The sequence below is a fragment of the Haliotis rubra genome, unplaced genomic scaffold (assembly GCF_003918875.1).
Source record: "Haliotis rubra isolate DU_JTF1 unplaced genomic scaffold, ASM391887v1 Scf1480, whole genome shotgun sequence".
In the NCBI taxonomy this organism is placed as follows: Eukaryota; Metazoa; Mollusca; class Gastropoda; order Lepetellida; family Haliotidae; genus Haliotis; species Haliotis rubra.
In genome coordinates this window covers 1,302-73,390 of record NW_025765426.1, presented here as the reverse complement: position 1 = coordinate 73,390, position 72,089 = coordinate 1,302, and the positions used below count along the sequence as shown (strand labels likewise).

The window sequence follows — 72,089 nt, the reverse complement described above, 5'->3', positions numbered from 1 at the left end:
CAAACCAAAATCATGTAAATCCTTCAAAATGCCATGCTTCCAGGTTGTATCATAAGCATTCTCAAGATCAAAGAAAATTGATACAGCATGTTGTATATTTACTATAGCATTTTTAACAAAGGATTCTAAGTGTCCTGAAACCACATTGGATATTTGTTATAAGATTATTGGTTTCAAGATACCAATTTAGTCTATTATTCACCATACGTTCCATGGTTTTACAGACACAGCTAGTTAGAGAGATCGGTCTGTAATTCGACGGATCTGTATGATCCTTGTCAGGTTTTGGTATTGGAACTACAGTGGCCTTACGCCATGAAGGAGGAAATTCTCCAGACGTCCATATTTGGTCAAATATATCTAAAAGTGTCATCAGACATGGTTCCGGTAAGTGTTTCAGTAGCTGGTAACACCACACAAAATGACTGTGTTTCCCAAATTTACTAACGTCATGAAAATACTCGTTTCATCCGGCGGCCATATGAACAACGTTTGAAATCTGCGTATCATCTGGCCGTCAGATTTACACACGTTTAAAGGGGTGTTAACATATACGAACATTCAATCTGTATTTACATGTATTTCACAGGTGTGTAAATCTGGCCATTGTTTCCATGTGTTTCCTAACATGTGTAACATATGTAAATGCTGTGATTGTAGGACATGCATTTCAATATCCTTGAAATCTCGTATGACCAGGGTTAGGTTGGTCATTTATTTAGTACATGTGTTAATGGTTGGTAATGGGTAAATAGAGTGTTACAAGACTGACACTACTTTAAAGGTCACATGCAACGTAAAACACAACTTTGCAGATTCTGATACCTTTCGGTATGGACTTACCGAAACAAAGAGTCAAAAATGCAAATTCAACTTATAAAGATGAAAAATAACGCGATGAAAAAAACCGCGCGAAATCGGAGTTCAAACGTTTCACTAATTTTCCCCCGACTTTTCTGGGGAAAACGGGTTTCAACAGCTGGGCTGCGCTCATAGCACGTGGGCAGTGAAATAGGTTCGCGCAGCTTGGAAGCGGGTTGTCCAGTGAATACTCGGTGAAGGCTTTGGTGTGAGCTATTTTTCTAATGTTTTGTTGATATCTCACAGGCGCTAGCTTTTTATATGTTATGACAGTAAATTAACTGTTTCAATAATTTCACCACACGTTCTTTTCACCGAGTCACTTTTTTAGTTCGATACTTAAAAGCAATGTCATTATTTAGCGTTGACAGAATTTCTAACTGTGATATAGATATGTCGTTGTCACAGACAAAACTCAATGTCTTGTTTTATTGACACCTGTCTGCCTGCCTGTCTGCTAATGACAATATTTAGTACACAGCTGCTATCACTGACCACATGCAATTTGAACTTAACACCAATCAGGCTATACACCATAAACAAAATGCATTGATTTATGGCCCGAGTTCGGTCTCTGTCACATTATGTAATTACACAGACAGGCAGGTGTGATAGTTGAACACTTGACATGTTATGATGTCTGTTGATTGCAAAATGTTATACACAAAAAATTAGCATGTATTTACAAAACCCAACATCTCTACATATACACACACAATAAGCCGTGAGGGCATACGCAAATGAACCAGCCGTTACACTTGAGTGCACACCCATCCGCTCTGACTGGGTTCGGTATCCTGGCTGCTTCGTTTCTTGGGAAGTAAACCGAAGTATACAATATTGCACTTTTGATTTGCGATTGTACGCTTATAATTTTGTTTATATGTTTTTTCATAACCAGCAATGTATATTATATGTCACGAATAAGTGATAATTGTGTTTTAATTATGTTTGATTTTTTGGTTGCATGTGACCCTTAACATGTATTTCAATGGTTCTGTAATATAACTGTCACATAGGGTTCGTTAGCGCGTCCGACCACGCCATAATGTACTGAGATAATTAGAAACACATGGTGAAGTGATACCTATGACTGAACACCACTAATAACGTGCGTGTCTTTCTTGACATACACATGATGTCTGTTTGAAAGGTTCAAATATCGGGTCTATGGGCCAGAGCGACATGTATGTTAGGGAGTGTGTGTGTGTGTGTGTGCGAGGGAGAGGGTGTGGCATGGGGTAGGCCTAGGGTGGGGTGGTGGCGGTGGGTCGGTGTTGGGGTACTGATAAGTCTTTCAGACCAGCAGGTAATATTGTTTATACTTTTTGTAATGGAACTTACATAACAGTTTAAATAACTGACCTTAGGTACACTTCTTATATATGCTATACAAGGAGACACTGCTAATTACAATAAAACACAGACAGATGTGTTCACACAGACATGAACCGGTCGGTCCCTAATTTTAGTGCTCACTTGTACGAATTATCCGGCTGATCATATCTGAACAAATTTCATTATCTATACTTTCAAAAAAGATGATTACAATGTATTAATGATTCCCGGTGTAAATTACTGTTGTAAATGTGTGAACATGCACATACTTGATATAACCTCTTTTAGATTCGGAATACAGGTATTATCCCATACGGACGCTTTCTCAAATTTCAGTTACCCGATGGAATATACTGTAGACCTATTTTGTTTCCATCTCTTGGGTAGACTATAGACAATTGTAGTGATTGCAATTAGTTCATAACTAAGCAGTTTCGATAATTATTGAGAGCTTACTACCTGACAGCATTTATGTTGCTCGTGCGTTTTTTTTGCTTTTGCTTTTTGCTGTCTAATTTGTTATACATTATATAATTATGTTAATAATTTTGGTATTTCAATATCATGGAATATAATGTGTACTTATTAATCTATCAAAGTACCAAAACGTATCATATGTATGTTTTACTGTTATTGGGTGAAACTGTTAAAAGTACCTTCGTACAGAATTTCCAGGAAATAGAAACTGAAAATTACTAGATAAATGGAAAACTAAATTGGATAAAGATTGCAAGCAATCATTATGTATATTCCTCTTTTAAATTATCAGTGTGCAGATCATGTCACTAACATAAAAACTGAAGGATATATGGTGACAAAAATGGGTTAAATCTTGAATGGATAATAAATGTACCAATGTATATTCTTTAACAGTATCAAGGAATGATGGGGTACGCTCGTGGTTAAAGCGTTCGCCTGTCAGGTCAAAAACCGGTGTTTGATTCCCGACATAGGCACATTAAGACTGAAAATATATTATTTTGATCAAAGGCAAAGATCTTAATTTCAGTTGAAACAAAGAGACGAATTAATTTGGAAGATTCACAGACTAAAAACATCTATATTGGGGCTACAGGTGCAGGAAGCATCATACATTCAATTATAAAATCACGTTTTACAAACATCAGATAAAGGTTTAAGTGACAAGCATATTTATAGGTATCTTGCCAAGCTCTATCCTCTCTCAATGCAGTATAACCAGAGTGCTGTGGTCACTACCTCAGGTGGCCAAATTCAGCCATCCTATTACTTTACAGTATTTTCTTACAGACATATATATGGAAAATTAACTTTTACGGGTATGGAAAGCGTGGGGGGAATCACGTGTAAAGTATTAGTCAGCTGAGATTATCCTTCAAAAACATCATATGTACAACAATCACTTATCATTATGTGCAACCAAAGCATTGCAAAAAGGCCATATTTCCAGACAGCATAACATCTCCTTTGGCCTGAGTTCTAAATAATTTGACACCGAAAGCCTGTCAGTTAACGCAAAGGAAATAACCCTTGTGTTTTAAAATGACGCCTTAATCATAGTCACAATGAAGTGTAGGTTGCCATGCATTTTCTAGTCTGTCTCACAGTCCCTGAACCACATTAACTTCCTTACTGCTTAGTCTGTCTCACAGTCCCTGAACCAATTATTTTCCCCTCTGCCAAGCCCTCTCTGCAATGCTAAAGCCTTAAATGAAGCAAGTCTAGATCTTCTCAGGTCCAGGATCTGCAAGATACCTAACTCACTTTAGGGGTCGGGTTACAAAGTAAACATACCTAACTGCCATGGCTGGCCGGACTGAATCTCTGGTCTCCCTGGGGCTCCTTTTCATTTTAAATGGGTTTGCTTGTTACTATCAAAGTTATATATATTCAGAGACTAAGCGTTAGTCTATGTTTTTTCCAATATGATGGGAACAGGAACTGTACAGGAAGAATACTGCACAGGAACCTTAGCCTCATTAGCTTATTGCCTCACCACTTGCGAATTAAGCGTTGGCAGATGTAAATGTTACTGGAGATGTTGGTCCCGCCAGCTGTGGGTGTTTGGTATGGCACTCTATAACCCGAACCCTGCAGTGAGTTTTCCTGGAGACGGAAGGGGCACAAATATCGTTCTGTGACTGTGATACAGACTGGGACAAGATATGGAAAACCAAAAATTTGGACAACAAACCATTGTTTGGGTCTTTTAATTGTAAATATGATTCAAATAGCTTAACCTATATTTCGAGGTAAGACTTCCGTCCGTATCCCCCCTAAATTTTAACGATGAGGAAAATTTTCTTTGAGTGGCATTTTAGAAGTAGAATATGTCTTTCAGTATGTTCAGATACAATTAACAAAACACGTTTAAACTCATCCTTATCAGATGAGGAATATATATATTCAGGTGATATGATTTGACTAGAATGAAATTTAAGGGGAGATACAGGTGGAAGTCTTTCCCACTGATGATTCACATATAATCATGACTGTTAGAAAACATCCACATACATGTCGATGGAAAAACAATCATCACTGAAAGTTATGATATGAAGAATAACCTGTTTACTGTACATGGTAATGCTTTAATCAAATGTACTGTAGTCCATATGATTCATAGAGGGATTTCCACTTTATAAATGGAACGTGTTATTTAAGTATATTTGGCAAGAATTAGAAGAAAAATTATTTTTGAGCAAAGATCATTTGTAAGCTCGAGCTGTTATTTATAATGGTAGCTACGCCCCTGTTTGCATGTGTTGTTGACGCGGCATGGACGCCTTGTACCATCACTATTTGATTATGATTCACAAACACATGCCCATGATATGGTCGGAATCGTGCCAAGGATTAGCAGATATTTATCATGAAAACAGGTTTGTATGTAGGTGGCTTGAAACTCGCTTTTACAAAGGCCTATAGGTTCGATCACAATACATTTAGTTTTACAGCTTCTATTTTCTGAACATGCTCACGTCCAAACTGATTTAAATTCTAATCGCCGATTAAAGAATAACACAATAAATAGTATGCCAAATTATCGTTACCATGACAACCCTGTGATATTTCACCTTATGTAAAAGAGTAATGCAGATGATACTGTCGGCCGTAAATTCATATAAGCTGCTTCATCGCTATCAATAATCACTGGGTATCTATACAATTATATGTGTGATCAAAGGCCATATGATAGATTATATGGTCTCTGGTGTGATGGAGGAGAACTTGAGTCGCTAGTTTACTCGATAATCTGAACACATGTATGTAGCGTGAAACCGTCAGATACCTTTAGAACAAAGTGTTTGTCCCACCTGTAACAACGATGTCCCGTGTCTATAAAAGGGATATAATGTGGGGATGAATGACATGTACTTTTATCTTGGCCCGTTTATGATGATACATACTGCGATCTTTCACAATAACCCCGTTGGCTATCAGATTGAGGGTACGTTTTAAACATAACCAGTATTTCTATTATTGTATTTATAAAGTTCTTCGAACGTTCTCCATATACGTCCGTCAGATACATCGCGCACTACCCTTTTCTCTTTTGATCTTCTCAAACGACTGTTACAAGTTCAAAGAATCCTGGTCAAAGTAGAAAGTCTTAAGAGTATTCCCTACAATTCTGTAACTTACACATTGTACTCTAAATGGGTAGAACTTCCGTTCGAGGGAATATCAGAAGGACAACGATACAGTTATCTCAAATGTTGTAGAGAGCACTCCACTTACTTAGGAAAACAATAACCCACTGAGATATAATCATGTCGGAACGATATTGTCAGCCCCTGTCAGATCTGAACTTGAACATGCGAGGTCTGCGTCTGTGTCAGACTAAAGGCTTACAAGATGTTTAACAACACTTGGGCGTAATAGCCATAGACCGTTTCCAAAGAAGGGAATATATATCTTGTGAGAAAGACTTCTCCGTCAGGGAAATTTACAGCAATGCGACATCACAATTACTTACGTGATATTTACTCGCAATCTGAGTTTATGGATCGTCAATTTAAACAGGACAATCAAGACGAATTTCTCAATAGGCACGGCGACCCAACATGCCTATGATATACTCAGAGAACGCACCCGCCTGTGCTATCCTGTCATAATCGCTACACGATAAAAACAATTTTCCATTTCATGTCTCACAGAATATATAATTTGATATGGCATTGTTTGTTATCATATATTTTTTCGTTAGTGAAACAAATGTGGACAACTCTAAAGTTTATGTATGGCGTTATTACAGCAAAGGCTGAGCGAATGAGAAATAACATTGTTCAGGCACTGTGAGACTATTAAGGAAGGTCACATGCAGTGCAATAATATTCCAATTATGTACTGTCAAAAGAACGTTACAGTAGTGATGCGCGAGCTCAACAGACTTAAGAAATTACGAGTTGGTACGTGTGGTGTATTTGGCTGTGATCCAAGAGAGATAAAGTGCTATTTTATTGGGACAGCTTGGGACACTTGCGAGGACAAGGGGGCAACGCATCGCCCTTTGTTCACCACTGAACCTTTTAATCCCTCGAAACATGTACCTCACAAGATTTGCCAACACCACAGACAAGGCGTTACTGATACTGGTAGTAAGAGCGAGTGCAGCCTTATAAGGCGTGTTAGCTTGCGTAATACTGCTTTCTTTGTCAGGCTCTTTTGGTGATAAGAATATTGAGGTAATGTGAACGTTGATTTCAAACGTACTAAAATGTGTGAAAATGAAATAACATGAACCAATTAATTCACATGATGGAAACATATGAACATCTTGCTTGAGGACGGGTAACATGAAGTTGTATGAACCGTTCATATACATACCCCTTGAATCTGGTATGATACATAAATATCTAAGGTGTGGAAATATTTGCAAATTTGAAAATTTACATGTGTTTCCCCACCTAAGTAAATTCACATGTTTCCAACCCGAGCAAACTTAGAACGAAATCGGAAATTTCAGCACCCATTGAAATTCAAAGGAATGCATTGAAAATACTGTATGGTCATGTATTTACCGGGGTATCTGTTTTGCAGTTCATGTTTGGAACTTATTGACAATCCGGTCAGGGCATACATGAACGAGGTGCTTGTGCCTACGAAAATGTACGATGAGCATATGTTTCAAAGGTATAGATTCATATGAAATATATGCCCGAAGAAATATCTGAAAACATACGTAAATCCGGTCAAGGCATGTATTTCCTACTGTATTTACGTGTATTTCAATGGTTTACTATCCGGGTTTTGGTCCTGTGTAATGTATATTGTCATCACCCGCTGCAGTGTCATGAGCTTGCTTAAGAGCAGTATGTAGCTCATGTAATGAAAACACTTCATTATAATCTTCACCGTTATGTGATTCGAAATTAAGTTTTGTCTTTTCCTGTTGTTTCTGATATCTCTGAAACTCAGGGAAATAATTTGCCGATGAAGAATTTTTGGCAAGAGTTTCGCCAATTATATTTGCAATTTTAGACTTGTCAGTAATTAAATTATCACCATCTTTAAGATGGTGAACAGCAGATTTTGAACCTTTGCCTTTGATTCTCTGAATCATGTTCCACACCTTAGACATGGGTGTGCGTGAATTAATTTTGGAGACATATTTCCTCCAAGATTGCCGTTTGTTTTGTTTGAAGGTACGACGGGCCTTCGCATTGAGTATTTTAAATTTATTTTCATTATCGACAGTTGGATGATGGCGGAAATAATGTTCTGCCTTTTTCCTCGCTTTTCTGGCTTGTCTACAATCTGTATTAAACCATGGTTTCCGTACGTGTGGAGTTGTAGAGGATTTCGGTATACACTCATCAGCTATTTCCCATAAAACGTAAGCAAAAATCTGAATGGGATCAGGTACGTCACTGAAGCATTCAGGTCGTAATTTCGATTTACATATAGTTTGAAATAAGGGCCATCTTGTATATGATGGAGAATCAGATGTAGGTATTTCTGTAAGAACAGTTGGTAAGTGGTCACTTCCACAGAGGTCACTATGGACAGACCAATCAAATTCATTTAGGAGGTTAGAGTCTGCAAGAGACAAATCTAGGTCACCATTTAGGTCACCCGTAATAACACAGGGCTTCGGGAGTTGATCATAGAGTGACTGTAGGTCAGTCTGCTGAAGTGCCCATGAAGGCGGAATATATACAGAGCATAATGTAAATGCTACACCCAGAGTAAGTCGCACTGCAACAGCTTGGAGATTAGTTTAAGTGTAACAGGGCTGTGAATAACATCCTGCCGTATAAAGATAGAAGATCCTCAAGTGGCTCTATCACCCAGAGGAGAATAATGATGATAGGCTGGCGTAAAGTAAAATTATCCGTCTGTTTCAGATGCGTTTCTTGTAGACAGAATGCTGATGGCGTAAATCCTGGACTAATAGCTGTAGTTCATTTAAATTAGTCCTCAGACCTCTACAATTCCACTGCACGATATTAGTAAAATGACCTATCTTTTAGGTGGATTGATAGGAGACCTACCCCTCACTTTCTTCGAGGGCGACGAGCTATGTGCCCTGGGATGGATGCTTTCTGACACATCCATTTCCTCGAGTGAACCATATTTATTAGATAATTTTATACGGTTTTCAGAACCCTTGGAGGGTTTTTTCACACTTTCCGTCCTAGATTTGTCTGTAGTTTTGACCACTGTCTTTGAAATTATTTCAGATCGAGTGTTCTGACTGGGCTGAGACATTAATTGTGCTTCATCCTGAACTTTAGTTTGTGTCGACTCGGAAGTCTGACTAGACTGTTCAAGCGTCAGACGTTGAGGGCTGTCGTTGGTAACCCAAGTTAAGTCTGTTTGACACTCTATGGAAATACTGGATACTGGCGAATTTACTTTTGACAAGCTTTCGGAGGGTGTCCTGACAACTGATGCATATGAATCATTTGGTACTGTTGATTCAACAAGCTTTTTAGCATCAGCGAAGCTAATGTTTTGAGTAAATTTAACCTTGTTTATTTCCTTTTGTTTTTTTCCAGATTGTGCAGTCTTTAGAAAAGGATGAATGATTACCTGAACAATTTGTGCATTTTTTAAAGGTACTATCACAATCTTCAGTTACATGTGAAGTTTCGCTACAGTGAGCACATGTTATAGGCTTTGTGCAAGTATTGACACCTTGGCCATATATTTGGCATCTGAAACATCGCAAGGGATTTGGGATGTAAACATCAACTGAGATATTACAGTAACCAACCTTGACAGACTTTGGAGGATTTGGTGAAGAGAACGAAAAGAGGTACGTGTTAGTCGGAATTACGACATTGTTCTTGCGGGTGGTGAATCGCTTGACAAAAGTCACTCCCTGATCTTTCATTTCGGATACGATGTCCAGTTCTGACATTTCGGCCAACAAACGATCTCTATCTCTTATAATTCCTTTGCTGGTGTTCAGTGTTCTGTGCGGAGTAACAGAAACATGGATTCCAGCAAATGTATCTGTAGTCATCAGGTTGGTGGCTTGTTGCTTCGTAATGCATTCGATCAATAAAGATCCCGAACGCAAGCGTTTTATGTTCTTCACTTCCCCTGCGATGCAATATATGCCCTTAGAAATCACAAAAGGATTCAGCTTTAGTGGTGTCTCGTCTACAGTGTCGGGAACCAGGAAACGTGGCCAATTTTCTGCAGGTTTGGATGGTCTCTGCTCATCATCATTTTCGAGTGGACGTTTTTTTTTTTGTTTTTTTTGTAATCCATGGTAAGTTTATTTTGATTCACCATCCGGGCTCCCCACCCAGCACGGAGTATCACAAGGACAATGCTAATCACAAGCGAGCCTCCGACTTGCAGCACCAAGGATACCCGGATGATATACTCAAGCAGGATAATCAACAAGCAATTATTCCAGCGGATTGGCCCATGAGCCACTGCCTTCTGCACATAGGACTCAAAAATTTGGAAAAATGTCTAAAATGTTGCAGCAAAAGGTACATGTACAGGGCTTAGCATGACCAGCCGATTGGTTGAACCGGGCCTATTCAACCACCCGTCTGGGTGAAGTCAGGGACGAAGTGTTGTGTTGGGCAAAGGAACATTGTTCCTGGAACCAGTGCCCTCAACCACCAGAATCCCGTCCTCCACCGACACAGGGGCGCAACCCACGGCAAACAGGGTCCACAACGGGGGGTCGAAGAGCTCTTAGCGTTACCCAGCACCCACCACGAGGAGGTGGCTCTTCACGGGCGCCCCCCAGATTTTGAGCGACGATTGGACACATTGAAGTTCAAGCTTGCAAGAAACGACCTGATATTGATACAGTAATTTAGACAATGCGTCCTATTCTGTGAAGTTCTTAAGCTTGTGATTCTTGGTTCGGTTATGGTCTAGTGCTATGAACTATGTATGTAAAACATGTAAAATTATATTATATTATGTATTGTATGTTATTTTATTTAAATACAGCTATGAACTTTATTTATATGTATTGTTTATCATGTAGATGATAAACTACTGCCCCAATGAATGCACAAATAAAAATGACATTTTACAGCAAGTTCTTTGTTCAGTTATTTTCCGGTGACCATTTTAGCATTAACTGTACCGTTAATCCCAGTGTGTAGCGGCTGCAGGTGACTTGTTGTAGGTGGCAGGAAGTGTATTGTCACATTGGGTTAACCCATCTGGATTACACGACTAGGGACATTGTCCAGCAATAACGAGACATGCCGATTAGCTCTTCTCATCATTCTGTTGAATCTGTTCAACCATCCAGTACAGATGACTCCTGTCATCCAGGCTTTCCTGTTGGCATCAGACTTTAGTACATTATTTTACATCAGTTTGAAATGTCTATACAACAGAGTGGATAATTTAGATAAACCATTCACAAGTTTCTTTCAACCTTCAAAGAAGTTTCAATACCTGTTGTGCCCACCAAATGCACGAATAAAAGATCTCACACGCCTTGTCATAGACTCGATCAGACGCTGTACAACTGCCTGCAGTTAGCTGACGGAAATGACGATCAAGTTCATCCCAAAGGCGCTCTATTGGACTAAGATCCGGGGAACGACTGACTGAGTTTGCTTTTACGCCGCTTTTAGCAATATTCCAGCAACATCACGTGTGGAACACCAGAAATGGGCTTCACACAATGGCATTGTACCCATGTGGGGAATCCAGAGAACGAAACGACCAGGGGAGCACGTTAACAATGTTAGCGGCGAGAATGTCCATTGTGACACGTGCAGTGTGCAGCCTGGCGTTGTCAAGTGGAACAACTCACGCCGGACGCCAATTGCTGGCAGGAGGTGTGGCTGCAGGATAGTGCCTTTGTAACACACAGCCTCCAGGTTCCCCCCGACGTGGATCAGATTGGTACGAGTGGTGTAGGACATTTCCACCTACACGCTAACGCTTTTACCACAAAATCTGTCCACTTCAGCTGGAGCATAACGTTCATGGACCCGTCTGTAGACCATGCTTCGTCCGTCACGTCTCTGCAGTGGGAACCTGGATTCATCAGTTTCGTAGGTTCCAGGCAGTCACGTTGTTACGCCAATGAAGACGTTGAGCGTGATGGTGACGATCACGTACAATCACGCAAATGTAGTACCCGGATGTACCGATCTTAGGTTTCAGTGGTGATTCGAGGTCTTCCTGTACGGGGACGGTCATTTGCTAGGCCTGTAATGAGCTGCAACCCGTGATGTCGAGCTCTGTCTAACATTCAGATGCCTGGCAACAGATATTGGGACACTCTAGCATGCATTCGTCCAATTGCGATGTTCCGTGTCGCAGTGTCAAGACGTGGCATAATGATTTGGCCTTTAAACTCCTTCAAAACGAATGCCAATTTCCGAAAGTGATTTGGCTTTTTGTAGCCAAACACTGCATGCTCTTACCTGCACAATTTGTACGCTCAAGATGATTTCTTTTGAGTTGTGGCGATGAGTCATTAATCCTTGTAAGAAATCTCATCAAACTCTACATTTTCAGGTAAAATCCATTTTTCACAGGTGGAAACTTGTGTAAAATCTTGTTATCAACCCTTTTGATACATATTATGACGATTGTTCGAACACAATAGGTACTTAATAGACTTTTAAAACTACAAAACAAAGTTTTTGGGAGAGATAGTGTATGTTCCTTTAGGGTAAGGTCCGAAATGAACAACTTTGACTGTGACAACACCCAACTGCCCAAAATTAAAGCGTGGTCTACTCTCTCTGTGGTAGAATAATTCCTACAACAGATGTTTAAATGAAATATATTCTGAAACATATTGATTCCGAGTGAGACCTGCCTGTACCTATACAAGAACACTTATGCCCATTTGTGCTCCTCGTGGTTCTCAGGAGACATTTAGTGCGTGATGTTAGATGACAAAATTGATGACTGTGTGTAGACGATTTACTTAGGGAGTTAGTCGTCACGATATGGCTGAAATATTGCCGATGTGACGTTAAATATTAACTCACTCACTCACTCACTCACTTTGGGAGTTAGTGCGAAATATGAAATGGTATACTCAGTGAGAGTTAGCAGTCATGATAAATTTGGTGGGTGAACTAAGAAGATAGGCTTCGTGAGATGTGATCATGTACTTGCCGAGTAAGTGAGATGTGATGTTTACTTCGTGAGCTGTAATGATCTATTTGAGTGATCTGTGATGAGACACATTACAGCTGTGACTTAATGACTCAGTCACTTAGCTGTGACTTAGTAAGCTAATTCGGACGAAACAGTCATTGAGTAAGTATGTCCTTACGCTCCTTTTAGCAATATTCCAGCAATAACACGGCGGTGAACACCAGGAATGTACCCATAAGGGGACTCGAACCGGGGCTTCAGTGAGTTGAACGGACGCTTAAACCACTAGTCTACCCTATCGCCCCGATACAGTTAGTGAGTTGTAATGATATACTTGGCGAGTGTAATAATTTACTCATTGAGTTTTAATATAACTGTTAAACTCACTAAGCTGTGATGGTATCCTTAGATACTTCGTGAACTGTGCCGCCTCCGTGGTGTTGTGGATAGAGCGTCCGCCCGGAGAGCGGAAGGTTGCGGGTTCGATCCCCGGCTGCGGCATACAAAAAGACCTTAAAATATGGTACTTGTTGCTCCCTGCCTGGCACTTGGCAATAATGGGTACAACAAAAAGTGGTCGGCTCGGAGTCAGTATAATGTGTTTGAGTGGGGTTTGAGCTTAGCTGCGGCATGATATCTCAGTGGGCTAGCACTATAAAACCGGCATATGTCTGGACTAGTAGAAGCAGCCACACATACACACGCATGCACGTCGTCATATCAGCGAAATATTCTCAAGTACAACGTTAAACCCCATTTCACATCACCTCAGATCCTTCGTAAACTGTCATGGTAACTTGAGTGATCTGTGATAAAACAGGTTAAGAGTGAGTTGTGATGATACACTTAGTGAGTGAGCTCTGATTTTAATCATTCTTGTTAAACTCAGTGGGTGAACTGAACCTGTCCGCAGTAAGCAGTGAATCTTGGCACTGAAATTTACGTATGCCTTTTACTTTAATGTTGGAAATAATTTCTTATAATACGAAATTTAGTTTTTCGAAACTTTACGTTATTTTCCAGGTCCCAAAAGTTTCAATACATCGAGCCACGATTCTACTAAATTTGAATGTGCACAATGCAAAATGTTTGCATTACATTGAACGTTTGATCATTAGTCAGATGGAAACATGCATTCTAACTGATTGAAATTAAACCCCACTGTTTCCTTCTATCGTGCCCACACATACCAGCTTACGTGAACACCACATGTAACAACAAAGGGCACAATACAAGTAACGAATCAAACGAGTCCAACACTGAACACGTTTCCTTGTAAACCAGTGAAGATCCGGGGTAGAATTGGTCTTGAGAAACCCACGCTTGTCGTAAGAGGCGACTAACGGGAACCGATGGTCAGGCTCGCTGACTTGGTTGACTCGTGTCATCGTATCCCACTTGGGTAGGATGATGCTCATACTGTGGATCACTGGATTGTCTGGTCCAGACTGGATTATTTACAGACCCAAACCACATAGCTGGAATATTGCTGAGTGCGGCTCTTAACAATCAACCCCAAAACACCTATGAATGTAACTAAACCAACGGATTTAGGTCATCACTCCATTAACCTATCTGTTCATCTCCCAAAACGTTTTGACCGTGATGTTGTCTCTGTTATATGTACATCAAGATCCATTCACACCTAAGTCTTAATGGGAAAACAATGATCAAAAGACATCTTAGCAAAGTGAACATTTATATTTCGAGAAGTTTTTTAACAGCGCAAGTTACAGGCCGTGTTGACCTCAGACGCGTCTATTAGGAAGAGCTCCACGCCAGCCCAGCCTCAGGTTCCTTGACAATTCGACCCTGACGTCTTTGTAGGATGGGTCATCTGCTCGGTTATAGTTCTCCTCTGGGTCTTTCATGTGATCATAGAGTTCAGCTCCCTGCAGCTCGTCCCACATCGGTTTATACAGAGGCATGGCCTTGAAGTTGATCCACTCTGTGTATCGATACTCTTCAGTTCTCATGCTGAATCCCACAACTGCGTCACCGTCGATTACATTGCTTTTCTTGGCATACTCTGAGAATGCTGCAGTTTTCCAATCGTCCGTTGTAGGTTTCGTCATAAGTGGCACCATACTTGTACCCTCTGTACACAGACTGACATTTTGAGAGTTTGGTGGACACATGTCGAGTTTTGGAAGTCCTGCAGCTTCAACGAGTGTAGGATACAGATCAACGAATTCGGTAAGTTTCTCAGTGACAACACCATGATCAGTAACTCCAGGAACATGAATCATCATAGGTGCGTGGGTAGCATCTTCAAAATTAGTTTCCTTTTGCCATTCAGAATGTTCCCCCAACTGCCATCCATGGTCACCCCAGAAGGATATTATGGTATTATTAGTCAGGCCCTGGTTATCCAGCTCTGCAATGACCCTTCCAAGTTCATAATCTATGTAGCTTATGCAGCTGTAATAGGCTTGTCGCATCTCAAGAGTGATTTGGTCGGGAAATGTAAAGTTAATATGGCCAGTGTGTGTCAAGTTGTAGGGCTGCATATCTTTATACCTAGTCAGATTAACGAAATTGTGCCAAGCAATTTCTGGCATTCCTACAGGAGCATAGTAATTTGGTGGCAGCCTCAGACTTCCCAGAGGGTAGTACTCCTTAAAGCGGGCAGGGAAGTTCCAGGTTACATGGGGTTTACGGAATCCCACAGCAAGAAAGAACGGTTGCTCACCTGATTTAGCTTTAGGGGCCACCTCCTTAAGTGCCTGGATGGCATACTCGGCCAGAAGTTGATCTTGAAGTGGTCGTGCTTTAGCTCTTTCCTCTGAGACTGCTTCTATAAGGACGTTGTCAACTTTGATGTAATCATCAGGAGCATGGGTGTAGGGATCTGTCCATGAAACAGGATCGTCACCTCCGGACTTTATTCCTGGATGAAATACTTTCCCCATTCAAATGGTCCTATAACCATTTTGTTTAAAATACTGGAGCAGTGTTGTAAAATTACCTCCATACTGACGGAAGTACAGTGCGTTGCACCAGATGTGGCTTGTTTCAGGGCGTCTGCTGGTGAGGACGGCCGTCCTGCTCGGATTGCATAAAGCCACTGAGAGGTAGGCTCGCTTGAGGAGGAGGGATCTGGCAGCAAGCGCATCGAAATTCGGGGTGTGCATCTTTGGATGAACAGGAGATGGAAAATCTGGTCCTTCGTAGGCACCAATGTTTGGTCTCATATCATCCGAAACCAGAAACAAAACATTCTTCCTACCATGGACTATTCCAAGACAGAGCAAGTGAAAAGCCAATATTTTCATCATGCTTCTTGATGATTTCGTCAAGTACATACACAACAGCTAAAATCTTCACTGGGCCGTGCATGTAGCTGCTTGAAATGTATATGTGCTAATTTATATCTAACTAGAACTGGGTGTGCTTGTTTATCTTTCTAAGGCAACGACATACCAACCTTCTCTTATCTGTTGTGTGCTAGTTAAGCATGGACACCTGCAGGTTTCCAAATAATTTAGATCGCATCATGCATCTCAACTTAAATACTTTGCGATAGCATTTAAAGTAAGTTTTTAATGGCAAGTGTTGAGATCATTCTACCAAGTATGTTGCACACAGACATGGTGGCATATGTTCACCGTAAGAGCTGACTAAATGTCACTTGGTTGTTTGATGTTGTTTGGTAGTTTTGGTTTGGGCGAGCTGGCTAAGGCGCCAGACTAATGATCCAGCGAGGTTGAGGTGTCGGGATCGAGCCCACCTGTGACCAGGTGTAAAAACCTTGGTGTCAGCTTTGTGTGCAGACTCTTTCAGTGTTGTTCCAACCCCTAGTGTATAGTACACAACCCTGTGCACTTAAAAGTACCCATGAATCCGTTGGTATTTGACCAAATGGTGGCCACATGAATACGTGCAAACACCTAGTTTCTGGTACAGCAACGTGCAGTGAACATGGACAAAGTACTGTGACTGTGTGTCCCAGTCCACCAAGCTGTGAATGGGTACCTCGTTAGAACGAGAAAGCCACAATAACTCGGTGCGCCTAGTGGCTGCAAGAGTTGTATACTCCCCAGGGAGTTGAGATTGATAATGCGATGTGCCGTTGAGATTGGTCGAGGAAAAAAATACCAGCGCCTTGAGCGTGCACTAGTGCGTGGATATGTGCGCCATATAAATAACCTATAATAATAATAATGATGTCGGTTGCCTGGATGAAGTCGGCTGGTCTTAAATGTGAAACTGAGGGCTTCCTTTTTGCTGCTCAGGACCAGTTACTTCCCACTCGCAATCGCCTAAATGTGATTCTTAAAGAAAATATCAATATGAAATGTCGACTTTGCAATGAACTCACAGAGACTGTCCAACACCTTGTCAGTGGATGCCCTTCCTTGGCACAGACAGCATTTCTTAAACGACATGATGGCATGGCTCGTTGCTTTTACTACCGTCTCCGACATGCCTGTGGCTTTGACTCCGAGGTCCATCCATGGTACGACCCTGAACATGTCCAGGGCGTCATTGAAAATGATGCTTTCAAACTTCTGTGGAATAGGCCCATATACAGCCTCAGAAGAATTCCTGCCAACAAACCTGATCTTGTCCTTTTTGATAAAGCCAATGAATTTATTTATATCATTGAATTTTCTGTCCCTTTTGACACCAATGTGATTGGCAAGATTCAGGAAAAGCATGATAAATATGCGGACCTCGCCTTTGAAGTGTCTCGCTTGCATCCCAAGTACACTGTCGCCAGGCTCCCCATTGTTCTCGGTACCCTTGGTTTGGTACCTCCTGATCTCTTGGCGCAGATCAGGAGAGTGCCCGGGTTCTCCACCGGGAGTACAGCCCTTCTGACACTCTGGGTAATGCAGAAGGCTGCAGTGTTGGGGAGCCTTCATATTCTCCGGAACGTTCTTGGTGGGTTCGACTAGGCAGCGTTTCCTGGGAGAAGTCCCATTCGCTGTCTGGGCTGCGTGTAGAGGGGGCAAGGGCCCTGAGCTGACGATGAGCCTTACCAGCCTGACTGTGCCAGGATCACCCGAACCCTCTCTGCTGCATACAATCTTTAATCTGTAAAACATAATAATAATACTATTCTTCTGGGTAAATCAGTCTGACCAAATTTTCAATATGACCGTTATTAAACGATACTGTATCATCAAGACAAATCTGATCAGAAAGTGACTGGTGCCAATGGGCATATCATCCATTCAGAATTTGGTTTCTTGTGGCGTATGTTGCTTGTATTAACTGACATAAGTAGCATGTTGTACTGCATGTTGTTATTTCTGATCATGCTTTTTCGTCGCAGTCATTTTGCTCTCCCACTTACTCTTTCAGTTCAATCATTTTTTTCAATTTTCCCCCCACTCTACAACATATGTAATACAGTAATATGCATATACTCACTCATATACACACATATACATATACATATACATAAATATGTATATACATATATAGATGGATAGATGTACAATTCTTTCCCTTCAACTGAGTTCCGGCAATCTATGTTCCGTGCACATAGCTAAAGACAGTCGTAAGTATGAGAGTGAACATAATTTTAGTCCCAGTTGAACGGTATAGTTACAGACAGGTATTCCAAGTTCATTTAATCGTGCACAAAGATAAAGCATTCATATATAAAGATGTACATGTGTTTCCTTTCACTTGGAAGGTATGTTTACAGGAAGACGGTTTAAGTTCTGTGAGTCATGCACATAAATAATACAATCATAAATATGAAGATGTACATGTATTTCCTTTCACTGGGAAGGTATGGGTTACAGATAGACGTTAGACGTTCTGCCAGTCGTGCACATAGATAGTACAGTCATAGTATAAAGATGTACTTTGTTTCCTTTCACTTGTAAGGTATGGGTTGCAGATAGATATTTTAAAGGTCACATGCAACGTAAAACACAACTTTGCAGATACTTTTACCTTTGTATGGACTTACCGAAACAAATCATCATAAATGCAAATTCAACGTATAAAGTTGAAAAATAAAACGCGCGAAATCAGAGTTCAAACGATTCACTAATTTTCCCCCAGCGCTTCGGGGAAAAAGTGGTTTCAACAGCTGGGCTGCGCTCATAGCACATGCGCACTGAAATAGGTTCGCGCAGCTTGGAAGCGGGTTGTCTGGTGAATACTCGGTGAAGGCTTTGGTGTGAGCTATTTTTCTAATGTTTTGTTGATATTTCAAAGGCGCGAGCTTTTTATGTGTTATGACAGTAGATTACCGATTTAACTGTTTATATAATTTCATTTGTCTATTTCACCACACGTTCTTTTTACCGAGTCACTTTCTCAGTTCGATACTTGGCACCTATGTGTCTGCCTGCCTGTCTGCTAATGACAATATTCAATACACAACTTCGATCACTGACCACATGCAATTTGAACTTAACACCTATCAGGCAATACACCATAAACAAAACTTCGGTCTCTGTCACATTATGTAATTACACAGACAGGCAGGTGTGATACTTGTACACATGACATGTTATGATGTTTGTTGATTAAAAAATGTTATACACAAAAAATGAGCATGTATTTACAAACCCAACATCTCTATATATACACACACAATGAGCCGTGGGGGCATACGCAAATGAACCAGCCGTTACACTAGAGTGCACACCCACCCGCTCTGACTGGGTTCGGTATCCCGGCTGCTTCGTTTCTTGGGAAGTAAACCCAAATACGCAATATTGCACTTTTGATTTGCGATTGTAAGCTTATAATTTTGTTTATATGTTTTTTCATAATCAGCAATGTATATTATATGTCATGAATAAGTATAACTGCCAATATCTGGCAGAAGAACGTCTCCCACTGATCCACAGTAAATATTATAGGGATGTTTTATGTGCCTGGTGGCAATTTATATCGCGGAATAAAACTGACTATGACGTAAATGATATACTTGCCGAAAATCTCTGGAATAACAAAAATATATGTGTAGGATGTAAACCAATTTCTACAAACAATGGTATGATAAAGGAGTTCGGTGTATCAACGATTTACTTGAGTTAAATGATAATATATACTACTTTGAAAGCTTTGTAAAACATTATAAATTAAAAAATGATTTTCTAACATTTACTGGCCTCATTAGATCAGTAAAGTCATATTTGGAAACACGTAACATAGATTTTAAGACTTCATAAAAAATACCATACCCAACTTTACCAGCAAATATAAAACAGCTCTTCAAGGATTCAAAGGGGACAAAACGGTTTTGCAGAACATTATTGTCAGATGCCACTACAAATAATTTACATTGCCAAAAATGGGAGCAAAGTATCTTAAACAACGAAGTCCTATCTGACGACTGGAAAAAATATAACAAAATGCCATTTATAAAACAAATGCATGACAGTTTCAGGTTCCCTTCCATAAAAAGTACATAGAAAGGAATCCTTACGTCCAATCTTGGATAAGTATACGCTTGTTGATGTTATTCCATACATTATTTTGTAATGCAACCATATTAGATCGCTGCTGTTTGTACATCTGTGTGCCATTAGATAAATATGTTCCAAAATTTTTGAATTATATTGTTTCTGAAATATTCTTTCCAAGACATAATCTATAAACTTTAGTTTCATTAGCATATGTGCCAGTTTCAACTCGAAGGCGGTGTGAAAAATATCTAAACATCAGTGTGTAGCTGGTGTTAGAAATTTTATGTCGGTGTTTGTATACAGACTTAAAGTATCTTATGAGCAAGATTGGCATGCAGCCCTCGATAGCAGCACTAAATATTCAACCTATATTTCGTTCAAATCATAATTTGGCTTAGAACTGTATATTAAAGAACTTACTATTTCAAAATTCACGGCTGTGTTTGCTCAATTTAGATGTTTTTCACACCGGCTTCGATTTGAAACTGGCACATATGCCAATAAAACTAAAGTTGATAGATTATGTCTTGTATGCAAAGAACGATATATTGAAGACGAATACAAGTTTTGTGATCCTTAGCAAAGTGTGAGTAGTATATGTGGTATACTAGGATTGCTTAACACGGCGATCTGTTAATTTCGCGCAATGTATATGAGTTAGGAAACAATGAAGACTCTTATACAGCTTCGACATACAAGGACATAAGGAAGCAGGATAGTGTCAGGAGTATTCTTGGAACAAAATCTAAGCCGCATTACTTCATTAGGTAGAAGTCGAACCAACTTCAAACAGAAAGTCCAACCAGATTTGGGCATCGTTGCTCAGGGTGGTATTGCATTTTCAGAAAGAGTTATTAATCTGAAACTGCATTCAAAGGTGGCAAGTGTGCCTTGTATGCCAATTTTGATAACCATTTTTAGTATCTTTCAAGGACTCTCTGCAGTTCCGGCACCCGTTAAGAGCCACCTTCTCGTGGTGGGTGCTTGGTAACGCTAAGAGCTCTTCGACCCCCCGTTGTGGACCCGGGGGTATATTTGGTCCACCAACCCGTTTACCGTCGGTTGCGCCCCTGTGTCGGTGGAGGACGGGATTCTGTTGGTTGAGGGCACTGGTTCCAGGAACAGTGTTTGCCCAACACACCACTTCGGCCCTGACTTCACCTAGACGGGTGGTTGAATAGGCCCCGTTCAACCAATCGACTAGTCATGCCAAGCCCTGTGTATGTATATTGTGATGCACAAATTTCTGAAACTGTTTAAACTTTATCATATGTCTTGGCTGCATGATTATATGTTTGAATTCCAAATGAGTCACTTCAATTTTGTAATTTGCCTAGAGTCTTATGCGCAGAAGGTGGTGGCTCATGGGCCAATCTGGTGGAAGAATAATTATTTAAGTTTTTCTGCTGGAGTATATCAGCCGAGTATGCTTGGTGCTGCAAGTTGGAGACCAACTTGTTTTTAGCATTGTCTTCATGATACTCCGTGGTGGGTGGGGAGCTCGGATGATGAATCTTTAAAACAGTAACCATGGCTTACGAAACTCCCCGTGCTCTTGATACTGATCCTGATGATTATGACCATAGACAGCCCAAATCAATTGACTACTGGCCACGTTTCTTAGTGATGGAGACTCAAGATAACTCAAGATTGAACTTGAATCCTTTTGCGGTACAAAAAGGCATACGAGGCATTCTTTTACTAGTGTTGATAACCCAGAGATCGTTCAAATTTACATTTAAAACTATGCCCAAGACCTCAAAGTTACCAGAAGCCCAATCCAAAATATATTCACTACAAATAATATATTTACTATAGCCCCTAACCATATTGCTTTGGTTTTATCAACATTAATTTTCAATCCTTAAGTTTGTAACTAAGAGAGAGAGTATCCATAGCTGCCTTTAGACTAGCCTCTGTGCCATCCAAGAAAAGCTGAGTGCCATCCGCATATTGGCCTAATTTATATTCCTTACGGTTTAGTAGAATACCCTTGATATCAGTATTCCCACTGATCATAATGCCTAAAATTTCGGCGACAAAAGGAAAAAGATACGGTGAAATTGGGTCCCCTTGACGACAACTTCTCGAATTAGGAAAAAAATCTGATAAATGGCCGTTTTGAATGACACATGAAGTGGCATTACTTGTTAAGAGAGAGATCCATCTGAGCATATAATTGCCAAATCCAAACCTTTTCATGGCAGAGTAAATAAATGGTTTTGAAACAGTATCAAAGGCCTTTTCAAAGTCAATTAATAGCAGGAACCCTTTAATATTTTGATTTCGAGTTTCTAAAATGATGTCATAAAGGAGTCTGATGTTTTCGCTAATACATCTCCCAGGAATACAACCAGTCTGATTGTCCTGTATTAAGTTGTCAAGAGTACCTTTTAGTCTATTAGTGATACAAGCACTAATCAGTTTGTACACGAAATTTAGCAAAGAAATAGGGCGCCAGTTGTTTAGCAGTTTTTTGTCTCTTCCTTGCTTAGGTATACAAGTTATTACTCCCCTGTTCATAGTTAAAGTTAAATATAATTATTTTTGAATGTTTCACTTATATAGCGGAATATCCATTTTCCCAAATCACACCAAAAGAATTTGAAAAATTCTATTGAATATCCGTCAATACCAGGACTTTTATCGTTTTTCATAGACTACAAGGCGTTTAGTATTTCATTTATATTAATTGGTTTTTCTAATTTGTCTGTCAAAGTATTTGGAAGACGTGGGACATCAAGTTTGGATAGTATTACATTATGGTCTATCTTATTATCTTTTTCAGCGTATAAATCTTGATAAAATTGTTTTTACCTACACAGGATGTCCTTTTCATCAGTAATTAACTTGCGATCGTCCGATACCAGACAATTAATTGATTTACAAGTAAAATTTCTGTTTTCAAGATTATAAAAATATTTTGACGGTTTTTCACCTTCTCCCTGTCAAAAGATTCTATTTCTGATCTGAATACCTTTGATCTCATCCTCTTTAATTTGTTCAAGTTCTAACTTATATGTTGATAAATCGGACAAGAGAGACTCATCTATATTTTGAAAGTTACTACGACTTGTGTCTTCAATATCAATTATTTAGCTTCCAGATCTTTAGTTTTTTTGTTTTGTTTTTGTTTCTTAATGTAGGCACCGTAGGATATTGACTTACCTCTAATGTTCATCAGAAAGGTTTCCAGAAAAAGACTGTCATCAATACTTAAGACTAAGTCATTATCATCAATATTCTTTATATCTTTATGTGATTGCTAAGAGCATATTGCTGTTTAGCTAGGTCTATCTCGGTCCTTACTATGTTTATGTGTTCTTTATCCCGCAATAAAGAGGTGTTAAATATCCAGTAACCTTTTCCTCTTGTATTATTATAATTTGAAAAAAGTAAGTGTTAAGGTAGCTATAGAATGGTCAGATTTATAACCAGGGAGGATTTCAGTGTCCACGGTCATATTACCAACATCGTAGGCGACAAAAAAAACGTCGAGCCTGGCTTGCTGTCTAGGGTTTTTTTCCCCCCAAGTATATTTTCTCGTATTACTATTAAGATCACGCCAGATGTCTATCAGATTAAACTGATCTATTTTTTCCAAAATTACACTTCTAGCGTTAGGGTTAATTATCTAAGAGCAAGAAACTTGTGAAGGAGACATTTCTCTTAATGAATGCCTTCAATCCTTAAAACATATGAAAAAATGGGAAACATCCTGGCACGGATGGCTTCTCTACAGAGTTCTATAAATTCCTTTGGAAGGATATAGGTATCCTTTTATGGAAATCAATCAAATATGCTTTTGAAAATGGTAGTCTATCGGAATTTCAACGGCAGGGTATAATAACATGCTTTCCAAAAGAAGGACGTGATCGACATTATTTAAATAATTGGCGTGGACGTGGAGAAAGTTTGATAAATATATGGAAATAATTTGGACTAAACGATTTATATCATCGGAAGGCCTATGGCAATCTTTAGCGAATAAAATTATTCGCCAAAAAGGCAACACAGCAATCTTTCAACTTCCAGAAAAAACAATTACAATGTATAAGTAAAGTATTGAAAAATACATTTTGGCAAAATGTCATTTTCAGCTACAGCCATACAGCAACTGAAAAAGTAACAACCATCAATGAATTCGTGAAACTTCCCATTTCTTATTTTTATATGATTTTAAAGAATTCCTTAAATGGCATGACAGTGGCTTGGAAAACATATATGACCTTTACACAGATGCAGGAGTCCTAATCGATTTCAACGTGCTCAGAGCAAAAACTAACCTTACTGGAACTTATTAGTGTTATTTCAAATTACTAAAAGCTCTTCCAAAGGAATTTACAAACAAGTTTAACTCATTAAGGCCGAGAGACGCATATATGGGGCAAATTCATCAGCTCCTCACAGCGAGTGACGTGTTTATGGGGCAGGTAATTGGCAGTTTCTCACAGCGAGAGCCACATATATTTGTCAACAGAAAGCACCTCTTATTCAGCGGAGATGCACATGTGTGTTGTACTTTTAAAAATCGCACTGTACCTAGTATTTCAGCCAATTTAGTAGTACTGAGCAAATATTAGTTTTTCTTGCGAGAGATGCTACCTTTAGTGTCAATCAGAAGAAGTATTTAAAGTGTATTGATAGCAATTGCTAATCATTATCATAGGCTTGAACAGCGTTTGGCAAATGAACACATGTCGGCGATAAAGGGCATTATGATGTTTTTACAGAGGTAAGTGTCTGGTATTCTTTATACTTAAATACTAATTAGATGTAATGGTTTAGAGGTTACTGAAGATTATGTTTTCTTCAACTTCGAAACAATATACGAATTTTCAAGGACATACAAAGAATTCAGACACAACTGAATAGTTTGAATTTATATTTTAGGTATTATTACGTTGTCATGTTTCATAATGTATAAGCACAAATAATTATACATCCAAGCTCGAATACATTAGACATCATTTAACTTACTAATTTGAAGCTTACTGAATTGTAACTAGTTATTTTCCATAATCTAAAGTTGATATTGTTACCTAATGGAATATCGCGCCTTTGCATCGAATGTAGTACATGTCAGTGTTATTACAACAATGAAATATTTTACTACGTTTGTTACAAAACACAGTAAGTAGGTAATTAAAAGAATTCTCACACATAGACAGCAGTAATATCATAAGTTATTACATGTAAACCATTCAAAGGTATTTCAAGCATTTTTGTTCAAGCTGTTGAAAGTTTCATGTTGATTTTTCTATGCAATGGTACATGAGTATTGTGTAAAACATTTGTTTTTTGATCTCTGTAATTATCAAATCCGGTGTAATTATCACGTGTATCAATGAACTCAGTATTGATCCATCGTCAATAAAAGCTGGATAGTATATCAGCTACGGTATCGATACACATGCGTATAATCTTTCAATCAGATTACAGTAATGAGATAATTGAATACCTCTCACGACCTTGAAGTAACAGCCTCCGGTAGAATGCATATGTAGATACGTCCTCTTTGAAAGGTTTGTCCAGTGACAAGTTTAAAATAAACAGATGCGCTGTTATATCATTGGACAACTTGCGTATGGAGTCACGCCGGCGCCCTCTCTGTAATGTTTATGCATGTATGCACATCTGTAATCTTATGAACCTCGTTTGCATTCAATATAAATACAGGCACGCCCTCCTTCATAAATATTTGGAGTGTGTGTATGTGTGTTCAACTGCAAGTTTATACACAATAATCATTCAGTATAGTGTCATTTCTCGAATTCTGTAATACGTGTACTTCAGTTTGGATATTCATTCGTATCAACGTGAAGATTATATTTACATGTACAGCAAACCTTTATGTTTTATGTACTAGCTGTGTGCGTAAAATCTGTATAAAAATAAAGTCTCCACTCAATGGTTGGATTTCAATCGCTTTGTTTTACGTATCGAAAAACACTAAAATAAGGCCAAATATACTCGCCAAAGTGTCTATCTACTCCTATTTGTCTTATGGGTAACTGTTACATGATAGCTTGAGTTGATAAATCCGAAACCCAGCATATCGACTGGTCAACGATATAGCCAATAATCAATCTCTATCCAAGCTGTTGAGTGACCAAACGTGCTCTTCAAAAATTTCGCCCACGCCCCATCACCTGTCCTTTCCTCTGTGACAGGTATCTCATGATACGATTGGTCACAAATAACATATTACCAGCCATTATATTGAACAGTTGAGATACCGAACGTTCTATTCGGGGAATTTGATTACGCCCTATCACATGACTCTTTTTTTAAATTTGTATGCAAGGAATATGTAGTATACATTTTTTATATGTATGTTTGTATGGTCACGTATGTTTTCTGCATTAAATCTACATGAAACAAATTAATGCCAAGCTATGAATGTGCTCTATGTTAGTCACAGACTAGCGTTATAGTACTTTCATTCAAATAATTTGTATACACTAGAAATGTATCGGCAAAAACGCTTTTTTCGTCGAAGATGATAAAGTATGTAAATAAATTCTTCTTTACAGTATGTCATTGTCATAGATGTTTTGTAAAATTAAACCTCACACGATGATGTGAGAGGGAGAATTGTTTATGTGTGTCTCATCTCTTACAGACAAAGAATACATGCAAATTGTGATAAAATATAAATGTACAAGCCGCCAAAGGTCTACAAGAGAAGCTTACAATAAAATTACATAAAACTTTGCAATACACGATATGTATTAACACCTGCTTTCTTCCAACATATATCTTTACGACACAATTAAACAATCTGGACTTGTTTGTACGACTAGACAGTTTCCTGTCATCCCCGAAACCTGCCAGGGAAATCAGGTGTGATTTGCACTAATTAGTCTCGGCACAGCGACTGGGCAATCAGCAAGGGGTTCCTGCAGGTGTTGAGTAGTGAGGTGGCTCTCGGGCTTAATGAGTTTAAAATGACCTTACATATATAATTGATAAAGAAAGCTATCGTGTCATGTTGAAACGACTAATATCGTCAAAAGACCGAAAATTCATCTACCAAACATTATGTGATAAGGTTAGAGACACATTAGACACATTCCAAATAAATGGGAATCCAAACTAGACATGCCAATCTCAACAGATTCTATGTCAAAATGTTTTTCTATTATCAACAACTGCTATGTTGATAATAAGACAAGAAACGTTGAGTACAAAAGTCTTCATCGCATTTTAACAACACAAACTTTTCTTCATTTCTTCATGATATTTTGTTACGGTTAAATAATTGCCGTGACAAAAGGATCCCCTTTGAACCAGCAAAATATAACACAGACAAGTCTAAAATATTCAATAATATATTGAGCAAACAATGAGCAACCTACAATGAATCACAATACAGATTTCTAATATAATGCAATTGAGTCACAAATCTAAAGTTATGGGTCACATATATCAAATATTAACTCACCAGAGTCTTGGTAATCACAGTGAGATCAGATATTGTAAATGGAGCTTGTTTACAAATGAAAGCAGTCAGGCACGAAGTGTCAGGGTCAGACGATTGCGATGTGATGAAGGACGAAGCCGAGGCAAACAACGATGGGCAACTCCAGTGAAAGATCCATTTACTTCCGTAAGTTAGTCCGAGTGTCAGTCCTTGCGCGTCGCACAACACAACAGCCAGCCTTTATCTATACTGACACAGATTCTCGAACTATCCAGCAAAGCATGGCTGTATCATTAACCACTTAGATCATTCTCGAAACAAATTGAACATACGACATGACGATGTCAACAAATGAACATCCGGTCAAGGGAGGTAACTCTGAAGCGCTATCATAAAGGCGTGCCGCCAAAATACTGTTGCCACTGAACATATATGACGCGAAATGTGACCCACAACCAACACTCAAAACTTTAAACATTGTGACTCATAATATTATCACCTAACCAATGTTATTACAAATTACAAAAAACACACTCTCGTTACAATAGGGAAATCTGACAGCAGTCACTGCTTTTTCTGCACTGAGGAACCAGAAACGCATGAACATCTTTTCTATGATTGCAGGAAAACTCAAAATCTGATGAGACAGTTTCGAATATGGTTTGAAGAAACAACCAAGACGAAATTAAAAATATCAAAATCAATTATCTTACTTGGAGACACCAATCAAAGCATTCTGTTAAACAATTTGTATAATATTCTCAAAATGTACATTTATACATGAAAAAATAAAGAAACGAAGTTGCAATTCCCAGGTTTGATAAGAATATCAAGCAAATTTATAACACTGAAAAATATATTTACGGCCCTGCTAATACCACACTAAAAAAATAAATGGTCAACATTGATGCCGACACTTACAGCGTAAACACGCAGCCACCAACACGCACCCTCCCCCATCTTATCCCCTCCATTCCAATCTACTCATTCCCCCTCTCCTTCCCTATTTCCACAGTTTCACTTCTAGAACTTATCCTATATTTGCCCTAATTTTTCAATATACAGTAGTAGTAAAGCAAATGCTGTACAATTCCGAGGATGTTACTCACATTCGTGGATAATATCTTCATCTCTATGTGAAGTGGATATATATATTTGTATTCACAAAGTAGCAGTGCAACATCTCGTTATATATATGTACTTATGTATCGGATATGTAACATCTATCCCTATGCTAATAAAAAAAAGAAATAATAATTCACGGAATCACACGTGACAACCGACGTTATCAACTCACACAGTCACTCATAACAACGTAAGTTATCTATTCACACAGTCACACATAACAACGTAAGTTATTTATTCACACAGTCACACATTACACCGTAAGTTATCAACTCACACAGTCTCACATAACAACGTAAGTAATCTATTCACACAGTCACACATAACAACGTAAGTTATCTATTCACACAGTCACACATAACAAGGTAAATTGTCTATTCAAGGAGTCACACATGACAAAGTAAGTCATCAATCACACAGTCACGCATACCAAAGTAAGTTATCAATTCACACAGTCACACATGACAACGTAAGTTGTCGAGTCACGGAGTCTCACATGACAACGTAGCTATCTATTTACGGAGTCACACGTCACTACATAAGTCACACTACTTACACATGTACAAGGGACATTACTTTTACACATGCACGAGGGACATTACATACACATGTACAATTGACATTACATACACATGTACAATTGACATTACTTACACATCTACAAGGGACAGTACTTACACATGTACAATTGACATTACTTGGACATGTACAATTGACATTACCCCGTTACTGTCCGGAATAAATAGGGTTCGTATTATGGAAATAACTTATTATCACATAAACTCTCTAAATAATACTAGTATATTCTGCCTAATGTTGAAAATACATCAAGATTCTAGTTCATTAAAATAATACACTTTGTCTTCTTTTCGAAGGTCAATATACTTTCGAGTCGGGACAAAACTCATATCATTGCCCCAAAACAATTTGGCCAAAATCATATTCATGGCTGCTTGATCAAATCTGTGACATTTGTTGTACTCTCGCATGTACGTGTGACATACTATCAATGTTTCGGGGTGAGCAGGACACATGCACCGGGGGCTCATGGCACAAGCAACCCACGGTTTCAGAACAACCTCCCTGACGAAACGTTCATCTTTTAGGACAAGGAATCCTGGTTGTTTCTCTATTATTTGGGCATAGTGACACGTCTTTTCGCCAAAGTAATCAAACATGGTCCTCTTCGCGTGGTCGGCTACTGAGTAACGTGGTGTTCCGTCCTCTATTATAATGCCTTTGGTCTCGACCTCTTGGAGAAGTGGTCCGATACTTGATTTGAGGAAGCGGACTGCAGCGTCAGCCCAGATGATGACGTCAGCTGACCGGATATGTGCCTGTGAGTTGAAACAAGTTTGAGAGTGAGCGAGTTAAGAAATACAGTTCCACCTACCCCTAAATATAGTGGAATAAGGAACACTTTTGCCCTGAACTATTATAAAGTTAAAGCGTCCTCGTGCTTTAGCAAGCCCTAGAACAGGTTACCAGGTTATAATGCAACCACCTGATAATTATGGATACAGGCTCGCTGACCTGTATGAAACATGTCATCGGTTCCCATTTGCGTAGATCGGTGCTCATGTTGTTCATCACTGGATTGTCTTGTCCAGACTCAATTATGTGCCTACCGCCGCCATACAGCTGGAATATTGCTCCGTGCGGCGTAAAACAAAACTCACTAAGTCACTTTCAGCAGAACATAGAAAACAATAGATTAGGTTCTACAACCATTTACAGGTGTAACTTTGAATGGCATTTTCACTGTGTAGACCACCTCTTGTATTTAAAAGACTTTTCAGGTGTAACACCGTATTGTGTTTCATACAGCACCACCAACTTTCCAGGTGCAACACTGCGAGGCGTGTTAGGAGTCGACAATGTGGACGATATGATGTGTTCCTCGGAATGTTTGAAATTAGTTTGTGCCAAGTCTTACAGACATGTGAGGTAAAATTGGGTTTAACGTCGTGCTTGAGAATATTTCGTTCATATCACGACGTGCATGCGTGTGTATGTGTATATGCGGCTGCTTGTACTAGCCCAGACATAAGCTGGTTTTATAGTGCTAGCCCACTGAGATACCATGCAGAAGTGAAGCATGAATACCCCACTCAGAGACATTATACTGACTTCAAGCCGACCAGTCCTTGTTGTACCCATGAATGCCGAGCGCCAGGCAGGGACCAACAAGTACCATATTTTGACGTCTTATGGTATGACGCGGTCGGGGATCGAACCCACGACCTTCCGCTCTCCGGGCTACAGAAATATACACGAAAGACACTACAAAAATGTGTCGTTTGTGACAGTCAGACAGTTGGGTCCTCATTTCAGAGAAGTGAATGTAATCGTTCTCATACAAATACATGAGGCATATTTTATATATTTAACGGTCCTTTTCTTATAAAGCTTTACCTGTATAATGAATGCCTTCCAAGTGTAACACCGAAGGTTCTGCAGCCTGACTGGCATCTGGTTCCAGGGGAATCTACGGATCTGGCACCTGCAATGCTTCCGCAACTGAAACGTGAAGAGTGAGTGAGTGGATGCGGGTGAGATGGCTTTAACACCTGATACATCGTCCAGTTTCTGCGTAGTAGTCTGATCTCACAGTCCCTGAACCACATTAATTTCCCTACTGCCAAGCCCTCTCTACAATGCTAAAGCCCGAAATGAAGCAAGTCTAAAATTTCTCAGGTTCAATATCAGGTCTTCATGGGACTCCTTTTCAATTTATATGGGTTTGTTTGTTACTATCAAAATTGTATATATTCAGAGACTAAGCGTTAGTACATTTGCGTAGTAGTGAGTGTGTGAGTATGGTTTTCCGTCGCTTTTAGCAACATTCAAGCAATACTACGGTGGGGACAACAGAAATGAGCTTCACACATTGTACCCATGTGGGGAATTGAACCAAGAGTCAGCGTGACGAGCGGACGCTGTAACCGTTAGGCTACTCCACCACCCCTTGCATTGTAGAGACAGATGCAGATACACTCACAACACCTAATCACTCGAACCTAATCACAACTTATCACACAACCCTTATCCATAACACAAAACTTGATCAAATCAGTCACCACCACAATCCCTGATTACACAACCCTTATCCGAGACACAAAACATGATCAAATCAATCCCAACAAACAATTTCTGACCACTCAATCCTAATCACAAACACAAACCCTAATCAATATACACTGGTCCCAGTCATGATACCTGATCAATCAAAACTAATCAATCCTAATCCCAATCACAGTACCTGCTCCCTCTGCCAGTCTTCCAGCCCAATGTCATAGTAGATCAGGGTGAAGTTGTCCATTTCTGGAACCACGTTCTGATGAACACTTTGGATTAATCCCTGCGATTCATAAAAATGGTCCGAGGATGCAGCGGTTAGGATCACTAAACGCTTGCCTGATTTCTGGACGCCAAAAAGTCCAAACAAAAGGCTGAATAATGTAACATTCAGATTGTTCGTTGTTTGCAATAGACGTCCCAATCTCTGGGGCGCTTCCTCCGGCTGTCTGGGACTACAGTGAGTATCCACACATGGGTTTCCTGTAACAAAACACAAAACAAGGATTGTTCCACCTTGTACATGTAGAAACAATTTCAGAAGTTGCAAATACATTATTTAAAGAGAATTATTTATAATTCGAAGTACGGGACCGGACTTCCTCTGTTAGAAATAATACAGTTTCCCCCTCAACGAAAAATCCAAACAATTCATTGTGACTAGGTTTACAGTAACCAAACACAATTACCTGGCATATGCAAAGGATTTGTCAAGCTCGAAAATACAATGTTTTCAGAAAATTATTAAGGCTGAAGGTACGGAACCGAATTTTCTCTGTGAGACATAATAATTCCTCTTTTCCACGAAGGATCCGAACAATTCACTGTGACCAGCAACAGTATTTATTCTGAACACTTACACAGTGAACGATTGTTTTCAAACCACTCGTTATATGTTCAAGAATTTTGTGGAACACTAAAGACATTAGCTAATCATTGTGGTTTTATGTTTTTGAAAGTGTATATTACTTTTTCGTTGACAGACTGACTAACTGAGTTTGGTTTTATGTCGCTTTTAGCAATATTCCAGCAACATCACGGCGGGTGACCATGTAAAACATGATACGGTTGACCATGTAAAACATGTTACTGTTGACCATGTAAAACATGATACAGTTGACCATGTAAGACATGTTACAGTTGACCATGTAAAACATGTTACTGTTGACCATGTAAAACATGTTACTGTTGACCATGTAAAACATGTTACAGTTGACCATGTACAACATGATACAGTTGACCATGTAAAATCTGTTACATTTGACCGTGTAAAACATGTTACAGTTGATCATGTAAAACATGTTACAGTTGACCATGTAAAACATGTTACAGTTGACCACGTAAAACATGATACAGTTGACCATGTAAAACATGATACAGTTGACCACGTAAAACATGATACAGTTGATCATGTAAAATATGTTACAGTTGACCGTGTAAAACATGTTACAGTTGACCACGTAAAACATGTTATAGTTGACCATGTTAAACATGTACAGTTGACCATGTACAACATGATACAGTTGACCATGTAAAACATGATACGGTTGACCATGTAAAACATGATACAGTTGACCATGTAAAACATGATACAGTTGACCATGTAAGACATGTTACAGTTGACCATGTAAAACATGTTACTGTTGACAATGTAAAACATGTTACTGTTGACCATGTAAAACATGTTACAGTTGACCATGTACAACATGATACAGTTGACCATGTAAAATCTGTTACATTTGACCGTGTAAAACATGTTACAGTTGATCATGTAAAACATGTTACAGTTGACCATGTAAAACATGTTACAGTTGACCACGTAAAACATGATACAGTTGACCATGTAAAACATGATACAGTTGACCACGTAAAACATGATACAGTTGATCATGTAAAATATGTTACAGTTGACCGTGTAAAACATGTTACAGTTGACCACGTAAAACATGTTATAGTTGACCATGTTAAACATGTACAGTTGACCATGTACAACATGATACAGTTGACCATGTAAAATATGATACAGTTGACCATGTACAACATGATACAGTTGACCATGTAAAAGATGATACAGTTGACCATGTAAAACATGTTACAGCTGACCGTGTAAAACATGTTACAGTTGACCGTGTAAAACATGTTACAGTTGACCACGTAAAACATGTTACAGTTGATCATGTAAAACATGTTACAGTTGACCATGTAAAACATGATACAGTTGACCATGTACAACATGATACAGTTGACCGTGTAAAACATGATACAGTTGACCATGTACAGCATGATACAATTGACCATGTAAAACATGATGCAGTTGACCATGTAAAACATGATACAGTTGACCATGTACAACATGATACAGTTGACCGTGTAAAACATGTTACAGTTGACCATGTAAAACATGATGCAGTTGACCGTGTAAAACATGATACAGTTGACCGTGTAAAACATGTTACAGTTGACCATGTAAAACATGATGCAGTTGACCATGTAAAACATGATACAGTTGACCATGTAAAACATGTTACAGTTGACCGTGTAAAACATGTAGATTTTACCATGTAAAACATGATGCAGTTGACCATGTAAAACATGATACAGTTGACCATGTAAAACATGTTACAGTTGATCATGTAAAACATGTTACAGTTGACCATGTAAAACATGATACAGTTGACCATGTAAGACATGTTACAGTTGACCATGTAAAACATGTTACTGTTGACCATGTAAAACATGTTACTGTTGACCATGTAAAACATGTTACAGTTGACCATGTACAACATGATACAGTTGACCATGTAAAATCTGTTACATTTGACCATGTACAACATGTTACAGTTGATCATGTAAAACATGTTACAGTTGACCATGTAAAACATGTTACAGTTGACCACGTAAAACATGATACAGTTGATCATGTAAAATATGTTACAGTTGACCGTGTAAAACATGTTACAGTTGACCACGTAAAACATGTTATAGTTGACCATGTTAAACATGTACAGTTGACCATGTACAACATGATACAGTTGACCATGTAAAATATGATACAGTTGACCATGTACAACATGATACAGTTGACCATGTAAAAGATGATACAGTTGACCATGTAAAACATGTTACAGCTGACCGTGTAAAACATGTTACAGTTGACCGTGTAAAACATGTTACAGTTGACCATGTAAAACATGTTACAGTTGACCATGTAAAACATGTTACAGTTGACCATGTAAAACATGTTACAGTTGACCATGTAAAACATGATACAGTTGACCATGTACAACATGATACAGTTGACCGTGTAAAACATGATACAGTTGACCATGTACAGCATGATACAATTGACCATGTAAAACATGATGCAGTTGACCATGTAAAACATGATACAGTTGACCATGTACAACATGATACAGTTGACCGTGTAAAACATGTTACAGTTGACCATGTAAAACATGATGCAGTTGACCGTGTAAAACATGATACAGTTGACCGTGTAAAACATGTTACAGTTGACCGTGTAAAACATGATGCAGTTGACCATGTAAAACATGATACAGTTGACCATGTAAAACATGTTACAGTTGACCGTGTAAAACATGTAGATTTTACCATGTAAAACATGATGCAGTTGACCATGTAAAACATGATACAGTTGACCATGTACAACATGTTACAGTTGATCATGTAAAACATGTTACAGTTGACCATGTAAAACATGATGCAGTTGACCATGTAAAACATGATACAGTTGACCATGTAAAACATGTTACAGTTGATTATGTAAAACATGTTACAGTTGACAATGTAAAACATGATGCAGTTGACCATGTAAAACATGATACAGTTGACCATGTAAAACATGTTACAGTTGATAATGTAAAAACATGTACAGTTGACCGTGTAAAACATGATACAGTTGACCATGTAAAACATGTTACAGTTGACCATGTTAAACATGTACAGTTGACCATGTACAACATGATACAGTTGACCATGTAAAATATGATACAGTTGACCATGTACAACATGATACAGTTGACCATGTAAAATATGATACAGTTGACCATGTACAACATGATACAGTTGACCATGTAAAAGATGATACAGTTGACCATGTAAAACATGTTACAGTTGACCGTGTAAAACATGTTACAGTTGACCGTAAAAAACATGTTACAGTTGACCACGTAAAACATGTTACAGTTGATCATGTAAAACATGTTACAGTTGACCATGTAAAACATGATACAGTTGACCGTGTAAAAACATGATACAGTTGACCGTGTAAAAACATGATACAGTTGACACAGTTGACCGTGTAAAACATGATGCAGTTGACCATGTAAAACATGTTACAGTTGACCATGTAAAACATGTAGATTTTACCATGTAAAACATGATGCAGTTGACCATGTAAAACATGATACAGTTGACCATGTAAAACATGTTACAGTTGATCATGTAAAACATGTTACAGTTGACCATGTAAAACATGATACAGTTGACCATGTAAGACATGTTACAGTTGACCATGTAAAACATGTTACTGATGACCATGTAAAACATGTTACTGTTGACCATGTAAAACATGTTACAGTTGACCATGTACAACATGATACAGTTGACCATGTAAAATCTGTTACATTTGACCGTGTAAAACATGTTACAGTTGATCATGTAAAACATGTTACAGTTGACCATGTAAAACATGTTACAGTTGACCACGTAAAACATGATACAGTTGACCACGTAAAACATGTTATAGTTGACCATGTTAAACATGTACAGTTGACCATGTACAACATGATACAGTTGACCATGTAAAATATGATACAGTTGACCATGTACAACATGATACAGTTGACCATGTAAAACATGAGATGATACAGTTGACCATGTAAAACATGTTACAGCTGACCGTGTAAAACATGTTACAGTTGACCGTGTAAAACATGTTACAGTTGACCATGTAAAACATGTTACAGTTGATCATGTAAAACATGTTACAGTTGACCATGTAAAACATGTTACAGTTGACCATGTAAAACATGATACAGTTGACCATGTACAACATGATACAGTTGACCGTGTAAAACATGATACAGTTGACCATGTACAGCATGATACAATTGACCATGTAAAACATGATGCAGTTGACCATGTAAAACATGATACAGTTGACCATGTACAACATGATACAGTTGACCGTGTAAAACATGTTACAGTTGACCATGTAAAACATGATGCAGTTGACCGTGTAAAACATGATACAGTTGACCGTCTAAAACATGTTACAGTTGACCGTGTAAAACATGATGCAGTTGACCATGTAAAACATGATACAGTTGACCATGTAAAACATGTTACAGTTGACCGTGTAAAACATGTAGATTTTACCATGTAAAACATGATGCAGTTGACCATGTAAAACATGATACAGTTGACCATGTACAACATGTTACAGTTGATCATGTAAAACATGTTACAGTTGACCATGTAAAACATGATGCAGTTGACCATGTAAAACATGATACAGTTGACCATGTAAAACATGTTACAGTTGATTATGTAAAACATGTTACAGTTGACAATGTAAAACATGATGCAGTTGACCATGTAAAACATGATACAGTTGACCATGTAAAACATGTTACAGTTGATAATGTAAAACATGTACAGTTGACCGTGTAAAACATGATACAGTTGACCATGTAAAACATGTTACAGTTGACCATGTTAAACATGTACAGTTGACCATGTACAACATGATACAGTTGACCATGTAAAATATGATACAGTTGACCATGTACAACATGATACAGTTGACCATGTAAAATATGATACAGTTGACCATGTACAACATGATACAGTTGACCATGTAAAAGATGATACAGTTGACCATGTAAAACATGTTACAGTTGACCGTGTAAAACATGTTACAGTTGACCGTGTAAAACATGTTACAGTTGACCACGTAAAACATGTTACAGTTGATCATGTAAAACATGTTACAGTTGACCATGTAAAACATGATACAGTTGACCATGTACAACATGATACAGTTGACCGTGTAAAACATGATACAGTTGACCGTGTAAAACATGTTACAGTTGACCATGTAAAACATGATGCAGTTGACCATGTAAAACATGTTACAGTTGACCATGTAAAACATGTAGATTTTACCATGTAAAACATGATGCAGTTGACCATGTAAAACATGATACAGTTGACCATGTAAAACATGTTACAGTTGATCATGTAAAACATGTTACAGTTGACCATGTAAAACATGATACAGTTGACCATGTAAGACATGTTACAGTTGACCATGTAAAACATGTTACTGTTGACCATGTAAAACATGTTACTGTTGACCATGTAAAACATGTTACAGTTGACCATGTACAACATGATACAGTTGACCATGTAAAATCTGTTACATTTGACCGTGTAAAACATGTTACAGTTGATCATGTAAAACATGTTACAGTTGACCATGTAAAACATGTTACAGTTGACCACGTAAAACATGATACAGTTGACCACGTAAAACATGTTATAGTTGACCATGTTAAACATGTACAGTTGACCATGTACAACATGATACAGTTGACCATGTAAAATATGATACAGTTGACCATGTACAACATGATACAGTTGACCATGTAAAAGATGATACAGTTGACCATGTAAAACATGTTACAGCTGACCGTGTAAAACATGTTACAGTTGACCGTGTAAAACATGTTACAGTTGACCATGTAAAACATGTTACAGTTGATCATGTAAAACATGTTACAGTTGACCATGTAAAACATGTTACAGTTGACCATGTAAAACATGATACAGTTGACCATGTACAACATGATACAGTTGACCGTGTAAAACATGATACAGTTGACCATGTACAGCATGATACAATTGACCATGTAAAACATGATGCAGTTGACCATGTAAAACATGATACAGTTGACCATGTACAACATGATACAGTTGACCGTGTAAAACATGTTACAGTTGACCATGTAAAACATGATGCAGTTGACCGTGTAAAACATGTTACTGTTGACCGTGTAAAACATGTTACAGTTGACCGTGTAAAACATGATGCAGTTGACCATGTAAAACATGATACAGTTGACCATGTAAAACATGTTACAGTTGACCGTGTAAAACATGATACAGTTGACCATGTAAAACATGATACAGTTGACCGTGTAAAACATGATACAGTTGACCATGTACAACATGTTACAGTTGATCATGTAAAACATGTTACAGTTGACCATGTAAAACATGATGCAGTTGACCATGTAAAACATGATACAGTTGACCATGTAAAACATGTTACAGTTGATTATGTAAAACATGTTACAGTTGACAATGTAAAACATGATGCAGTTGACCATGTAAAACATGATACAGTTGACCATGTAAAACATGTTACAGTTGATAATGTAAAACATGTACAGTTGACCGTGTAAAACATGATACAGTTGACCATGTAAAACATGTTACAGTTGACCATGTAGAAGATGATACAATTGACCATGTAAAACATGATGCAGTTGACCATGTAAAACATGATACAGTTGACCATGTAAAACATGATACAGTTGACCATGTAAAACATGTTACAGTTGACCATGTAAAAGATGATGCAGTTGACCATGTAAAACATGTTACAGTTGACCATGTAAAACATGTTACAGGTGACCATGTAACTGGCACTGTATTGGCATCTCGTGTGTGGCCTACTTACTCACCAGACACTGGTTCGGTATCACAGGAATTTAATTCTGGATTTGTTCTCCATAGCCCCGCTTGCTGTAGATCTATAGGTATAAGACAGACATTTTAATACACAGCATTACTATTCAGCCGTTGTACTCTCTTGTTTTCATCTAAAGTACACCAGGATTTAGCATACATATATCTTTTTACATGCAATCAATCAAAACAGGAACACGTACCTTTTATTTTCTTCTTGTAATCGTGTAGCAATTCCTCAAATTCAAACGTTTCAAATGGCACTGAAGAAAGGAAAACATCATTTAAATGTTCAAATGGGGTCATGAAAAACAAAAATGTGGAGAGAGAGATTAACTGACTGGTGATCAATCGTCAACCCATTCAGAGTTTTTCACATATTGAACCCATGTAGGAAAATAGAACTCGCGTTTTCGGTGTGACGAGCGAACGCTTTAACCACTAGGTTACCAAAGACATGGAAGACGTACCTCACTTCGGGCGTTTTACTCAAACTTGATTACGATGCTAACTGTTCTAGTTTGAGAGAGCAAAGAACCACGCTGTCAGATCATACCGATTCCATAATGGCTTATCTAACGATTTATCTTACCTCACATATAAGTGTCCTATAAGTAATATAGTAATTCTCTATCTCGAATAACATTGAATCACGTAAGATTTACGGAAATTACCGATGTTTTGCGAATGCAAATCGATGGAAGGGAGATAACTCTAAATCGGTTTTTCTTGTCAACAAATTCTAGCGATAGCTACAAAAGATTTGTGAAAATATTGAAAATTAACATTGAGGTGTTCGCTAAGATAAATACGTTGTTCACTGGTCCCTCGGGGCCCATGGGTTGATGTACCCTCGATGTTTGTTTATGTTCCCTGAGCCCTTCTTGACAAGTGAACAACTTGTAATATGTCTGCAAGTTACACCTTATGTGTAACACGGGTGACCAAGTGTGCAACGCTGTAGGAGCTGTACAGCGTTACCTCCCTTTGTTTTTAAGAATCCTGTCATCATGGGTTCGAATCCGAGGTTTGCACTGTTTTGTTTCAAGATTTGCCAGTGCCGATCCAGTGTTTGTGGGTTTAATCGACGAGGTCAGCTTCACTCCAAACATCCCCATCCCTTCAAATTCCCAACAGGCAGATATAACTGACATATTGTTCAAAGTATGTACATAAATTACGTCACTCACACACATCTTCTCGTCACATAGATGCAATAAATTGTTGCTGAATTAATGAAGAGACATTTTGATTTCACTATGAAGAGAAAGTGAGAGAGTCATGTTTTAAGCCGATTTAAAAGCAATTTTCTGGCAATAATGACAAGGGAAATTGACGTAAAAATTGCAACCATTTGAGAAAGCGAACCCGGTCCTTTGCGAAACGAGCCTAACATTATCCCTACTGCCCGTTCAAAGACAGAATAATGAAAAAAGTCAAACCTGGATTTATCCGTTCCCGCAATTCCATTAAGTAGGAAAAGTCTATGTCTAGTGCCATGTCTGAAACATAGTGACGTCGATTTATTATAGATCCCTTATTTATAAAAATACAATCAAATAATGATTATACTATGAATTATTATAATATACTGCGATAACATAATCAAACAAGTTAACCGTTTTAAATAGGTTGGGAAGAGTTGAATTGTATTTATGGCATCTTTTAAGCAAACGTTTGAATGCACTTGCTAACATGTGATGAACGTGATGTGTGGATGCCTGTGTGACTGGTTGTCATGAGTGAGTGAATATAGTTTTACGCCGCTTTTAGCAATATTGCAGCAATATCACGGCTGGGGACACCAGAAATAGGCTTCGCACATTGTACCCATGTGGAGAATCGAAGCCGGGTCTTCACTTTAACCATTAGGATACCCCACCATTCCCGGCTATTTCATGAAGTTTGTTTTTTCGTTTGTTTGAGGGGCGTTGGGGTAGCATAGTGGTTAAGGCATTCGCTCGTCACGCCAAAGGCCCGGGTTCGATTACCAACATGGGTACACTTTGTGAAGCCCATTTCTGGTGTCCCCCGCAGTGATATTGCTGGAATATTGCTAAGAACGGCGTAAAACCATACTCAGTCAGTCAGTCAGTTGTCTGTTTGATTGTTTGACGGTTGATGTATCTGTATGTTCTTTTGTTGTTTTAAGCTGCACTCAGCGTTATTTAACCTATATAATGTCGGCCAGTCAGTAATCACACCTGGACAAGAAAATCCAGTAACTGACATCATGAGCATCGTTGGATACGATCGCATGCGTCAACCAGGTCAGCGAACCTGACCACACGAGCCCGATTCTCGCCTCTCTTGACAAGGGTATCCGAATTGAGTAGATCGATGCTCATGATGTCAATCACTGGATTGCCTGGATCAACACCTCTGACGCTGATTTAATTGGAATACTCACTCATTCACCCAACTAAGGTACCTGTGAAGGTCCGGGTTAGAATTGATCTTCAGTAACCCATGCTTGTCGTAAGAGGCAACTAACGGGATCGGGTGGTCAGGCTCACTGGCTTGGTTGACACATGTCATCGGTTCCCAATTGCGCAGATCGATGCTCATGCTGTTGGTCACTGGATTGTCTGGACCAGACTCGATTATTTACATACTTCTGCCATAAAGCTGGAATATTGCTGAGCGCGGCGTAAAACTGAACTCACTCACTCACTGTGGGTCAATAGAATGATGGAAGGCGGATTTTCCCAAAAATATTCAATCGATATTTCCCTTGAGAACAACTAGTAACTACAGTCTACATAGATGACATCAAGACTTTCAGAGCGAGATCATGAAAATCACATAAGAAAAAACCCTGATATATTCAACACTTTTTTCACATTTTCAACTTTGCAGGTCACTCCACGACATGTTATTTCACAAGAATATGTATTAGATATACCCACACTTTCCGAGGTGTGCCACTCAATACCCCTACTGTTTGAGTCGTGTGGCCTCCGAGGCGTTAGCCGAGGAGACCACACGACTCAATCAGTAGGGGTATTGGGCGACACACCGAGGAAGTGTGGGTACATCTGACTTATACCTCACTTCTGGTCGAGTTACGAGTTTATTATAACACTTTATGTTCTAATTATGACAAAAAAAATTATTTCTTTTCCATCTGTTTCATTTATTTTTAGCCCACTGGTTAAGACCCTCAAATGTCCCGCGTCTATAGTCTGTTTGCAGTGAAACCTACCGATCAATTTCACTTTAAACAAAAAAGTACTCAAATAAGTGAAATTAAGATTGCGAATCTCATAATTTGACCTTGCCAAATGAACATCTCAGAATTATATTCAACTTAGAATAAAATTTGTTTAACAAATGATCATAGTTTCAAATCAATATTATTGGTTTGTATTACAATTTTAGGGGGGTAAGAGCAGTAGTTGGAACAGTGAAAGAAATGCCCGTGCGGTACGTAACAAGCGTTAACTTCTACCAAACCTGCATGTTCTGGGTGTTTCATTTAATGCGCACACCCCATTGTAATACAAACCAATAACAGCGCTTTGAAACTATGATCGTTTGTTAAACAACTTTTATCCTAAGCTGAATATAATTCTGAGATTTAAATGTTCAATAGGCAAGGTAAAATTATGGGGATTTGCAATCTTAGTTTCACTTTATTTGATTTACTTTTTTAAAGTGATATTCATCGGTACGTTTTCACTGCAAACAGACTATAAGCAGTCGATTGCACGTGCATGCACGGGCTTGCACGAGTTCCCACGATTTTAAACACCAGTTCGGGCGCGAGAATGACTTCAAGTAGCCCCAAATATGCGCAATATTACTGATAATTGACATTTGTATGGGCAGACCAATGCGCATGCGTTCTCTGACTCGCATGTGGCATAGAAAACATTTGGAAGATCACACGTTCGTTCGCCATGGATGCTGAAGAGTGGACAGAGGATTTTCTTTCTCAAATTGACAATTCGTTAGCGTCACATTTCGACCTGGATGATAAGGAAGATTTTGAAACAATCGAAATCTCAGTGTGAGTCCATTGAAATAAAATTATATTTCGCCGTTTGTTGTCTTTATTGCTTCGGTATACCCTAGTGAAAAAGTGTAGGTGTATCATTGATACACCGACACTTTTGACAGATGTACCGGTCAATACACCTACACTTTTAACAAAGGAAACCATGGCAACGAGACCGGAAGTTGGGTATAAGTTAACGGCGGACTGCCCTATATTTACAAACACCTAAATAATATCACAGAGAAGTAACAAAGGCATGATAGCATATGTGAAGTGTTGTTAGCCATCGTCAAAACATGCCCTTCATGGTTTAAAATACCTCCATTTTAGTACATAATTTTGCTGTAGAAAAAACATATGTGAGAAAGACAACAGAATACCGAATACATTCCGCCATTTTTGTGTGAGAGGGTGAGTTTAGTTTGAAGCCGCTTTTAGCAATATTACAGTGGGGGACACCCGGTGATATTGCTGAGTTTTCCTGTCTACATTAATAAACGACTCGTCGATCACTGAATTTCGTCGTTTTCACTGAAAATGGGGAATTATGTTTGTATCTAGAAGCAAGCGTGGGACACATTTTCAAAGTAGTTGTGACTATCTTCCTAATGTTATTAACAGTTCCAACTTAATAACCACAAAGACATAGTTCCTAACAATATGAATCCAGGGGGCCATATTCTGAATACTTGAACCTAACTGACGTCGACAAGTTTTAAACTACAGGTCCTCTTTATCTATCACCATTTTACGGTTGGGTGATTTCAATCCTGGTGTGACCCCCTTGGCACAGACTCTTGGGTATACCAGAAATGGGCTTCACACAATAGGCCCATCGAGCCCCGGTCTTCGGCGTGACGAGCGAACGCCTTAACCCCGATGCTAACTTCTTGCAGTATATTGCAATACATATCGCAACATATGCTTTCACATGGCAATATATTCCAATATGAAAACTCCCTGCAATACCCACCCCTACTAATGACCTGATGATAGGACATACTGCAGATCGTGCAATGTAACGTGAGCGCTCATTGGACAGAGCCCTTAGAGTTTCCCATTCGTGACCAACTCGTGTTATTCCGGGACAAGCCGAATAGCGACTCGTGCCCCTCTGGAAGGATTTCATATTGGTGCATGAGCATCTGAACTACTTTAAACAAGAACGATAACTCTATCCCTGTTTGATTCCAATGTTTCTAAAAATCACCTGAGCACATGTACATTGTATTGCTAGGTTGTTGTTCAGGGTTTTTTTTCACTTATTTATTTTAAAGAATTAAACCTCTTTGATACAACTAAAAGAAGGAAAAAAACATATTTGTGAAAGACATATTCTAATGTAATTATTACCAGCTGTTCACCTTATATTTCCAATTATGTTAATTAATAGGGTTCTTAATAGGATTTAATCATCACAAATGGGAATTGTTTTATTGAATATACAAATAAAATAAACAAAAATCAGCTACCTTAAATCCCAAAGCAGATACTCAAAAATGACTTTAAAATATTTCTCAAACTGAACATTCGTGTAACCTTGCTGTCACACCCCTGGTGGAATTTTAAATGAATTCGCTGAAAAAAATATGAATGACCAAAAAACAGTCAGACTAAAATATCCCCAGAGATATGAAATATAAGCCCAATGTTAAAGATGAGGGTGGTTAGTTACATACCAATACGATATTATTGTTTTGAAACTGGTAGCGATTATAATTACATTTCCTAAAATTGGTCGAAGCGCACGTACAATCTCCATCACAAGCCCGCAAGATCGTCAGAAATACACTCAGTTGGACCAGTGAGAGCAGTTATGTCAACAAACGCACGTGCGTGTATTTGAATCTCTCACCGTCACTAGCATGATTCTTATTAAAAACTTCAGAATAGGCAGCAAAATCGTCAATATGACTATATATATTTTTCATGATTTTTTAAACAATGACATAATGCCATAAACGATTTAAATACTCGGGATTATTTTTATCAAAGCACCGCGCTGATTTACGCGCGTTCTGATTGGTTTGTCGTATTTTCGCACATAACAAGTATCGACTGGAGTACGACTCTTCTTGGAGGTTGCAGAAAGGGGCGAGTGGTGACGAATGAGCAAGAGGGAAACTGTCATTCGTCACCACTCGCCCCTTTCCGTAACCTCTAATCCGGCTTGTCCCGGAATAACACGAATTGGTCACGAATGCCTCTTGCTGGAACTAAGCCGATGTATGATTCGTCCGTTAAAAATAGCGCTAACACTGTATAACGTTTTGCATTAACAGGTGATGGGGGAACACGCTGTACCCAGAAACAGGCATGTATTCACGTATGAGTGGCACGCTGAACAAAATGCGTCATTCCACTGGTTGACCATCGACTAAAGAAGATGTGCAAAAGTGTAATCATCCATACACATTGAGGAATACTTACATCGGCTGTATCGAATTTGACGGGTCACTGACAGAATAGTTTGTCCAATCAATAGGCAAATGAAAAGCGGGATTAGAACTGAAAATACATAGATAAGCAAAGGCATGTATACAACAAATCATCTCGCTTTGGGAAGTCAAGTTTAATTCTTAAATGACACAAAGAGGGAGAGGATAAAACCACCTGAATCACATATAACACTGGAAATGTGAAAAATGTGAAAATATTTCCATTCATGTGGAAGTTTGGATCCCGATTCACAAAGCATTCGTTGCGCTACGTCCTTCGTAAGCCTATGGTAAACTGTAGAGTCGTAACGTTACGAATGCTTTGTGGATTGGGACCCTGTATTCTAAAATAGTAAGTAGGGTTATGGCAACATATAAGGCTAATTAAGATAATATATTTATCAAATACATTTTCCAACTTCAGATTGTATAATAAAACTTCTCTATCTGTTGTAGCAAAAATTAACACAATCATCCCTGACAGAAAACAAGAAAAATTTCATTTCATTTCATTTCTACTTTAGAATTACAACAAAAACGAAGATGGGCTGGAGTGTTCTCAGATCCTCCAGTTTAAACACGTGGAGTCATTCCACATGTCACTCCATTATCTACAGACCGCCGCCATACACTCACACACTCACTCCACATGTCACTATGCGCCGCTCGCGTCTAGTAAGTTAAGAACTCACACAATATCAGTGTAATAATCTGATTTAAATGTATGCAAATATTATTACCATTCCTATTACTGTCTCGTTTTTTCTATAAGAAATATATATCCACGTTCTCTGTATGAAATATAAATCCAATGTTCTTTGAAACATTCAGACATATTCTGCCATAAAATCTAAAACATTTAGATTCTTTTACACAGTCATCACATTTAGCAGAAAACAATAAATTGTGCTCATTCAACATTTTATGTATTACCAATATACGGAGGCGTGCACCCCTCCTCCTCCTCCCCCCCCCCCCCAGTGTAAGAATGGGGGATTGCAATCGAACCTCACTCGATTTTCAAAAGCACATTCCCCATTGCCTTAAATTATTTATAAGGCAACAACACACGTTCGCTCTCTACAGGCTGATTCTGCAGTTATCCAACCAAACAGATAACAGATCAAGATCTATAAATGCAATTTTGTGTGTGTGTGTGTGTGTGTGTGTGTGTGTGTGTGTGTGTGTGTGTGTGTGTGAGAGAGAGAGAGAGAGAGAGAGAGAGAGAGAGAGAGAGAGAGAGAGAGAGAGAGAGAGAGAGAGAGAGAGATGGTCTCAGCTTGAAGGCATCGAGATTGTTTGTTTCCAGCATTGTTTGTGTATTTTTATAATGATTATTTGCAGTATGGTTGGATGGGTTGTTTGCTGTTTATCGCCGCATTCAGCAATATTCCAGGTACATGGCTGCGGTCTGTATATAATCGAGTTTTCGTGATATCCTCAATTCATCAAACTAATATGGATTTAAATACTCTGATTTTTATATTGGTATTATAGAAGTTGATGGGTCACAACTTTATGGATGACAACTTCTTGTTTATTGCATAGAGCGACGTTTCGGTATAGAATCTTACACCGTTATAAATTAAAAGCAAAACCTAAAACGTCGCTCTATGCAATAAACAAGAAATTGTCATTCATAAAGTTGTATTCTTAATTATTGAAATACTCTGGTACAAAAGATTGGGTAACCCAAAGAGGAACTCTGTTTCACGATGACAGATATGCAGATATATTCAAGATATGCATCGGGAACTTTTCCCATGGTGTTTAAAAGTTCAACAACACGCTTTTCGACAGTTGGATAACCCGTGAAGATCTAGATTCTTAGAATTAGTCTTCAGCATCCCATGCTTGTCGTAAAAGGCGACGAGCGGGATCGGTGGTGGGGCTCGCTGACTTATGTTTAAAGTTTTTTTATTCACTGTACTTGGTTACAGTTGAACGTGATATATGGGTAGGGCAAACTATTACAAATTACATATGAAAACGTAGACAGTATAATGTTTACTGTATTAGGATTATAGATTAAACAACTGAAATGCTACATAGTAATAAGGAGAATGTGAAAGGCTAAAATCTAAAGTAAAGGACTGCATCTAGAACATTCCATTTTCTGTAAAAATGTTTCATATTCCCGTTTTTATCGATTTATTTCTCAATTTCATAAACGTCCTTTGATAATGTTTTGTAGATTGTAAAGCCAGGTTTTTGTCCTTTCATATTCATTACGAAAATGAGGCGCTTTGCCAATAATATCATGTGGTTGAATAAATGATTACCACTACAACAGAATAAAATATCATGATTTGACATTCCATACGTTTTACCAAGGACTTGAGTAACAACATTTTGATGATTGGACAATCAAGATATACATGATAAATATCTTCACTTGCTGAACCACATAATGTACACAGGTCATTATCTATTAATTTCACTTTTAGTGGTTCTCGTTCTTAAATGTCTCTGTGAAAAACTTATATTAAAAATCTTAAAGTTTCGTGTCTTTAGTTAATTGTCTCTATTGTGAAAATTTGGTTTTCAAATTTACCAAATCATTTAGTTCCCCGTTCCATTTGAGACACAAATTCGGAAGGTTATAATCCGATATGAAATTATCATAGAATATCCCTGAGCCTTTACTCGTTCCAAGGATAAGGTCGGTATATTAGAATTGTTTGTTGTTCGTATAACATCTTTCTACTGTTTGGGTATACTAAGGAGAACACGATTAAGATCAAGCACAGAACCCTTAATGTCTAATGTTCCTTTAAGTTCCGCATATGATAGAAAATCGTGGTCATTACAAATAACTAGGGCTGCGCAATATAACCGGTTTACCGAAAAAAACCCGGTTCAGACATGAAGACGATACGTATTGCGATACGCTGATCGAAAACCGGTATTTTGACATGCATTCTGAAAACTTCGTAACACTCGGAAATCTTCGGATATTTCCTTTTTTCATTTGTGCCAAATATTATTCACTTTTTTATTTTTAATCATGAATAAAAGTTGTAAAAAAGCTTAATCAAGCATAGTGATTTTGCTGTGTATTTGCTCTATAAATCAAGCATTACCTCAATTATAAGTAGTTTTTACTTCACGCAATATATTGCAATACATATCGCAAAACATGCGTTTGCATCGCAATATATCGCAATATGAAAATTCCCTGCAATACCCACCCCTACAAATAACCTTAATATAAACTACTCAATGTCTAATCCAGCTATGAACGATCAAGCTTGGTTGGTTACTCTGGTGTTTTAGCCATAGTGGTTGCATGAGTATTTCATGAGTATTGTTACACACATATCTTTTAACATTTGCCAGGCATCAAGAGAGTCTTTCCATAATGGACTTGTAATTTTTTAGTGTTTTATAATGTTGGCTCCTATGAGAACAATGCTTTGCAAAGGGAAATCGGCAAGATCATAATTATTAAATGTTGAAACATAGTCGATAAAGGTTTTCACATAGACCATACTTAGACCACCTACTTCGTACATTCTCACTAAATTAATTTGTTTTATTTTGTCAAGTTTATCATTCCATATGTATTTGAAGAATAATCTGTTCAAATAAGTAATAAATGTTTTCTGGGGATTAGGGAAAGATGAGAGGATGTGGACAGTCGTGGATAAAGCTAAACTTTTTACGACTGTTATTTTCCCTATCAACGTTAAATTACGTCTTTTCCAATTCAGTAGAATTCTTTTTATATTTTCGAGTCTTTCTTTTGTATTGATTACCCATAAGTTTTCTAAATGAGCTTTTAATTTGATTCCCAATACGTCGAAATTCTCATTATGTCAATCCAGCTTATAATCATGGAATAAAACTATTTTACTACCTGCCATTGAACCCAGCCATACTGCTTTTATTTTGTCAATATTTATTTTCACACCTGACATCTTGTAAAAGGAGTGCAAAGTTTTCATAGCTTCGTTAAGAGAGGCTTCAGAACCGTCCAGGAATAAGTCAGTGTCGTCTGCATAGTGACCAATAACATGCTCGATGTCGTTTGACACAATTCCTTTTATTCTGTGGTTTTATCTGATCATTATGCCTAGTATTTCTGCTACCAATAACAATACATACGGAGAGACGGGATCATCCTGTCTACATCCTCTTTCATTGTCGAAAAACGTTGACAAGTGACCATTCTGCATCATACACGAGGCTGCATTAGAAATATATTAACCTGATTTTAATGTTACTACCAAACCAAACTTTTAGAAACGGGTCGCCATTTGTAAACTTCTTCTCTCTTTACCTGGTGTAGAGATACTCCTCTGTTCATCGTCGTGGTCATAGAATCCTTGTTGAAAGTTTCCTATGTATATCGGTGAATCCAAATGTTGAGATTTTTTCCAGAAAAAAATTAAAGAATTCGATAGAGGAAACCACCTAGACCTGGACTTTTGTTATTTTTCATTGATTTAACAGCATAGAAAAGCTCTTCAAGACTAATGTCACGCTCTAGTTCATTTGACAGCTTTTTACCTAAAGAAGGAGCGGCAATATTTTCGAATACAGCTTTACTATCTTCTTCTATATCATAATTTGATTTATATAGGTTTTCGTAAAACCGTTTTTGTTCCTCTATCATTTCTTCCCCATTATCAATATTGAGAGAGTTGACAAGTTTGTATAGCTTCTAGATTTATATGATTATTATAAAGATTTTGAAATAATCACAAGAACAGAGTCTGACCACCTCCCGATTACAGTAAGCCTGTTGTTGTCACGTGACCCGCCAGCTGGTCCCGCACGTGCAGCACACACTCACACTCAGTCACATGCATTCGACAGGTACGCGTGGAGACCGGAGCAGCTCGGTGAGTTTGTGGATATTATGTGCAGTTCCATTGACACTTTCACACAGAACTTTGATAACAATATCCATAAGGACATTAATAAAACCGTAACCTGCTTGCTTGACCTTTTCAGACACTGTTTTTCTCTAACTGATACCCAACACTCCCATACACGCAAGACCCACAGACCAAAGCACGAACAGACACAACCTAAATGGTTTGACAAAGAATGTGAAATTTTAAAACGCAGAAAGTATACACTTCTCGATAGATTTAGAGCGACAGCCGATCCTGTGCATTGCACCGAGTATCTCGATGCAAAACGAGACTTTAAAAACCTATGCAACCACAAAAAAGCGGTATATGAGACAGATATTGAAAATGAAATCTTAGATGCAACAAAGAGCAATATATGTAAAGACTTTTGGAAGGCCATTAAGAAACACAGCAAATCGAAACGCAGTTGTTGTAACATATCAGCTGATAACTGGTTTGAATATTTCAGTTCACTGCTCAACCCACATAACGACCATAAATCCCACTTTGATGATGATGTAAAACACTTTATCGATAACCATGATGTTACAAATTGCGACCAATGTAAAGACTGTGACCATATGTTGTGTGATGAAATTACGGAGGAAGAAATTAGAAAATCAGTTCATAACTTGAAAAACGGTAAATCCCCTGGGGCAGATGGTATCCCGGCGGAGGCTATCAAAGCTACGTGTCATGTATTGTCACCTTTCTATAAACGTCTTTTCAATGAAATTCTTAATACGGGGAAACTGCCAGAAGCTTGGCATTTAGGCATTATAGTCCCATTGCACAAGACAGGAAATAGAGATGATCCTAATAATTATAGGGGAATAGCGCTTCTAGACATTATCAGTAAAGTTTTTACATCAATACTTGACACGCGTATAAAATCCTGGATATCAACCAAAGAACTACTCTCTGAGTCACAAGCTGGCTTTCGAAACAGTTACAGTACAATTGACCAGATATTCATACTTAACTCAATAATTCATAAATACATAAGAAAAAAAACGTGGCAAATTCTACTGTATATTTGTAGACTTCAAAAAAGCCTTCGACACTGTTGATAGGAATAAATTAATGTATGTTCTTTTGAATAATGGTTTACATGGCAAAATAACCTCTCTGCTTCGCAATATGTATTCGAATGTGAGAGCAGCTGTGAGATGCAGTAAGCAGACTATGACTGATGTATTTAAGTCGACAGCCGGAGTCCGACAGGGTTGTATACTGTCTCCCGTTTTATTTATTCTATATATAGAGGAACTCGTAAACGATATTGTGAATAGCGAATACAGTGGTGCATTCATTGATGAAACTGTAGATGCATTATCTATCTTATTATTTGCGGACGACGTCGCCATATTTGGAGATAGTGTCATAAACTTGCAGAAGAAAATAGATGTTCTTAAATCATATTGCAAAAAATGGGGACTGTCGATTAATACCGAAAAGACTAAGATTGTTGTATTTAAAAAGGTGGTGGACTTTCAAAAATGAAAAATGGTTTATTGGCTCTGAAAGACTGGAATCTGTTTCCTATTACAAATATCTCGGAATAGTGTTTTCATGCCGGAACCTGTTTTCAAGAGCTTGTGAGGTTCTGTGTAAACAAGCCGAGAAGGCGTTATATCCTATCAAAAATTTATATGTCGATTTAAATCTCTTCCCCCAGATACATGCCTTAAGATTTTTGATGGCAAAATTCAACCAATCTTGCTCTACGGCTCAGAAATTTGGGGAACAATGTATCGTCATAACATTGAAAAAGTCCACTCTAAGTTTTGCAAATTTGTCCTAGGAGTTGGTTATCGCTCTCCTAATAAAGCTGTTTTAGCGGAATGTGGAAGATATCCACTCCAAGTCAATTATAAAACAAGAGTTATATCATACTGGTTACGACTACTTAGCCAGCCAGCCACAAGACACTCTAAACGTTGCTATAATATGATGAAAAATCTAGATGATAATGGAGATACTAACTGGACCTCTTCAGTTAGAACATTGTTATTTCAATACGGTTATGCACATGTATGGATCCACCAAACAGTTGGAGATCCTAATATGTTCTTAAAGCTATTCAAACAACGCTGTAGAGATATATATTACCAAGAATGGTCATCCGATATTGCAAGCTCCAAATATTTGTATGCATATTCACTATTTAAACATGACATTGTCCATGAAACATATTTAGAAGTATTATCCTCTATGCAACTCCGCAGATCTCTTACAAAATTTAGATGTGGCATCAGTAAACTGAATGTACAAACCTATAGAAGATCCAAAGATGATGATATCAGTTCTGCCATGTGCGCTCATTGCGTCAATATTGTCCAGGACGAGTACCATGTTCTGTTACAATGTCCTGTTTTTTCTGATTTACGCATCAGGTATATACCACAATATTATTGTGTAAATCCCAACATACAGAAGTTTGTAAATTTACTTAACACCCAAAATGCAAATGTTATTTTACGCCTAGCCATATTTGTAAACAAAATCCATAACGTTTTATGATACTTATAAATGCCAGTGTACTTCTCATGCCAGCGCTCCAAAGAACATGATGTCAAAATGTCACTGTACTATTGGCCTCATGGCCACTCTACGAAATAAATCTGTCTGTCTATTTCTAATTTCTTTCATTTCTTCTTCTTTTAGTGTCTTTTAGATAAATCAGCAAGAAGTGTCTGTCTACAACAATACATTAGGTGATGTAGATAATGGAGGCAAACAGTATATAAATGAGAACACATTTCAATACTAGCAAAATGAAATACGAAATACATATACCTCTTAAAACCCGTGAACAAAATCTATCGGCAATCGATAGATATACATGGCGCCATCTTGAATCTTGTTACTACAAAAAGACGAACTCTCTTCTGGAAAAAGTCTGACATTAATGTTTGTTTCTGTGAATTTCCCTTACATTTATCCACAAATTCGCAGACGCTTGCCAAGTGGGAAAAATGTTCATTGTTTGTACCTGGGACTGACTTGAGAAATTCCTCTGCCATGATATACATATCATGAATAGTAATAACCGAATGAAAGCTGCTATATAACGCAACCGATTTGATTGAGTTAACATCTAAAATTATGTAATTTACATTTTCGTCTTTAGATTAGACATATTTTATTTGATATTCAGAGTTATTATTTAGAAGAATGGCTACACCATTGGGGTTTGGAGCAATGACACACTCAAAGCCCCATTCATTTCTCATTGTGTTCGCATACTCTGTGGAAATATGTATGTCTTGTAAACATATAATAGAGAATTTCTTTTTTCTATATAAATTCATGATTTCTCTACGTCTACATTTTTTGGCTAGACCTCTGCAATCGAATGACACTATGCTAATTTATTTATTTGTGCCCAGGATTAACTAATCTTGAAGTAATAGTAACTTGGCAGAGAGTAATTGTGCTTCTGTATCCAAGTGAAAATGTTATTATTTATTTTAGTATAACAATAATAGATACAATAAGAACAAAGAAAATTACGTGGTTGCCATGGGCAATTTCTCTGAAAGAGACACATGTCATTGTATTCCAGTTAGGTAGATTGATGCTCATACTGTAGATCACTGGATTGTCCGGTCAAGACACGAGTATTTACAGACCACTGCTAATTAGCTGGAATATTGTTGAGTACGGCGTTAATGAACAAAACAACCAACTGGCATATGCCAGTAACCTGATCAATGAAATCAATGTTATTCGAAAGACCAACTGGCGTGCTAACACACACAAACAAAGCGAATATATGAGCATGATATTGCGAAGCAAATCGATAAAGTTACATAATGACGGCCATAATCTCTCTTCCACTCCTCCCTCCCTAGCAACAAACTGTAAATATCGTTGTACAGCGGCGTTATAACGAGGTCCGTTAATGGCAGGCGATTCATTTTGAATATGGAAACGTCAAAATTATGATATAACATTGCGGCAACAGCTGACTGAGTGATTAATGTTTTTACAGTATTTCAGCAATATATTCACGACATTATAGCATGGACTTTTGTCCGAGAGAAGCCTTCTTCATGGAAGAATGGGATTGTGACATTAGTTACAAGTTGTTATCCCCACTCGGTGACCAGTGTCTTTGAAAAATAAAATTTGAATAGACACAATGTATTTCATAATACATGAAAATACTTGCAAATACCACTCACATACATACCACACAATCCTTGGGGATATCAACTGTGCTATTTTGTACCCATTTTATGTAATATTATTTTAAACTTTTTCTGCACTTTTCCGAGGCAGTTATTTGATCTTATAATATAAGGTCGGGATGCAAACCTCCCAAAAACCCATGGGTTTCCAATTAGTCTCCCATTGGCTGCTCCTCAGCAGTTTAGATGTTATCTGCCCATGAGTGGCAGGACTGTAACGGCTAGGGGTGCCTGGCAAGAGTCTGGTGATGTCAAAGGTTAACCTTGGAATTTACTACTAGAAAAAACATGTGCATTATTGTAAATGGCGCAACAACCCTTTCATTACATATTTTGATGACTAAAAAGATGAATTTGATTAGCATATTTCAAATTTTGCTTATTTTCTGAAAATAAATTCTTCAACATGGTGATGTCAGCATCAAACAAGTGTACACCCATAACCCTGCACAGCATGGGGTCAGGGGTAGGGGTGAAATATGGCTTAATTTCATCATGAACCGGAAAGTCAATTTTGTGGTATTTCATGGAATGCACTTTAATACTGCATTGCTTTGCATCGAAAAACAGCTTTAACAAGGCAAGGAGGCCACACCCTATCTGTGTATAGGTTTGAACCCCGGCATTTAAGGGTTTGGTTTTGTCCTGAAGGTAGTGTCGTGATCGTGAAAGTGGGGTGGAGGTTGTTTTGGTCGTTTGTTTGTTGTTTAACACTCAACAATATTCCAGCTATATTGTGTGTAAATAAATCTGGACCAGACAGTCTAGTTATGAACATAAGTATCGATACACGCTATAGGGATACGATGACATGTGTCAACCAATGAGGTTGGGGTTTTTCTCGCTGCCTGGTGGGTGAGTGATTTGGTACTATGATAATTTCATTTCAGACTGGGGAGCGGAAGGTTAGCCTAATGGTGAAAGTACTCGGACAAAAGTCCTATTGTAATAAAAGCTATTTATTCATCAACTTTGAGGTCCAAGATTTTAGAAAAACATTGATAACTCACACATATGGGCTATTTAATGGATCTTTTATCTTTTTTAATGACACTTATAAACACATAAAGTATTCACATACAAAGGGTGATTAAAAGGACGTATTAAATAGTTAGATAGGTACTAGGTCTTTGATCTTTTTAATTGACATTTAGAAACATGAAGTACTTACATTTTTTGTGTTTTCAAAGGCATCAGTTGTAAGTGTCAAATTGTGTTACTTTTACATGAAGTACTTACATTTTGTGATTATAACGGACAGATTAGATATTCAAATCGATCTTTGATCTTTAAAATAATGTTTTCAAAAGCATGAGTTGTAAGTGTCAAAGTGTCTTACATTTACTTGAAGTACTTACATTTACTTGAAGTACTTACATTTACTTGAAGTACTTACATTTACTTGAAGTACTTACATTTTCGTGAGTATACATTAATATTCATCAGTATTAACCTCTGTCTGTTTTACATTTGTTGTATGAATATATCAATAAACACTGTGAAAAACTATGAAGTACTTTTTATTCCTTTTCAAAAATCTCCTTTTTCAAAATAGGACGTTTTTCCGGAGGACTTTTCCTAGGTAAATTTAGAACTTTTTCCGGTACTTTTTTCCGCACACCGTGAAACAGTCCCAGGTTATTGTAGCTCTGTTGAGTGATTCTATCCTTGAGCAAAGTCGCTTGAGATCGAATGTTAGAGAGTGTGATGCAATCCTGCTCCCTTTGTTTATCCGAACGAAATACGGGGATAAAAAGTTTGGGTTGCCTTGTTTCGGTCGCGTACACGAGATACGGACTCCTTCAGATAAGGCGGAAGGGTAGTAACATGTACCAAATGACGCTTTCCCCTGCCCTCTTTCCCCAACCTCGTGTAGACTTTATTATCAAGGGTGGAGATACACATAAGCTTATCACCTCTGCCAATATATCCCACCTGGTACACATACTTTCTTAATTCGAAATACTTCAACAATGACATCTGATGGTATAGCTTGTTTTGTGAATATTTTAAATATAGATGCAGATATAATTTTCAGTCCCTAACACGAGCTACGGTTGTAACGAACGTAGGGGACTACAGCATACAGTAAGCTACTGTAAAACAAAGTGGACTTAAAGTGACCACTAATTTTAACTCGTTATAACACTGCTTCGACACATGCATCACAAGCAAAATATGAATGTGGCCGGGTAAAAAACAATAGTTCGTTATACGTGTACTCGTTATAAACGAGGGGACCGTTGATAATGTATGGCTGGGGGTGGGGGTGGGAGTGTTGCTGATTGTACGAGGGGCACCCATTTTGTTCTGGGGAGCGAGGGAGGGCATCAATTTTGAACACATGCACTTTTGGGGGTCAACAATTTTGTACATAAACACATTTAAAAATTATGCTTAAAATCAAAATACTAATGCTTATGGGAAGGGGCATTAATTTGTACATGATCTACGGAGGGGGCACATACTTTGTACATAAATTTTAGATAGGGTCATTCATACGTATTGTTGTTTTTCTGGTGCGGTATAAGGAGGAAGGACAGGAATCAGTTTAATTGGGCCGTCACCACGTGGACATCTCCACCTGGTGTATAGACCAGGACGCTCAGGTTAAACAAACAAAAGGCGCATAGGCTCCCTTGCTGTAACAGGAATAATATACTCCGTCGTGAAAGGAAAAGAGGGAATAAGAATCCAAATAAATTTCTCACCTGTTAAAACACAATGTTTCCTGCAGCGCATTGTCATGGCTATCAAAAATATACACCCCAGTCGAATATCAGCTCTCGTCGGGCACAGGGAAACATTGGATATTATGCAATGCGGCGTCCGCTTGTCAAACACGGTTAGTCGTTGGAGCTGCTAATCAAATATTGCTCGCTTCGTGTCAGCCCACACTTAACAACGATCGGTAGCAGACAGCGTCGCTGAGCGGTCCAGGAAGACGGTTGGGAAACCCATTATACGTAGGTTTGTGATACGAAATATGACACCATAAAGGTCACCGGAACTAGCGTGTCTTAGCCAAAGGTCAGTGAAAACGGTCTACTCCCATTTGTGAGAACTCCCAGTTGTGAAACAGTGAACTAGGTAGTTAGCAAAGAAAACACACCTTACTCCCCTATCTGATAGAATGGATTAACCCCAGCTAATTATGGATTAGCTATTAACTGAATCTTGTGGAGGTAACTTAATAAAACTCTAAAAGATAAAGTAATTAACCTACTCAGATAAATGGCTTTAAAAAATGACTGCTCTTTCGGATCACCATTATGGCAGGCCTTCAACAAGTAGAATATATCGCCTGTTCACGATAATCTTTTTCAGTATTTCAGTATCTATTGTAAACAATAAATGCTCTTCAACGAACAATGTCTTCTGTGTTGATTAACTCATTAATGAACTATGCCTCCTGCGGGTACTCTTCAGCAACAGGGATGGGGAAGCACCACCTGTGTACACTGAACCATTAATTAATGTGTCTCACAACTGGGAGTTCTCACAAATGGGAGGACACCGTGAAAACACGTAGGGTCATGGCGGAAACCTAAAACGCTGTGTGAATGAGGAAGATGTGGGACTGTTCAGCAGACGGAGAAAAAAGACTGAAGCCTGGGGGAGATATACAATTTTGTGTTGATCACCAGCGACGGAGCTTCGCCTCAGATGTCGTTGCTTTTGAAGAGATTTGTCACAGAGCGTTTGATTTGATTTGAGACCGATGCATTGCTCACTAACACAAAATCTAATGCATGCAACAAAACCAAATTTTGCACAGTCACATGAAATCGACAGACCAACTCTGATGATTTGTCTCATAATCTCGGACATCCGAACAAAAAAGTTGTTAAAGACACTATCATTATTCTGTTGTCACCTTTCGCTATGTTTTACGAGGGGAGACCACATTCTGGGAGAACAGCAAGGTGTGCGAGTTGCATGTGTGAAATTGAGATTTCATTACACACGCCTGTTGATTACCTGGCTGTTCTACCAGCAAGCCCGCCCACCACTACCACCACCACCACACACACACACACACACACACACACACACACACACACACACACACACTTTCAAGTGACCGTGCAAAATATGATTTTGCTGCATTAATACATTAGATTTTGTGTCAGTGAACAATTCATCGGTCTCAAATTACATCAAACGGACTGTACGTTTGGATCGGTACGTTTGGATCGATACGCTCGGCTCCCGAAACGTCCCACAAATGCGTCTGTGTGTAATTAAAATTATAATTCTACAATACTGTAATTAACTCAGGACCACAGCTGGTAATTGTTTGATTTGAGATGATCTGTATCACGTACAGGGCTAGTGGTAACCTTGCTGCAAGGTTGTGCTGAATGCTAGGCCCATGGATGTAAAGTAATTCTATCCTTTAAAGGTGCAAGTTTAGATAAGTGGACAGTACATGGGAGCCAGTCTGTTAGAGGGACAATGTGTTAATTTTATTTTATATCTTCAGACATTATCATTAAAACTATTAATTATTACCCCAGAGGCTAGCGCGAGTCTGGGCTTTTAACGTGTGACAAACACGGAGACTATTAACGTGTTTGTCGAGACCTGGGGATTCAAAGTCTGATGTGTAAAACAACAATCCTTATCACAGTTTTATCATGAAACTAACCCGACAAGATTAAACATAAACAAACCTTTTCAAAAGATTAAACCTCGTCATTTAACACCAGGCTACAGAGCTCCAACAACCGAAGCTGGACTACCACAGAGAGTGAGTTAATACTGTCACCCGGCTCGTTATGGGATAACAAGTTTAAATCCTTAAAATAGAATGTAGAATTCCTTAAAGGTCACATGCAACGTAAAACACAACTTTGCAGATTCTGATATCTTTAGGTATGGACTTACCGAAACAAAGTGTCAAAAATGCAAATTCAACTTATAAAGTTGAAAAATAACGCGATGAAAAAAAACGCGCGAAATCGGAGTTCAAACGTTTCACTAATTTTCCCCAGACTTTTCTGGGGAATACGGGTTTCAACAGCTGGGCTGCGCTCATAGCACGTGCGCAGTGAAATAGGTTCGCGCAACTTGGAAGCGGGCTGTCTGGTGAATACTCGGTGAAGGCTTTTGTTTTGTTGATATCTCACAGGCGCGAGCTTTTTATATGTTATCACAGTAAATAAACTGTTTATATAATTTCATTTGTCTATTTCACCACACGTTCTTCTTACCGAGTCACTTTCTCAGTTCGATACTTAAAAGCAATGTCATTATTTAGCATTGACACAATTTTTAACTGTGATATAGATATGTCGCTGTCACAGACAAAACTCAATGTCTTGTTTTATTGACACCTGTGTGTCTGCCTGCCTGTCTGCTAATGACAATATTCAATACACAACTTCGATCACTGACCACATGCAATTTGAACTTAACACCAATCAGGCTATACACCATAAACAAAACGCATTGATTTATGGCCCGAGTTTGGTCTCTGTCACATTATGTAATTACACAGACAGGCAGGTGTGATAGTTGAACACATGACATGTTATGATGTCTGTTGATTGCAAAATGTTATACACAAAAAATGAGCATGTATTTACAAAACCCAACATCTCTATATATACACACACAATAAGCCGTGAAGGCGGCATCTGCTAATGAACCAGCCGTTACACTTGAGTGCACACCCACCCGCTCTGACTGGGTTCGGTATCCCGGAGGTAAACCCAAGTACAAAATATTGCACTTTTGATTTGCGATTATACGCTTATAATTTTGTTTATTTGTTTTTTCATAATCAGCAATGCATATTATATGTCATGAATAAGTGATAATTGTGTTTTAATTATGTTTGATTTTTTTGTTGCATGTGACCTTTAAGTCAATGATCAGTCAAGGAGATGTTTCAACATTTATTGTCAATCAATCAATCATCCTTTTTATTACTATAAGTTAACAAATACATGCAAAGCATAATGGGAGTATTTTTAAAAAATATATCACTTTTAGGCTATGGCTTGAAACAAATCCAGCAATTATGTACAGGTAAACTAATCATGTCATGTTGACAGACATTATAATGGAAATAAATTTACATAGATTTCTTAATTGCTTCATATTATGAGTTTCAAATAGGGCTGACATTTTATAATAGTTAGGGTTGTTTACATAATAATTCTTTAAATACATATTTCTGGAAGCAGTAAATTTATTACATTGAAATAAATAATGAAACTCATCTCCGAGTTGGGAGGGACATGACGGACAGAATCGTTTATTTCAGGGAATATTTTCCCAGCGACCTGTTTCAATAGGTAATTTATGGTTGGCGGTTTTAAATTTGATTAAAATATTACAGTGCTTTGTTCCTAAGTTACGTTCTAGTAAAGAGATTTCATAATGAGATTTCATACATTCGTAGATAGCAGCTTTAGAGGAAGATGTTATTGGGTTGTTAAGCAATTGAAGCGATTGATCTGAGTTGGACAGCATTTTTGAACCAAGAAAAGGAAACTGTATCTTGAGAGTGCCATATATTGGACATACCAATTTTATCTAATGTGATTTTAATGTAATTGAGCCATTTATAGTTTTGGTTGTATTTCATTGAGTTTGTTAATGATATTTGATATAATGCTGTTAACGTAGAATTACATTTTCCGGATACTATTTTAGACCAGAAACAACATGCGCAGTTTGATTTTATCAATTAGAGGTGATATTCCTGTTTCACGATACAACATATATGTTGGGGTACTGCGTCTTAGGTTTAAAATATATCTAATAAAATCAGTATGAATCCTTTCAATTGCTTTTACATTTTCAAATCCCCATATTTCGCACCCATAGAGCAAAATAGGGAAAATAGTACAATGAAATAAATAGAGTTTACATTCTATAGACATGTTAATATTTCTTAATTGCTTGTACAACAGATGCATTGCTTTATTGGCCTGGGTAATATTAGATTTTCTGGTATTTGCATACGAACGATTGTTACTGACAACAACGCCAAGGTATTTATATAAGCTCGATAATATCTTGTCCGATCATAAAATTTCCTGTTCTTCTTACCGAAGGTTACTGTGGTATTTTGAGGTCAAGGGTGCCGATCGGATATCACTGACCTCTTTTTATAGACGAAAACATCACTGATCAATGTTGGAATTCTTTGCGATTGGCCAAAACATATAATACGGTAATTACGATTTTGGTTGGTTGACATAGATCAGATATTTTTACGAACAGTTACTGATTGGACATGCCGAAAGGAGTTTTGGAGGTGTAGTCACGTGACCGTGACAGGATAATTGCATCAGCTTAATTACGGTTTGTTTTACAACCCGTGTCTGGATTAGGTTTTATAGCTGACGTCACACGACCGTGTCACAATGGTAATAGGCGTCAATTAGGTCATATTAATTGCAGTGTGTTTATACAGTTGTGGCCTGGACGTCTGCACGGTGGTCATTAAGAAATCTCCTGGTGCAGAAAACAATGGATTGAGTTTTAAGTTGACACTTTCAATGGTATATGGCTTATCTGTGGTGATTTTAATGCCAGGATAAGTAATCATCTGGACTATGTTCAGGGTGTGGATGGAGTACCAGAGAGAAAGGTAATTATCACAAAGATAATTCCTATGGTCAGCTGTTCCTGGATTTCCTGGTGGAAGCTAATTTGTGTGTACTGAACGGTAGACTGGGCAGTCAGGATTACACATGCATCAGATTTTAATGTGATAAAAATATCGGACATCATTGATGGATCCAACGTCCCCGTAAGTATTCCCGATCATTCTGTTCTTAGGTGGGAAATGTTGCTTCCTCCCAGCAAGGATAAATGTGACGTTATCTCGAGTAACAAGTCTGACCGGTACAACGCCAATACGATTTCCAACCAGTTCTGCAGGAAAATGAACTATTGGGAAGGATAAACTCTGTAATTAGAAATATTGAAACAAAACTTGCCACAGCAAGAAACATCAATGATCCTTACAGGGATTTTTTAAATTTCATGTACTCAGAACTGGACAAGGTTGCCAAACCTAAAGTGTTTACTAAAGCGTTTACTCGATCTTAGCTCCAAGTCCAAAGCGTTTACTCGATCTCTTTGTACGGATAAAACAGTTGTTCTGGACAAATGGAAACAAGACTATTCCTCTCTTTTGCTGCTCCAAGTCCAAGTATAAACCATACTGGTGCGAGGAGCTGCAGCTTCAATGGGATAAGGCATGTGAGTGTGAGAAGAACTTTTTATTTTGTAAATGTACCAGAAGGCGTAAATACCTCAGGGAATTGTATGTTGTGGAGAGAAAATCTTTTGACAAACTATTACGAAAACATAAGCGTGCACATCACAACTGTCCTCAATTCGACGATCAGATTCCAAGAAGTCGAGTGCGCGGTGGCACGCGCTAAACGTGGAAAGTCTGCTGGTATTGACCTGCTCCCAGCTGAGTCTCTTAAAAATAATACGTGCATACAACTTCTTTTTACCTTGATGACCTTTTGTTTTGAAAATGGTGTGTGTCCCGAACTCTGGCAAAACAGCATCATCTATCCAATCAAGAAAACGGACGGTGATGCACGTGATCCTCTGGGATATAGAGGCATTTCGCTGTTATGTGTGCCTTGCAAAATCTATTCAGACATTTTAAATATGCGCCTTAGCAAGTGGCTAGAAGCTAATGGTTTATTGGCTGAAGTCCAAAATGGATTCCGTTCTTCGCGCAGTACACATGAACATTTATATAGCCTCTTCTCCATTGTTAATAACAGAAAGTTATCTAAACAATCTACGTTTGTTTGTTTTATTGATGCCATGAAAGCTTTTGATAAGGTTAATCGTAATTGTTTATGGTATAAATTGTTGAAATTGGGTATTAATGGTAAGTTTCTCCATGCAGTCCAGTCGATGTACGAGGGCACTTTGTCACGAGTTCGTATTAATGATAGCTTCACTGAAGTGTTTGATGTAAACTCGGGTGTACGACAAGGCTGTGTTTTGTCGCCGACACTTTTTCAGTTTATATTAATGATCTAGCCAGTGAAATAGACAGTTTACATTGTGGTATAAATATTGATGGAGATGTGTTGAGTTCATTGTTTTATGCTGATGACGTTGCTTTGATAGCACCTGATGAGCAGTCCTTACAGCGTATGCTAGACTGTGTTGCTGGATGGTGTTCACGTTGGAGGATCTTGGTTAATTTCAATAAGACTAAAGTTGTACATTACCGTCCTTGTTCTGTTAAACGCTCAGAGTTTGTATTTTCATTGGGTGGTGAGGTCATTACCTACTGTTGTGCTTACAAGTATTTGGGTCTGTGGCTGCATGAGAATCTTGATTTAAATGTTACTGCTAAGGAAATAGCTAAGTCTGCTAATAGAGCTTTGGGTGTGATTTTTTGTAAGTTTAAGGCAGTTGGCGGTATGGATTATAAAGTTTATAATAAGTTATATGATAATCTTGTTCAGCCCATTCTTTCATATGGAGCCGCTATTTGGGGAACACGGCAGTATAGCTGTATCAATGCAGTTCAACATCGGGCAGCCGGATTCTTCTTAGCCGTCGCTAGAAAAACTCCAAATTGAGCAGTTCGTGGCGAAATGGGCTGGGTTTCTCAGTATACCAAACACAAAATTGAGGTTCTTCGTCTTTGGCGTAAACTTCAGTTACTTGAATTTAGCAGAATACCCAGCGTTATTAGCAGATGGTCATTTAATTGGAGGAGATCTTGGTATAGCGGAACTCATAAATTATTAATTAGTTTTCATTTACCTATAAATGATCTGTTTAGTATTTCACATGAGGAGTTTGTTGCGGCTAAAGAACACCTTAAGGCACTAGACAGTTTTGATTGGTTTTCTGGGCTCTGGAATGATAAAGGGCAGGACAACGGAAATAAATTACGTACTTATCGTCTTTTTAAAGATTTTTTACAAGTTGAACATTATGTTGAAACAATTCTACCTAGGTCACAACGTAGTATCTTGAGCAAATTCCGTTGTGGCACTTTGCCATTAGAGGTAGAATTGGGTAGATATTCTCGTCCGAAGTCTCCCCTTCATGAAAGGGTGTGTACTCGCTGTATCAGCAATGCCGTTGAAGATGAATTACATTTTCTGGTTAACTGTGATTACTATTCAGATCTCAGATATAATCTTTGGAAGGAAATAACCAGTGTCCATCCCACATTCCCATCTATGTCAGCAGTAGTAAAATTCTTACTTACAAATAACCAGTTCGTAAAGCCCCTTGCCGACCTCGTCCATACTATGTTTAGGCGCCGGAATATTTCTGTGGAATAGGTGACTCTACAATGTACTTATAATAATAAGGTCAACATGTTTGTTATTTATGTAATTTATGCATTTTAGGTAAGAAAGTGTAAGTGTGTGTGTGCGTGCGTGCGCGCGTGTATGTGGGTCTGTCTGTCTGTAGCTCGTGCGCTCTGTGTGTCGTGTGTGTGTGTGTGTGTATGTGTGTGTGCGTGTGTGGGTGTGTGAAGGTGTATGCGTTTTGTGTTGGTGCATACAGTTCGGCCTGCGTGTGTGTATGTGTGTGGGTGTGATTTTATTACTAATGTTTTATACAACTGTGACATTTGTGTCTCATAGGCCTTATGGCCGGATGCTGTTTTTAAATTCTTGCAATAATGTACCGTCCTTTTAATGTTCTGCAGCATGTGACACATTGATAAACTATATTTCTTCTTCTTCTTCTTCACTATCTTTGGGGTGCGTTACATCATCTGGAGCCATAACATGAAGTGACGTTTCAATATTACAACTCTTCAAAATGAAAGTGTAATCTGTGGCAAATAAATACAAAATACATACATACAGAAAAATATACAAATATGAAGAATATAACGATGAATTGTGACAGTGCACAGGAGTGAGTGAGTGAGTTAATATCTATCGTGACGTCGGCAATATTGCAGCCACACCGTGACGAGAACAATTAATTATTGCATTAGTGAACAAAAAAGGTAGAAGTTAAAAGCCTGTTGAGGAAGAACAGTAAAGCTACCAGTGTATCACAGATATTAAAGTAAAACTAGCATGTTATCATAAAATGATATTTTTAAAGAGAGCAATACAATATTAAAACCAGGCTATGGATTGCCAACAACTGAGGGTAGACTACTTCCATCATAGAGAACGTGGGGAATTCCGAGTATTTATGGTTTAAACATCATTCCATGCAGAAACCTGGATAGGCGAACAAGCCTAGTGGCTTATATAAACGCCGCTCCAGTACAAGGTTCCAATATAGCTGGATACATCATTGAAATAGTCCGACAAGAAAAGAATAATACTGAGACAAATTTACACTCAGAAAAATGATTGAATAATAAACATTTGGTTATGGTGTTGGTTGTGCCTAGCAACGAAAAGAGCTGCCGCAGAAAACCAAGTTATATAACTCTTGTCTTGTATTGAATATACATGTATATGTAGAGGTGATAATCACTGGAAGCGCTTACTTTTAGAAATGAACTGGTGTAATGAGTTGAGAATGTCACAATTTGTTGAGTTATCCAATGCGCCGTTACCGTATAAGGTAGTTTTCACATCGTATCCTTGAATATAAAAATACACCGTTGTTCTTAAATTTTGATAGTTCCGACATGTAAAAAGGTAGTGAATGACGTCTTCGTTATAATGACCACATGAACACTTAGATGTGTCCGATATATGTCGATGATATCTGTCTGCGTTTAGATCACTACAGCCGAGCTTGAGGCGACAATGGATGATTTGACAAAATCTAGTCCCAAAATTTAAATCAAAGTAGTTGTGAGTTTCTGTTGGATTTATCATGGTTTTAAACTGCCTCACGGAAATAGCGTTAACAGCTCCACCGGGCAATGAATTCCACGACATAATTGCGCTAGGTAAAATGATTGAGAGTATCTTTGCGTTCTACAGTAAGTACTTTGAATGGAAGTACTAGCTGTAAGATTATAGTTGCTTTGTTGAAATACTCTACCTGGTACAAGATCATTCAGATAATCCGGAGTCAGACGATGATACATTTTATAGAAAGTTATAAGTTTAGAGCGCGATATCGTTTTTGTTTCAGTGTGCTATAATTGGTTTCCTTGTATATTTTATCATGACTGGTGCCACGAACCGCACCGCATATAGTTCTTAATGCGTCTAAGTGTAAATTTTCCAGTAAAATCGCCTGTTCAATCGTACAATTATCCCATATATGACAGCAGTAATCAAAAAGTGGTAAGATAAAGGAGTTATATAAAGTATTAAGCGTTTTCCGACATAAACGATATTTCAAACTTCTCAGACAGTTGATCATTGGACTAATTTTCTTTACGATGTCACCTATATGAACTTTCCAAGAACAATCGCTTTGAAGTGTTATACCTAAGTGTTTATGGTTATCAACTTCTTTTAATAGTTTCCTGCCATTCATTAGTAAGTTCGGCCTCCGGCATAATTTTTCATTTTACGAGTGAATGTTATATTCTCAGTCTTACTAGGATTAAAACTTACCTGCCATTCTGGCCCAGTCTGAAATTTTTGCCAAATCATTGTTTATATTATTGCGGCTGCTGTAATATGATCATCTATTATAGCATATATTGATGTATCATCAGTATTCTAGTATTTATGCTTCTCGCATGTTTCCCTAGCTGGACTGATGGCATCAATTTGGTGGCTACACACTGTGGTAGTCAATACTAAATATTGGTTATTTGTTGTTTAACGCAATCATTAGCATCGATCTACGTAATTGGGATACAATGACATATGTCAACTAGAGTCAGTGAGCCTGGCCACCCGATCCCGTTAGTCGCCTCTTACGACAAGCATGGATTGCTGTTCAGGTTAATTCTAACCCGGATCTTCACGGGTAAGTGTGATAAAGAAGACGACGTCATCCATACCCCTGCAATGGCAAAAGCTCTTCATGAATACGTCTACTAGTTATGACTATGTCAAATGTTTTGGCGGGTATATAGCACTTATCACACTATTATCCACAATGAGAAAAAACCCATAGCAATCTGTCTCACACTTTACAGTTACAATTTATGATACAGATCGGTCTCTCTCAAGACGCACACAATGAGATGTCCACTCACGCGGGAAAAAAGATCTTTGAGATCAATTGCTTCATAATGTGAGTTCCCCCACAGTTGTAAAGTCAACACATTCAAGCATAATATGCTTGATCACGGACACGCCATCACAAGAGACACACTTTTGTCATCGCCATCCGGTTTGAGCAGATATCGTGGCAAATACGCCATCGTCGAAAAATGACCTCTTCACGTCTTGACTGACATCCCAAGCAGGTGCAACCGATTGTTGCTTTCAGTTCCTGAAGTTTATTTCTTCCTACCTGAATGTCCAAACATGTTTTTGCATGAGGTCCTGAGTATAACTTTCGATAGTGGGCTTGAAATCACTGTATGAGATCAGCAGTGGAGATATGGGTTTGTCAAGAGCTTTTTTAGCTGCAGCATCTGCTTTTGTGTGTCTGCAATGCCGACGTTACCTGGTTACCAGCAGAGGACAATGTCACATTGGCCAGTAGAAAGATCGCTATGAAGTTCTGAAATGTCCAGGATGATAGGGTGACTCGAAGAGACATTTTGAAGTGCCTGAAGGCAAGGAAGTGAATCTGAAAACATGATGAAGTTTTTGGAATGGTTCTGCTATTTAATATAGGCCAAACCGTGAAGATAGCTTTGGCCTCAGCAGTGAAAATGTAACTATTGTCGGGAGTTTTGGAGGAGACTGTTTTGAAATTTGTTGTTTAATGCCACACTCAGCAATATTCCAGCTGTATGACAGCGATCTGCAAATAATTGAGTCTGTACCAGACAATCTTGTTGATCTACGCAACTGGGATACGATGACATGTGTCCACCAAGTCAGTGAGCCTGACCACCCGATCCCGTTAGTCGCCTCTTTCGGCAAGCATGGATTACTTGAAGATCAGTTCTAACCCGGATCTTCACGGGCAGAACTGTGGGGACACCCTTTGTTGTGCTCGATGCATGATTTATTACTGTTCATGTGAATGTGGAGAGTAATTAAAATTAAGTTTTTCACTAATTGTTTATAACATATGTTTGGAAATATGAGAAAGGAAAACTAATAAAAAAAACACCCGCAAAGAGCATCGATTGCGTCGATAAAATAAAATCAGACCGAAATAATTCGTTTCGTAAGGGAACTTATTCGTCATCCAATGAAACGAACGGAGGTCATGATTCGAAGTATTCGGATTACAACAGGATTACAACAGCGTCATGGATGAAGTGGTCCACGTTGTGTGTTCCCCTGTGATGTCAATATTCCTCTTTATCTTACCTTCATGTAAAATACTTTAATTTCATTGGTCAATGACTCTTTAACAAGTTTCCGTGTCACCCTCCCAGGAGGTTGACAACTGGAAAAATATTACCCGCTGCCACGGTAATGGCCAAACTCGCCGAGAGGCTGTATCGTTAACAATCGTATGACGCCATAATATGATGCATGCAGTGCTCCGATTAAGAAAACCGTTCGATTAGCGATTTTTGAGTCCACTATTTACATATTCATTTCAAAATTTACTTTAAAATGATAATTTGTACATTTAACATAGCGGTAAGGTAAATACGTTGTGAACTTACGTCTTTTTTTTGTAGCAGTGCCATTCCTCACCATTCCTGCCATCGGCTCGGGTAACCCTAGTACTGCCACTAAGATGCTCACATCAGACCGTATTAGCCTCTAGGAGAAGCATACAACTTACATTATCTTGCCTCACACATAAATATCGTTTTCTGATGGGCTGAGCGCTCTTCTAATATTTTCAATGTACCCGCTTACAAGCAAGTAACATTTTCTATGTACCTTACTGGGAATGCCGAACTCATTTAGTACCTCGTAGTAGTAATTCTTCATCTCGAAAAACATTGAGTCACGTATGATGTAATGGAAATTACCGATGTTTTGCGTATAACTCTAAATTTGTTTTTCTTGTCGTCTTGTTGTCTGGTACTCCATACCATGATCCGGTACGCGTGCTTCAAACAGTTCAAAATTACCATTGAGGGGTTCGTTAAGATAAATACGTTGTTCACTGGTCTATTTAGCCCATGGGTTGATGTACACTTCGATGTCTCTTTATGTCCATCAGCCCATGTCCGCCTCGAACAACTTATAAGATCTGCTCGCTGTCATGTAAATACCCCCCGCATTACTCGCCCGTGGAAGATACTGCAGTGTAATATTTTTACGCCAATATTACAGGAGTTTATTACCCTTAAGATAAATTTGTCGAATTCTGATTGGTTAATAGCCAAAGCATGCGAAACCATGTCACGTGACACACCACAGACTGTACGAATGACCTTGACCTTACATGGAATGTAGCTAAACGGTTGATTGCTTCGAAATTTTAGAGTTGGAGTATACAATTATGAGTATAAACAGAGTAATAAAATTGTTGCCATAATATCTTATTTGTTTGTTTCAATAAATATATCCAAAAATAAAATGTTGCCGTATTTCATTTGTCGTTTAACAAAACCCCCTCAAATTCGCTAATTTTTAACATAAACTAAGCTTCATCCCCCGAGTTATCTCCCTTTATGACTGTTCAGGAAAAATCATGGCGAAACGTTTGCGTCTCTATCTCTGCCGATGATTGAATGTGGTTGTGTAAAGATAAGCTAACTAAAAGATCTTTAGGGAATATAAATTCACGCGGTGTTTTGAAAGGTGTACGGGACTGTACACTCTTTTCAAACACCGCGCTAATGCAGGTTTGCTTGGCAGTGTTATGAGTAAAGAGAGTTATCTCTCTTCCCTAACTCTCCTGTTATTTTGCCTTGTTGCACGGACTGCTTGAGTACGAATAAAACCCATAACGAAGAGTTATTTCGTGTCCTGTCAAGTCACACGTGGTACAGTACATCTAACCCAAACTGGCGTGGTGGCAGCGAGATACGACTCACATCTATTGAAGCAGGCGTCTCATAGAACTGTGTTACTTGTGTTTCACTGAACGTGGTTGACAGGTCAGGCGGTAGAGCGCCTGGATAACGCGTGGAACGACACTATCATTATGGCGAACGCTCGCGTGCACCGAAACAGCGGTGCCTTAGCAAGGCGGAGACGGTGACTTGATTGAAATTTGGAGGCAAAACCTCTTGTACACTTTATCACTCTGATTCAAACTTTGCACCATTTCTTATCGACGGGGCAACCTGGTTGAAGAAAACACGGACTACTTCCCCTCAGAGGTATGACAGACGACAGTGAATACGTCCGACAAGCTCTCCAAAGGCACAACAAAAGGAAGCAGTTTAGAACTAATGCTTGATCATATTAGCAATTATTGCCCAATTATCTCGAGAAATACTCATTATCAGGACCTCAACGTCCATAGGCTGCATATGGCACCATACGACTCCACTTTGGATTTCAGGCCACTGGTGGTCATTTTTGACTTCGTGACATGAAGCTCGAACCTAACGAGAGACCTGAAGATTTGTATCAGAGACTCATGGCCTTTGTGGAGGACAATTTACCTGTCGTGAGGATGGTATCACTCCACCTTGGCACTGCACCAGACGAGGATGAGGAACTCTCACCATCATTGGAAAACTTTGTGGTGCTTACATGGCTGAGACTAATTCATGCTGACCTGCCTCAATTGGATAAACAACGTTATGGTACAGACCTCCGCTTGCGAACTGTGGCCTCACTGAAACCCGAAATCTCTCAGGTTCTAGACTCGCTACTGGACGAAATTGACACCGCAGAGGATGCTAAGGTAATAAGAGCTACCACTAACCAAAAGCACCAATCACCCTAAACAAGCAACATGACCAGTTGGAAAGTTCAGCAGATCGTGTCCACTATGCAAAGCTGCTGGTCGGGGACCATGGTCACTTCCTCATTGAATGCAAGTTCCTGCCAGATCATGATCACAAATACATGCTTAAGGCCAGGCAAATAGTCAATATTCTTGATGACTTTGAAGAGGCTTATATCAATCCTGGTTACACACTGGACAACGTGGCTACTGAAGAAGCCCTGGTGGA

At 38.4% G+C, this 72,089-nt stretch overlaps 2 protein-coding genes across 2 annotated transcripts; both read right to left on the bottom strand.

Annotated features, from left to right (window-relative positions):
* Window positions 1-14,483: 14,483 nt before the first annotated feature.
* Window positions 14,484-15,647, bottom strand: LOC124269853 (iduronate 2-sulfatase-like). Its single transcript, XM_046704901.1, has one exon. The coding sequence runs from the start codon at window positions 15,645-15,647 to the stop codon at window positions 14,484-14,486; it is 1,164 nt and encodes a 387-aa protein (XP_046560857.1).
* Window positions 15,648-29,253: 13,606 nt separating this feature from the next.
* On the bottom strand, window positions 29,254-57,973 carry LOC124269856. The gene is made up of 8 exons (XM_046704904.1): window positions 57,730-57,973; window positions 45,953-46,030; window positions 40,965-41,024; window positions 39,726-39,785; window positions 39,519-39,587; window positions 31,931-32,229; window positions 31,084-31,188; window positions 29,254-30,005 (listed from the first exon to the last, which is right to left on the bottom strand). The coding sequence occupies exons 1-8, from the start codon at window positions 57,764-57,766 to the stop codon at window positions 29,496-29,498; spliced, it is 1,218 nt and encodes a 405-aa protein (XP_046560860.1). The 5' UTR covers window positions 57,767-57,973; the 3' UTR covers window positions 29,254-29,495.
* Window positions 57,974-72,089: the final 14,116 nt, after the last annotated feature.

Bases quoted from the DNA above. Each gene is read 5' to 3' on its own strand.
- LOC124269853 (XM_046704901.1), bottom strand. From the start codon at position 15,647: ATGGGGAAAGTATTTCATCCAGGAATAAAGTCCGGAGGTGACGATCCT.
- LOC124269856 (XM_046704904.1), bottom strand. From the start codon at position 57,766: ATGACAATGCGCTGCAGGAAACATTGTGTTTTAACAG. The intron at 46,031-57,729 runs GTGAGAAATTTA...ATGTATTTTCAG, and splicing joins GAAACATTGTGTTTTAACAG to TTCTAATCCCGCTTTTCATT. The intron at 32,230-39,518 runs GTGAGTAAGTAG...GTTTTGTTACAG, and splicing joins TGATACCGAACCAGTGTCTG to GAAACCCATGTGTGGATACT.